Consider the following 71,554-nt stretch of genomic DNA (forward strand, 5'->3'; position numbering starts at 1 on the left):
TGCTCTATAGATTCAAAAAGGATACATTAGTGGAAAGGTTGTTAGTATTCTTAGCAAAAATAAAATATGTATCCATCCCCTCTCAAACATTTTGGCCAAAACTTTTAGATCAAACACAAAATGCACATGGAGTTTGGTATTTGTTATTTAGACTTAACATAAGTTTGATACTTTGTTAAAAGATGAGGAGAGTTAGTGTTTATGCATGAAAACTAATAACAAAAGTTTACCCCTTTACCAATATTATAGAAAAAAAGCACAAGAATCATAGTCGTTTTTTTGATTGATTTAATACTTTCACAATAATTAATGAAAATACATTTTATCGGGCGAAAACAAATTTTTTACGTGGTTAAGTTCTAAACCTGTATAACATATGTTCAACTTCGATGACGTTCTGAGTAATGATTTAGTATCGAAATGATGTCCATTTTTTCCGATTCTTGAATCCATGGACTCCTTAACTAAGCAACTAGGAGATGAAATGAAAATTTCTAGTTTTGATTTGAAGCATTGTCCTAAAATTGCCCTAAACCACAATAGCATCATGATAAACCCTAATCATGACCATTCCACGTTCAAAACCAAATATCTCTTGAATTTCTCAATAGAATGACATGAAAAAATATTCATTGGAAAGCTAATGTAATGAGCTACCAAATGAAAAAAATCCTACTTAAATCTATCTAGTGTAGCTCAAATTATGCCCATATTAATCAAGCTTAAAAGCACACCCAATTCTTCATGTACATACTTCCCCTTCCAAAACTCCTCCATCAATGCCACCCAAATCAAGCGCTATCAGCCGTCGATGGCGTTTGATCGAACGGCTGGAATTTAAACTTGGAAAAGGTAGCGATCCGCGTGATAGGCGTATTTACCAATCAGATTTCAGCTTCCTTGTGTTGAACATGACATGCCGACTATTTAAGCCTAAACATTTTATTCATTTACTCGCAACGAAATTACCAGTAAGATACAGCTGCTCTCTCTTCTCTCTAGATCGCAATTTCATTTCGGTAATCTTCCCTTCCAATTTAATTCTTCTGTTCGTAAACCCTAATTCTACTTTTGGGTTGTGGAATCCGGTCTCGTGTTTACTCTAATGGCTACTGAGGAACCGGTCGTACCGGTGGAGTCTGCTGCGGAGCCGACCAGCGCCGAAGCAGCAGAAGAGAACCCGCCGAACAAGGCTGCCAAGTCGAAGAAGTCTAAAGAGCCTAAAGAGAAGAAGCCTGCTGCTCCTCGAAAACCTAGAAATCCTCCAACTCATCCTCCCTATGAAGAGGTGTGCTGCTGAATTGAATTCGGATTGTCGAACTGAATTTTATGTTGTTTAATTGGTTTTTGGTTGTTGGATCTGTTGTGTTGATTTGGTTTGGTTGTTTTGGTTTTCAGATGATTAACGATGCGATTGTCACGTTGAAGGAGAGGACAGGTTCGAGTCAGTATGCGATCACGAAATTCATCGAGGAGAAGCAGAAGCACCTTCCTTCAAATTTTAAAAAGCTCTTGTTATTCCACTTGAAGAAACTTGTAGCTTCCGGGAAGTTAGTGAAGGTTAAGAGCTCGTTCAAGCTTAAGCCGGCGAAGTCAGCAGTTGTAAAACCCCCTTCACCTGCGAAGAAGAAGCCAGCAGCTGCCAAGCCGAAACCCAAAGCGGCCGCTAAGACTAAGGCTGTGGCTAAATCTCCTGCGAAGCCGAAAGCAGCAGCGAAGCCAAAGCCTAAGACGGCTGCCAAGCCCAAGGCTGCTCCTAAACCAAAACCTGCTCCAGCCAAATCAAAGAGCAGTGCTGTTGCGAAGCCCAAAGCTGCAACGAAGACTAAAGCCGCTCCCAAGCCGAAAGCCAAGGAGAAGCCTGCCAAGGTGGCAAGAACGTCGACGAGAACCTCACCGGGGAGGCGGGCACCGGCTCCGAAACCGGCGCCGAAGAAAGCACCGGCGGCTAAAAAGGCCCCGGCGAAAAGTGTTAAAGCTAAGAAAGTGAAATCGCCGGCGAAGAAGGCTCCGGCCAAAAGAGGGAAGAAGTAAAGGGGGTAGGAGGAACATAGCATTTGTAGCGGTCCTGTAAATCCGTTATCCGTGTGGGTGTATAGACCCTTACATGCCGTGCTATAGAGGAGTTTTAATTTGAGACTTCAAATTTTCTTTTATTTGTTTATTTGTAGAAGGCGACCTTTTCTCCCCCAAGATGATGTATCGCTCAGCTTAGTTTTTAATGGATAAATTCTGTGATCAATTAGGAGCGTCGAAACAGTTCTCACCCTGTGATCTCCACGGCCAATACGAACGGCATCAATTACCAGGAAACTTTTCGTTTCTCGTACGCTAGAATTGGATATGGATTGGGTAACTGAAGTTTGAAGCTTCGTTTTTAAGCTTGGTAAATCTCAATCTTTCTCTGTACTTCTCGCCCCAACTTTCTCTTGTGTGGTTCCAATTTCAACTAATTTATGTCTAAACAATGAATAATTATTATAGGTAGAATTAATTGATTAGCTAGCTATATATGATCTCTTATTATATACTTCATTATTTGGGCATAGGATTAGCATCCTTTTCGTAATGAATGGTAATGGTATAATGTACAAATGTTTGCTTTGTTTCCTGCCTATGTAGATTGTTAGCCTTTTAGGGCGTTGGTAGGATGTATTGGGTTTTATATAACTGGGTTAAGAAGTCGTTTGAAACACAATTGTTGAAGGATGCTAGATACCGTTTCAAAAGTATTAAGGTTAGGAAGCTTGCTTTAGATTAATTTGAATGTGTGTTAGTTGTGGGTTTATGTTCTGTAAATGCTACTTTTTTATGGTATAAATGGTGATGTAGATTAATCTAATTTATGGGACTAGGTTTATGTCTAGTTTATGAGATTAATGTACACAAATGTGTTGTGTGAACCAAACGTACTCCTTATATTACATTCTAACTCTTATATATCATAAACTAAAAAACCAAACACAACTAACGTGTCAGTAAAATATATACTTATGGTACATACTAACTCATAAACCATGTTTATATGCTCTCTTATAAAATTCAAATATTGATTGCACAAATTTAGATTTTCAATTCTAGACTTCATAAACTCATGCTTATTGATATCTTTGGAATCATCTGTTCAGGTTTATGTTTTTTGCCCCTAGGACTTAATGTTAGGAGATTTGTTGGGTTTAAATCGACTGATAGTGGTTATCAGTAGGGAAAACTATTGAAAGGGAAATTATCCTTTTAGTAACAGATTCGTAAAATACATTAGAGGGGGAAATCCTATGGAATATGGCTTATTTATAGAAGGAAGGTATTGAGGAGAACAAATGTAGTAGGAAATCAGAAGGAATTGACGATGGGTGGAGAATCCTGCTGTATATTCTAGCTAGCTCGAATTTCTTTAATTCAAGTATTAGGAGAGCAAGTCTGTTATTATGGTGGAGAACCATTTACCAAAATGAGAACCATTTACCAAAATTTTCTATCTTTCCTATCTCATCGAATTCCAAATTGTTGTTTGAGACCTCTTCTAGAGGGTGTTTCCGGAATTAAGAAATTAAATCTATATTTGATACCTCAAGTTTCTTTAATTCAATAAATTTGGTATATGGGTGGAGAAACCATTTAGCCATTTTGTCTACCTTCCCTATCTCATTAATTCCAAATGGTTGTTCTGGACGTTCTTTAGAGGGTGTTTGATTCGTGTAATTTGGAATTAAGAAATTAAATCTATGTTTGAATTTTGAGTATGTTTATCTTCAACTATAAATAGGCTTGCTTAAATCTAGACTTACTGAATACATCTTTTATGATACACATCCACCTCTACTAATCCTGAGTTACTATAATTCAATTCATTTGCACCATCTAACTTTCCAACCTTTGACATCAGAAGCCAGTATTAAAATCATGGACTGAACCGAACTTCCTCTTGCTAAGTCAATCGTTAATTGGTTCCATGTTGAGACAAATGATGTGCAAACTAGACTACTCTGAAACCTCTTTAAATAAAGTCAGTCTAGTCAAAATTTAGTCCTACCATCCTACGACCATGGATATGGAAAATGCCAATGCGTGGCCCTATGGTTACAGTTGACTTTTATGGCAATATCATCCATCAATTTTAGTTTCTTATTAGCACTTCTTTTTATCCTATAGATCTCACTGTGTTAGCTTATACTAATCAGCATCTATTAAAGTTGTTAGCAACGGATGATCTCACGATTTGAATGTCTAGCTTGCAGCTTCGAAAGGCTCCTTGTCTTCAGTAGTTTATTGTTGGTCTGCCTTTGCGATCTTGATCGATCTAGATTTCAGCTTTGGCCCTTTTAGACATTTTACAGGACAATAAGGCTTCTTTGGAACCATACTTCTTGATATCCAGTGCACTAGGTAATTAAAAATACTATCAGTTTGGTCATGTTTCTGGATATAAATCAGCGCCACCTAGTAGAATTAGGATATTATCAGGTTGGCGACGAGAGATTAATTAGATAACTCATGGTCACTTTTATGAGGATAGTATGAGGCAGTGGTTCTACCACTGGAAGAAGAGCATGGTAGAAACTAGAAAGATGCGGTTAATTTGGCTAATCCACTAGGAATGCTTATGTAAGATCGATCTTCTCAGAGTCGTGCAAGTCATTTAGGCTTTAGGACCTCGGCTTAATTTGGTACAGTTATTTGAATGTTGTCCTCTTAGCTACGATGGGGTGTTTTAAAGTAATGAAATCGTTTCAGCTTGCATCAACCTTAACCAGTCTGCTCCCTCCCTCACCATTTCCTCATCTCCCTTCATTTCCAGTGATGTGCAGACATGTGCAGCTGCATTATCTTATATGTTGCCACCATTTGTAACTTGTTTATATCTCATCCTTGTGTGTCTGCATGTTACGTGGAATCTGAATAAATTGACCATTTCTTATTTTGCCACTATTTGGTAAATAATAGAGGATATGTATTTTGTTGGATAACAAATGATAGTTTGAATTTCTCTTTATCAAGGTCTACAGAATTTTTTCGTCAGCTGTACATTTATGACTTTCTGGCATCCTCCCTATTGGCAAGTGGCAACTGTATCTATTTCTCTTGCATGGCCTTCAGCTCTTTTAATTTAAACATCTTGCTAGTACTTCTCCTCAACTGTTCTTATTTTCCTTCTCGACAAGCTGGTTTATCCATGAAAAGAAGCGTAAGTTCAAATTATAATTGAATTGATTCCATATAGTTGAGCTGATTCCATAGTTGTCCATCAGCTTGAGCTAGCGTGGGATCCTGGACAATTTTTATTGGTTCCTCTGCTGTCCCGTCAAAACATCAGTTGAAGTTTTTTCGATCTGTCCAGCAACTTTGGAATTTCTTCTTTCCTTCCAAATGTCTGTAAATTGAAGTCAGCATTGTAGACGTTCTCCAATTTTTAGCAGGTACCCTCGATATATTTACATTTTCCATGTGACCAAAAAGTAATGATGGAGAGCACCAGGATCTTTGGAAATTTGATCCTGCAGATATCATGCTCTCAATTTTCATAGAAAGAGTAAACGAACTAGTAACTTGCGTAAAACTTAGGTTCGCAAGAGCAGCAATGAAATTTCACTTGAGGTGATTCGAAATATCTGGAAGAACTTTGTACGTTGACTCCATTTTCACGAAGACTTTTTTTGTTTTGTTTTGTTTTTTTTCTCTCTTTTCGAGCCTTCAATTGGAAGTTGTCGAATGGGTCCTAGTTTCTATCCATTAACGGGGGGACGTATCCATCCACAACCCTTGGAGGAAGAGCAGATATTCCACAATCCACATATTCTCTGCTTTTCGGGGGCATGAACCCTGGAAAATTACTCCCTAATCTCCTCACTTCATCTTCTTCTACCGAGATGGTAATTATTCGTCATGATGCTTCCGGATGCGATATTTCTCTACAGGAATGAGTTGGTTCTGCAAATTCTGCTTGGGATCTTAGAGCTTCTCCCTTTCTATAATTTTAGTGAGGAAATATTCTTTCCTTCTTTTTAGACTTTTTTTTTTTTTTTTTTTTTGGGATAAGAGACAAAAAGGGTATATTAGAGAAAACACCCAAAAAGGGCCAAAACAACCTAAAGGCGGAGGGCAAAGAAAACCCTCCCCAAAGGACTATACAATCATAGCTTTCCAATCTTGCATAATAAGAAAAAGACTGTAATTACAAAAAGCCTTTTTGTGTGACACGTTTTGTTTGCGGATGTTTTTTATATGACACATTTTGACATAGGCTTCGCATCAACAAAATTCACAGGATGATGGTTGAATTGTCAGAAAATGAACTTTTTGGTTGAGAAGATTATATGCTCAAACTCTACACGAGACTGGAATTGTTAAGTGGAAAGGCACATGACACCAGAAGTATATTAAATGAAGGACATGGTGGCAAACTAATCTATTTGTCACAGGCAAGACTGGCACGTAACAAGAAGGGCAAGGACAGTAGGGCTTTCTGATAATGGCAATGGCCTGCCTTTCTTGAGACATCAACTCTACAGTCTTTTGTTGATCTTCCATTCTACTTTTACATGGATAAAGAATAAACACAGTGATCACTACCAATTTTGAACTTGTTAACATGTAGATGTGCAACAAGTTTTGTTTTAGTAACCAATCATTCCCCTTCATTGGATAATGTAGCTCGGCATGCCTGTTCTAATCAAATTGAAGCAGTTGTTTAGTTAGATAATGTGCCTCCAGTATGTATTCTAACATCTTTCCTTTGAGGTAGGAGTCCAACAACTCCTAGTTTGCCTTCAAAATATTGTAAACATGAACGAGATGATGGTCTGTAAGATCGCCTGCAGTTTGATCAAGAGAGTATGGAACATCGAGAAGTTGAAGTTCACTTGATTCCATTGAAGAGATGGAACATGGCAAGTAGAATTTGGAATGTTAAATATGTAAATTTGCTCACGGAACACCTGCTGACCACCTAAGGACTAGGAGATGAAGGTTAATCTGATATGTCGAGGTCGTTCAGTTGGGAAACCAAGTTTGGCTCAGACGGTGAAGTGGGTTGGTGAATGTGATGGACTTGAGTTGTATGAGCTGGATAAAATTGGAGAAGTGTTGGTAGGAGATGGCGTTTGACTGGTGTCTGGTTGGTGAAATTAAATGAAGGCGAGGTACCGATTATGGTGGAATTGTTCACTGTAAATCTAGATTTTGAAGGGAGTCATCCTTGAACACAATGATTGTTAGTAGAACTTAAGCACTGGGAAGACAATCAAGTAGGCAGCAATTTTGAAGGCCTAAACGCCAAAAATTTGAAGGTATTTGATGCCTGAACTAAGAAAGTTAATCCCGTTTCTACTAGTTTTGTGCCTCGGTATGGGTACAAGGCTTCCTGATTTGACACCATGTTGAGCTGCCAGGTAGTTATAGATTGATATCACCCTCTTCATCAAAAGTTGAATTGCAATGAAAAAACTCTCTTTTTGTGAAGCTTTTGTCGGTTTGGACAAGTCACATAACCTCCCGTTTCCTGTTTGATGCCAAGAGAAGATGAGGATAATGGTTTTTTTTAAGGGTTTGACTGCCTCTCTCTCCTGAAATAGCCCCCAAGCGTTTACATACAAGAGGATGAACAAGAGGTATTGTTGTACTGACCAGAATTTATATCACAATTTATGTCACAGTTCGTCTATTTAGACAACATCATTCAAGTAGCTGCGTGTCATGGTCATGCTTGTCCAAGACTTGTTACCTGTGGCCGCATGTCATAACAACCTTTTTCCACATACTTTTACGTCATGTATTTAGTTTTGTACGTTGTTTACTTTTCCTTGTACTTTTGGTGGCGAGTGACTCTTTGCTACTTTGCATATTCACATCTGCTAAAGGCAAAATGGTCTAAAATGTACTATAGGGTATCAAAATTTGTATTCTTATCTTGCCTCTGCATTCAAGTTATACAACAATCGTTTCAAAATGCTTTCAAACGTTTTCCAAAATCTTTTTCTCTATCTCCATTTTTCAAAATCGTTTTCTCCAGAATGAAGGTGGAGATTGTGACATCTAATCGATGTGCCATCGTTGATCCCGTTTCTAGTTGGCTGACTTGCTTTCGGAAGCAAGTGTCGTACAATCACTTTGCAAATCTTGAGAAGGTGCAATTGTGACGTTGGCAGCCAGTCAAGGTTATCATCGTGTGAAGGAAAGCAAATGACATGCCTAATAACTTACTTCAGAAACAACTGATATGGAACTAACTATTTATTGAAAAAAGAAAGCTAGAACCAACTATTTATTGAAGAAAGAAAGCTAGGAATAACATAATGAGTGGCTAATTCGTTTATTCAAAGTCTTCGGGGAGATTATATCAATGTCGCTATCCTTATTTTGTGAAGAATAATGTAGATCGGTGTCTTTGGATTTTTGTTATTGATCTACAATCCCATCAAGCTTCATTATGACCCAAAAGTAGCTCCTTAATTGAACAATTGACTGCTTCCTCACCGAAGGATTGTAGAAACATCATTTTCAAAAAGAAGTGTATGAGTAAGGAATAAGATCTTTTTTAGAGGTTGGATTGTGGAATGAAATATGGCCATAAGAAAGGATCTAACAGCTGTAGCTGATCTTAGTTACTTTTATTATATTGATCCTTTGAAAATATCAACATATTAAGATTGTGGAGAACTGCTTGATTTATTTCAATTGATTTTTGGCTTGACTGTGAAAGGGTAGCTCAATTTCCACTTTATTTACAAAAAGAAAACAGAAAACAGGAACAGTGATGTTGTAGAAAGGAAAAACGAAATGATGAATGTGCAGCTGCTGCTTGGAAATATATAATATTAGTGAGAGGAGACGAGAAGTTTCATGGCCATGGTAACTTTTCATGATTTTCATCCCTCTGTTGCCCTCAATGATTATCTTGAATCTGTTCTCCAAAGAAAGAAAAGATGGAAGTATTTTGTCTTCTGCCAAAAAACCAGCAAACTACAAAAGCTGGTGCTTTTCTTTGTAGTGTTTTTTTGTAGGAAAGTGAAGAAGAAATTAAACTTCTCAGATGTGAAGATGTCAACTTCAAAAGGGTGAAAAGTTTGCTTCACAAAATGCCATGCAATTTGGAAATGTAAGAACTGTACAAGATTCTGCCTACTCCCTTTTTCTTATTTTTATTGTCTTCTCTAAGGACATAGAAGCTGCCTAAACTTTATAATCTCTCAGCTTATTACCAGAACATTGTGATTTGATCTGAAACATCTGTCTTTTGTAATGGATTTCAATGTCTGCTGTCTTGCCACCAGATCCCAAATTGTTGGTCGTAGTTTGAGATAATTAAATCCAGGTCTCAAATGTAGACTCTTTTAAGTTGTACAAATTTCTAACTTTTTTAAAAAGAAAAATACCATTGAATAAAAGGTTGAGTTTGGCGGAGGCCAAGGAAGTTTTTTTTAGCTAGCGACGTAGTGTGCTATTATATGGAGAGCTATCTCAATCTAACATGTAATTGAGTGTGAAACATAGTGATATGTAACTTGCATCTTAAAAGAATAATATATGTACATAAGAAAATGAAGCAAGGGTTTTAAAAGAAATTAAAAAGGCCATTTGTTGACCCCACCACAGTTGACAAAATAAGTGCAATTTTTGGCGAAATTTGGCACAGAAAATGAGAGAGAGAGAGGAATGTGGTTCGTAAAATATATGAAGGGAAGATATTGCACATGATTCTCAAACCAAGAGAGGATTGACATTCTTAATCTTTTGGACTTTTGTGCATGTCAAACCCTTATAAGCATAGAAATTAGAATATTTATTGCATTACATTTCTAAATATATAATATCATGTCAAAATTAGAATCATGTGGTTTAGATGGTTTACATTGCATTTCTAATATTAATGAGTATAGAAACGTACTCTTCTATCAAAAGAGCTCTATTTGTTCATAGGTATCGGTTTGGAGTAAGGTCAGTTCATCGGGAGGTGTGTTCTTCCAATTCAAAGTTTATTCCTAGAGATTTCAACCTTGTTAATTATGACAACAGTCGCGATTATAGAAAGACTTGCGACTATGATAGGGTGGTACGCTCTGTTTTTTTAAGACTCATACTCTAATCAAAAGGCTAAAGATCCCTATTAAAAGGTGAATATTGGAATGAGAAAGACTTTGTACACTCGTGAGGCTGCACGACACAAGCGCACAATTGATATTGCTTCAAAAGGTGTTAGCAAATGTGCAGAGTCAAAGCCCTCCGTGTTCACCCACTAGGTCAAAGTGTTTGCTAACTTCAGGGTCTTCGTTTTTAGATAACAACAAAAGGTGTTTCGTTTTTAGATAACAACAAAAGGTGTTTGCCCCTTAAATCGTCAAAAAGAAACCACACAATAGTTGGATTTCATTTCATATTTTTGAGCCACTTTTACCAATATAAAATTGAAAATTCAGAGGAAAAAAGAACTCCCAAAAAAAAAAATTGCTATTGGGTCATGAGTGTGTTAATTGTTGGCTGGCTGAAAGAGCCACTGTTTCTTAGCATCCCAACATTACATTGAGTCATGACCCACCTCAATTTATGACCTTCACATGTAATCTAATCTACCTCAGTTTCCCCTCTCCTCATAACAATCTCTTTCTTCCCAACCACATCAAACTTCTGACCCCTTCAGTAGACATGCCCATAGTACATGGACCACCAACATCCATCGTTATCTTTTTCGTATAGACTACCGTTGATGTCAGCTATATTCTATAATAATATAGCGTACCGTGGTAGATATATCTATACTCTTAGATCAAGATTACTCTACTTCAAACTTTATAGTATTGCTAGTTTTGAGACCAAATTCACATGTAGTTCTCATTTTAGATTATAATATAATATGTCTTGAGCGGCATGTAAATAAATTGATATTCGAATTTCATAGATAGGAAGGAGAGTATTACAAGAAAAAGATTGAAATTTACCATAATCTATCGACTTAAACTACAGCATTAATGACAACAAAAACCATATATAAATTAATCCAACGTGACCTCGATCGAAAAGGCAACAAGTTCATATATACTTACTTCATTCAAATTCCCTCTCCATTTGTTAATTTGTAGCTAAGAATTGAAGATTGGCTTCAAAAGGGAAGAGGAAAATGGAACTCCAGTGCTGGGGCCAGCTCCCTGATCTCTCAGTACTTTCTCCATCTTTGATATGAATACAATACAAAAACAAGGCAGCAGCAATTGATTATATCTTGTTCCTTTCTTTAACTTTCAACACACAATTTTAAAAACACAAATTCAATTTGTGGTCAAAGTAGGTGATCTAGAAATAGTTAGTCTAGAGAGACACTTTAAAATCTAATCTTTTTTAATCTAAAACGAATTCTCCTGATCTCCTTCCTCTCCGCTCCACCCTTAACGAAACCTGCATATAGAAAGATAAGAGATTCGAACCTCGTCGTACCTGTACATAGGCGGTGGCAGCCGGAGATTCGACACTGCCGGCCGACGCAAAGGTAGCCGTAGCTTTTGAAGCTCTTCTTGTATTCATTGCAGCAGTTTCAGATTTAGAAAGAGGGGTTTGAACATCCTCTATTTTTGGTGTTGAGGGGAATGAAGCCTGGTCCGAGATCACTCAAATTTCAAAAAAGATAGAATTTTTTATTTCTGGAGAGGTTGAAATTCAAAGGGATATGAAAGATCTCGCACCAGACAACATTCCCCTCAACTTTTTCATGAAGAGAGAGAGAGAGAAGTGTAGAGAGAGAGAAGAAGAAGGGGTTTGATTGAGATTTGATTTGGCCATGCATTATTTTTTACTTTCATGGGGTCCTTATATACGTAAGAAGCAAAGGTTTGTTGGGTTCTATGACATGGACTCCACTTTCTATGCTCATATCTCTAATCTTTAATTTCCTTTTTTTTTTTAATTTCCTAAACTCATTTTCTCACGGAGAATATTTCAAATGATAACTAATTTCAGCTTTACTACACCTAAATATATCAATAATTATTTTATCTGTACATCACGACTTGGCTCACGCGTTAGGTTTTGTATGATACAGGAGTCTTTGAAATCAAATTCCTTTTGTTAGTGGGTTAAGTTTGGCTTGCTTTAATATATGAATTTGCTAATCTCACGTCTTAATTATAGTAAACCTATACAGCTACATAATATATATATCTATAATATTACAAGTCAATATTATTTTTGTGAGACGGAATGAGTTGAAACTCATTCCTCATGACTACCTATTCTAGGAATTAGTAATTCCTATGTATTTCCGACACCAAATATTGTAAAATCAAGCAGTTGTCCTGTGAGATTAGTCGATGTACGCATAAACTAACCTCGTCACTCAAGGATATAAAAAAGAAAAAAGTTAATATTATTTTAGATCAAGGGAGGGAGTTGTAGCATAATTCATGTCACAACAATGCATCGTTGAATATCCAATTGAGAAATTTTACAATTGGGCACAAATTTTCAAGAGTTGTATACTCTTAAAGATTCAATAAAAAAAATATCTACAAGTGAAATTTTCGTACAAATTAAATTGAGGTGTCCATCAAAATGATATTCTAAAAGCTTTGAAATTAAAATTATATTGTTAGTTTAAGGATAAATTCACAAAATTAACTATATGTGGCGTGTAGTTGTCTCAAAATTCTAGGTATGAAGAATGGTTTAGTTTAACATTGTTTTAGAAAGTTTTTATGATTCCCCATATATAATAGTTATAATATATTAGTGGTTAATTAAGTCAACTATCAATAATGGCATATAAAGAGATTTACAATAATGTAGCATATTTAAACAATAGAATATATTCCAAATAGGGGTGCTCACGGGTTGGGTTGAATCGGGTTGAGGGTATTTTTGGCACCAACCCGAATTTTTGGGTTGGAAATTTGTGGGAACAGGTTGTAAAACGATGGCCAACCCAACCCAACCCAATAAATTCGGGTTGAGTTGTCGGGTTTTTTTTTAATTGATTAATTAATTTACTTTTGTTTTGTTTATAACATGGACAAAAAAAAATATAGAAAAATCAAAATCTTAATTTAAGTACAAATTCAAATCCTAATTGAAATCAATGTAGGTCCTAATTTAATACAAAATTTAAAATTTTACATTATCCAAAATTTATCTAAAGTCCAAATCCAAATTGTGGGTTGGGTTCGTCGGGTTGTTGGATTCCTTGAACACTCCTAATTCCAAATGCAACATATATATTTTGACATTTCTCTCTCTTTTTCTAGTACAATATATGGGATGAGAATTCGAACTCAGGACCTTTTTGTTAGAAATAGGTGAACTATGCTCGATTTGACATATTTTGATATTTTGACATTTCTCTTAACTTTTAGCATGTATAATAATTATCATTCACACTTAAATGTTGACACACTGAGAAAGTTGCATATTTACCTTTCTTATTATTTTTTGATTAATAGATATGGCATCAAACATGCATGCATGTAAGGAATTTTTTGATTAAATAATATAATTAATTAAGCCAAGCCCCCTTGGAAGATATGCTTTGGCTTTATTCTTTTTCCATCGGGATCTTGAGAGATATAACAAGGTAGGTGCATCTTGTAACCCTTGTCATTCTAAGAATCAAAATAGTATTTTAACCTATTATTAGTAAAATTGGGTACGTGGATGTTGCTTTTTTGAAACTTTTAGTTTCTAGAATTTTTTTTTATATATAATATATTATTTGTTCTCTTTGCAAGAATGAATTGTAAAGATAATTGAATCCAAAAAAATGGAAAGACAATAAGGGCTTATATGTTAGGCGATTATATTGTTTTCGGTTGACATATTTATTTTTAAAAATTATTTTCGGATTCTGTGATAAAAATGGTTGAAATGTGGAAATAAGTGTTTTAGATTTTAAATTTGAAACTTTTGAAAAATTAAAACAGTTAAAATATAATATATTATAAATTATACAATATTATAAAATAATAATTCTACTAAATTTATTAAAAAATATTAACACATTAATTGATATTATTTTAGATTGAACTAAATATTTAGTTGGTAATTAATTAATTTACAAATATATTACTAAATAGTTTAATAAAGTTTTTAAATTGATATTCAATTTCTACATCCCTACAAAGCACATCTAAAAACATTAAAAGCAACTATATTTTGATTGAATTATTTATTTTCAAATTATCAACTAAATGCCTCCTCGTTTCCTAATGTTTTTTTAGTTATTATTTCTCTTTTTTTCCCTTTGTTTTACTGATATTTTTATTATTTTCTCTTTTTTTTAACACAAGAAACAAACAATGCGTTAATTCAACCCTTTGTACATGTTTTTTGTTTTTAATTTTTAACAGAACGTTTTCATTTGAAAATTGATTTTTTTTTTGTAAAAGAAAAAAGTCTAAAATAATTATAAAAAACCAATTATTCGATTCTCATTCCTATCAAAAGTCAAAACCAACGTGCACACAAATAAACTCCTCTTTAAAATATGAGAATTATTGGACCAAAGTAAAAATGCGAATATTACTAATTTTAAAAAAGTAGGCGAAATGTTATGTTCAGACCTAAGCTCTAAACAAAATGACACTTAAAAAAGGAATCTTTTCAAAACTATATTTTTTAAAAATTGTGTGTGTATGACATATATATATATGTATATATATATAACTTTTATATATTTTAAATAACTTTTAGGTACGAAGAATACTTTAGCTTACTCAAAACGAATGGTATCATTAACTAATATTCTTTTTAAGTGAATAAAGAATATAGGGTTCAATTGTCGATAATAAACACGAGAGAGTTCTTTATCTACGAGTAATAAATTTGGTTCAATTCGTCTTTGTATTTTCATTGAAATAAAAATTTAGTTATTGTACTCTCAAATTGATAATAATTTAATCGTCATTGAACGTGTAATAATTTAGTACTGTATTTTAAATTTTGTAACAAAATTTAGTCCCTATAAAAAATTTCATCAAAATTAAGTGTTGGTTTTTATCATGTAACAATTAATTAGGCTTTGTAGTTTATAAATACATTTAGTCACTCGTTATTTGATCAATCAACATATATATAAGGACCCCCGTTATATTTTAACATTTTTCATGATAAAAACTGAATCGTTAACAAATTTTAAATTAGTTACGTACTAAAGTTTAGAGTCTAGATTGTTACTTAACTTGTATTTAAAAAAATTGTTACTTAACCTGACAAAATATAAATGTTTTTTTTTCAATGAAAGTATGACTCATTTTATTGATTATACATTGACTTAACCCATAATAGGTCATGGTATGTCTTGACACAATTTTTCCAGTTATCCAGCAAAAGCACAAAACGACCAACACAAATAATAAGAGATTAAGGGAAAGTATAGAAACGACACAATTGAATTATACTAGTGTGTCAAACAATGACTACGTCTAGTATTCCGCTCAAATGTGAGTTCCACTAATATGATGATTGGTACAAGCGGCAAATATATCCCCATATATTGACGTTCTAGAGGTCCCAACAAGGAATCATCTAGCTTCTAACCATTATAACACAATATATTTAGATACAGGAATGAAAAACCCTCAATAGAATCAAGATCTAATTACCTAAAATATGTCGATCTTGATCTGCCGAACTCTACTACCAATACCTCGAGTCATTGCATATGAATTGCCACAAAAATAATGCTCTCAATTTCGACTTGGAAGTTAATACCCACAGCTGCCCAAAAACCTAGGTGAAGAAATTATTTTATAATATCTTACGCCACAACATCGAGACGTTGTCCACTGTGTCTCAACACTACGGACGCGAAGCACTAAATGCACGTCTCCTTGCAATAGCACCCCTAGCATCTCAATGCTGCGAACTTTGCAGCGTATTCCTTCGCTTTCGCAGTAGAGTGTCTCAATGGTGCCTTCAACGAATGTGCCTTAGAGCTCCCAATCTTCCTTCCTTGTTCAAGTTCCATTTCGTCATCGCTTGCTTCAAGTGTGGGTTCTACCAATCTCAACAATTCATAGTCCTATGCTATTAGATTTTATGGGTAAGAAACAAAGAGGACAAAAAATTATTACACCAAGAAGCCAAAAATATTGGCCTATGATAAATTCGAACACTTTGTTTTGAATCGTAATATTTACGGGTCACAAGCCAGAAAAAATTGGTTTGATTTAATCACGTTAATTTTCAAGAAAAAACGACAAGCAAATTTACGATTCGAAATTTTAGTACTGGGTTTAGTTCAAGTTGATATGTTTTTTTTTCCTTTCAAAGTACAGAGTTGATATGAAATTTTGTTTGCTCACGGGTTCTTCTTAACAAAAAAGAAAAAAGAAAAAAGAAAAAAGGAAAAAAAAACCTCACGGGTCGTTCTCAATTCTCATGTCCAAATCTATAGTATTGGCATACCTATATACCTAATTTGTTCCCAATTTTGTTTATAGGTAGAAAGAACTTAGCAGAAATTTCTCTTAAGTTAGGCAATTTTCCATAATTACTTTACAGAGCAATTATTAATGCACTTTGATTGGGACCTTCCATTATTCGAATTGAAGGTTAGGCCACCAAAATAGGCTACTCGACATTTTTAGGAGTAACAAAAAATTCTCACTTGTAAAAAAGATAAAAAATAATAATAATGAAATTAAAAAATCTCAAGAAAATCTATTACTTTTAGGCTCCATCGTGAACGAAGATGTGAAATATCACCATTTTAAATGCGGTTGGATCAACTACAATAAAAAATAAAATAAAAAAAAACCTTTGTCGTTTTATTTTATTCAACTCTTCATTTTCTCATACTAAAACTAAAAAATACTCCCTTAGTCATGTAGATTGGTTTTTTTTTTATTTCTACATTTTTAAAATGTTTTATTTTAATCTTATTTTGGTCTCTTAATTTTATTTTTAATCTCATTTTTCTACCACAAGTCAACAAGATGCTGTATTCTATATATTTCTTTATAATGTTACTATTATTTTATATTAATTCGTTTTCATTAAATTGAGAATTTGTGTTAAATTTTTGAAAATAAGAATAAAGATGGTAACTTTTCAAAAAATATTAATCAAAACAGACATTAAAGTACAGTACATGGACTAAAAAGTGTGGAGACAAAATTAGAATTTTAACCTTTCTTTTACCATTTGTCTATTGACACATATAAAATCAACCAATATTTATAGTAATTAGTATTTTATCCAAAGAACTATTTTATTTCGATTGAAAATATACACTTAGTTTGAGCTATGTTCAAAATATAAATTAAAACTGAATCATATGATAATAATAATAATTTATTATTTAAAGTTATTAACATAAACACAACTTAATTGGTTAACATACCAATCTCTAATCATAATCAAAATGCGGTGAGTTAAATATTTATCTCCGTATTAAAAAAGTAAATTAATATTATTATTGAGATATTTTATTTTGAACGAATATTATTATTAAGATATGAAGTAAATATATACAAAACACAAACTAGATTTGTAATTCAATCGTGCATTCTTGCATAAGATCAATATGAATAGGTAGAGAAAGGTCGCGAATATTGGCGCGAGAAAAAAAAAAAGGTATATAAATAAGATAAAACGGCGGGGAAGAAAAGGAGAGAGTGGGAAAAACAAATTTGGCGCTTAAACCGTTCCCCGACTCCACAACCCAAATTATTTTTTATTGAGTGTTCATCGAAATTCGCTTCGTTCTCTGTAACCATATTGTTCCCGCTCTCTCGACCTGCTCTCTCGTCTCGAGGAAGAAATCCCCGAAATCTCTGTTTTCCGGTAAGTGAATGCGAAATTGAGCTCTCAATTTCTTTAGATGCATTGTTTTCATTTTTAATCTTTTATGAATCTCCGGTCATTCCATATTTCCGTCTGCGTCTTGGTTCTTCTTATCTTAGGGTTTTCGGGTAATGTCATTGTATCAGTCGACGTCTCTGTTTTTGGTGGAGGCATTTTCTGTCTGCACATTTTTCTTTCTGTGTCTTGTACGATTTGTTAGAGTGGGGGTAATCTATATTACAGTTTTGGCATTTTTTTGGAGTTCTGGTTTCGTTTTACAGTTTATACTGTCTTCTTCTGGTGGTGCATTATGCTTCTGTGAACGCGTTTGGTTATACAGAAAGTTGAGGGAAGTAAGAAATATTATGTTGTCTGGGAAGGAGGGATATTCGATTTTGGACCCAACTATTCTGGGCCTTTCTTACAGTTCTTTGTTCCAATCCTTTGTGTACCTTCTTCCATTAGGAGCCTCTTCTTTTTCCTCTCTTTGGAAGGTGAAGGTCCCAAGAAGGCCAAATTCTTTGGGTGGCGGGTTTGCATGGGAGAGTGAACACCTTAGATCATATTAGGAGGGAATCATTCTTCATGTTTTCAATGGAGCTCTTTGTGTAAACGGGCGTTAGAGGATCTTGATCACATCCTTCAAAGTTGCGATTGTGCTATGACTCTTTAAAATTGTCTGTTGGGGTCACTTGGAGCCTGTTGGGTGCAGAATAGAGATTGTTGTTCTATGATGGAGGAGATTCTTTTGAATCCTCCCTTTTGAGAGAAGGACAAAGTCCTTTTGCAGACTTGTTTTTTGCTATGTTCTGGAGTAGAACGATAGAATTTTTAGAGGGATAGAGAGATATGAAGAAGGGTATGGGATGTTGTTAGATCAAGTTCCTCTTTGTGGACATCCGTTTCTATGCTTTTTGTAATTATCAGCTAGGTATTATTCTTTGGACTAGAGTCCGTTTATGCATTATTAGGGCTTGGACTCCTTTTATAGGGCTATTTTTTCTCTTGTAGAACAAAAGTTTGGTTTTTCAAGAATAAAAAATAAAAAATAAAAAATCAAGGCTATTTTGGAATATGAATGATATAATTGGGTTTTTGAATTTTAAGGTATTCTTGGTGATCGAAAAGATATGTAGGAAGTTAACAAGGCTCCCAAGCGTCATTTGAAGAGAATCGACCTTTCACTTGTTTATCGAGGAATTGTGTTTTCATTTCACTAATATAATTTGGCTGTATCATTATGTCAGCTGTAGATGTCTTCTATAATGTTGAAGCTTATGGGGTTGGTGCGGCTTTGGATTTACACTTTCGTATATTCGCCATCGGAAAGCATAAAATTTTAGTTAAATTGCACATTTGTTTTTTCATCCAACTTTATGCTTGTTCATTGAGCACTTGGCTATGGTCTCGGCTAGCGAACATCAAGGCAGGCATTACAAAGAGCGGTATTTCATTCATTTGCTGATATTATTTTTTCCCATAATTTGTACTGATTTGTCCATATATTTGTTGTTGTTGGTTGAATTTTTCCTCTAGGGTCTGTATGGACAGGGAAAATTGCACGACACCTGATGCAGGTGAGGTAATCGAGGATTTGAAATTTTCACAAAATGAAACATTCGATTATGACTTTAGAGGGTCCGAAGTAAAGAAGTGGCCTGGATGGCCTGGGGAGAATGTATTCAGGATGTTGGTTCCCATACAAAAGGTTGGCAGTATCATAGGTCGCAAGGGAGAGTACATTAAAAAAATCAATGAGGAGACTAGAGCTCGCATCAAAATTCTTAATGGTCCTCCCGGGACATTAGTTAGAGCAGTGAGTTTTTATCTTATTTTATTTTTAGGTTTTCAGTGTGTAACACTGTTTTTATAAAAACTTGTGCACCCTCTGTCTATTTAAATTATTATTTCTTTTATTTAGAGTTTTATATGTTGCTGATGGCTGTATTTAATATACAATACAGGAATTACTCATTTTATAAGCCCAGTGCAATTATTAGTTTCCTGTGTTTAATTGTTGAAATATGCTTTCTCCCATTATCTGTGTATGAAATTATGTTTTTCTTAGCAAAAATTGGCTACACACCAGCAGGTAAGTGCTTTTTGATGTGTCATGTTTTTATTAGATCTAACATATTAGTTTGGTTCATGAGTTTATTAAATTTAAGTATAATTTTAATAAATTAATAATTTCAACTTGGACTACTATCATTATTAATTTCTTGTTTGAGTACTGGTTGTTGGCCTATGCCCATGAAAGTACTAGTTATGTAATTATTACATAAAATTAGTTCGTTTTCTTTAGGAACTAAAAGCTGAGGGACTGATAACAAGAAAAGTAGTTTGAAAATAGAAAGAGTCCTGGGTTGATGACTCTGAGGGAAGTTGTGAACAAAGTTTAATGGGGAACAAGGAAAGATAGAAAATACAACTTGGAAATGTATGATAAACAACAAGAGGCTAAATCTTACACAGAAGTATGCTTTACTAAAGTAACAAAAATAAGCATGTGCAGGTTCCAAATTGTGATTAAAGTTGTGGAGTTTACCTCATAGGTGGTGCTGAAAACTTTCTTTTTCCAAACCATCACAAATGGGTTTTGCAGGATCTGGTTTCCTGAAGCTTTTGCTTTCTATTAATGCATAAGTTGATCAAACAGCATCTTGCCACAATCCACGTTGTTGTTTGGTACTGCTATAAACTTCTCATAAATGTCTGGACTGTTCATATTAAAATGTGAAGTGGCTTTTCAACACTGTTTCCCATATTATGCAAGTAGCACACACCATTATAAACTGAGCTATGATGTTGATATTAATCACTTAGCAACTAACATATTGCAAATGGTTCCAACTCTTGTTGAACTTTTATATTCTCACTTTTGAGTTGAATGTCAAGGTCGAATGTTTTTACAGAGATATATATAATACTAAAAATGCTTGCAAGGTAAATTTGAAAATGACATATATACTTATACTGACGAACTTGATTGAATACTCCACATTTTAATGGTAGGTACAAGTTATTGTATGTGCTGCTGAATTTAGTATTTGGATGTAGGGAAAGCCACTCTAGAAGTGCATATGGGTCATCCTTCTAGGAGAAAAGGCTAGAATTTTGTTAACTAACGTTTCTAAATTCTTCAATTTGGAATTGACCTTAGAAAAATAGGATAAATTTTGAAACTTTGATTGGTATTAGATGGCTTTTCGTGACTTAGTTTGCTTGTGGCGTCCACTTAGAGTTCCCTTTTGAAATATTATTGTTGTCATACCTGGCTAATATTAATGTCAGTTGAAGTGTTTTTCTTGAGCTCCTAGGTTTAGGTTTGGAAGAACATCTTATCTTCCTGTTTACTTGTATATTTTCCCCCTTCAGTGGAAGTGTTTCTTATAAAGAAAAGAAAAGAAACGTTTCATGTAGCATTTAAGATGAGTTACATTGGTCAGAATATTTATTGCAAACGGGCTCAGTATTGGTTTCGTAATCCTAGCAATAGTATTAACTTCCTGGCGCAACTTTATTGTTACTCATTCAAACACTGATGATCTCTTTACCCAACAAAGAATGATGTAATAGACTTGGCAATTTATTTTATTTTGTATGTACATGTCAGTTTAAATTATAGTTGGACCAGTTGTATTGGATCTAAATTTTTGGCTGGCTCAGTAATGCACTCTTCCCCCTCTTTCGATGCCATTTCAAGGTCATAGTGTCGGCCAAAGAAGATCTAGAATTGCCAGTTTCTCCTGCAATGGATGCTTTACTGAGAGTTCACCAAAAGGTGGTTGACATAGATAACAATTATTCTCAAGCTACATCAAATGCAGGGGGCAAGGTTATCACAAGGCTTCTTGTTGCACATGCACAGGGAGCAATCTTAATTGGGAAGCAGGGTTCCACTGTAAAATCCATCCAAGATGCTTCAAATTGTTCCATAAGAGTTCTTGGAGCAGGTGTGGTGATATGAAGTTAAGTACTATATTAGAAATCATGGTGATGAAATAAACTTTTTATGTCTGTCTTTTCTCTCAACTAAAAGCCTAACTAGTATCCAGGAGTTGCAATTCTCGTACTAGTCTTTCAATCTATTTCCACCAGCACATTTAGTACGCCTCTTTTGATGAGAATGATATTTCACTGTTCCATGATGGATTTTTCACTCTCTTGTATTTGACATTGAAATTTCCTTGCCCTGGTTTTGTACTTTTTCACTGATTTTGCTATTCTGATGGTGTTATCATCTGCCTCATTCATTATGTCATGTTTTTTTGGCTACTAACCAACTTGTAACATGTTGCCTTCTAAATTTTCAGAATATCAATAATTTCACTAGCCTTTTATATTGATTTTAACCATGTTGTAATTTGTAAATTGTACTCTTTGTTTAGTAGTAATGTGAATGTAAAAATAATTTACTGCAGAACACCTCCCGTCTTTTGCTCTGCAAGATGACAGTATTGTTGAGATACAGGGGGAATCTGCTGCCGTTCATAAAGCAGTTGAATTAATTACTAGTCATCTACGGAAGTTTCTAGTTGACCACAGTATAGTTAGTGTTTTTGAAACGCAAGTAAGTCTATTTTTTGACTAGTTTTCATTATTTTTGAAATTGTAAAGTTAGAAAATGTTCAGAACGGATGGATATTGCTTATCTGGATTGAAAATAGAAGATTTGAAGATAGGGATTATGATCTGGATCTTATTCATGAAACTGTACACCATACCATTTGGAAGTCTAGTGCTTGAAGTTGAATATCCAGAGACTTTGGTAGCTATAGTACCTAGACTAAGATGCAACTTTTGAATCAGAAAATGACAGAAGAATTGGATAAGGTCTTAGGTGTGTGTGTATATAAATATATACATATATTTATATATATCTCTAGGGATGAAGATTTGAACCTCCAGTCTTTCGGTCAAGCATATATGCCTTAAAGCCCCTTAACTAGTTGAGCTATGTTGGCAAAATAAGAGCATGCTTTATAAAGTCGAGAATTTCATAAACGGTCGCATCATTTGTGTGGTTTACAGTTTATTTTAAGACCATTTAATATTGAAGTCTTAACTATTTTCAGAGTCAATATCTTGACCTGATAGATAGAAATATATTTAGTAGTTCCAAGTTTCAACTTCCTTCGTTTCTAATTTTCTAATTCCTTATCAACTGGATTGTTTATGATTTTCAATATATTGATGATTTTCTAATTCCTTATCAAATATATTTTTATTTGGCTCATTATGATTAGTTAGACTGTCTAGTTTCTGCATCATTTGAACAACTTCTGCATTTGTGTTGTATGACTTCTGTATACCACCACAGTTTGATTGTAATTGTGTTTTTGGAAGCGAAATTTAAGATACTGACAAGTTTTAGTTTCTAATTCAATTGCTACAACAGTATGCATGATGTGTAGTTATCATTGTTTAGATGCAGATGCTACAATCTAAGCAGAACATCTTCCCACAGACCAAGGACCTGTGTCCTGTCTGGCTTCCAACTTATAATGATTTTATACCTGGCTTTGAACCTCATACTCAGTACGACCAGGGTCCAGATCAGTATTGGAAGTACATATCACCACCTGATTTGTGCCTGGACAAGCAGTCTCATCAGGGTCCTGTATTTGGGAGGGACGCTGGAGTTCATTTTACCAGTTTGCAACCACGACAATCATTAGTCACAAAGGTATCTTGATTTTATTTTTCTTTATTCTTTGGTAGCAAGTTCGTTTTATGTTAATCTTCAATTATGCTACTAGATTATGAATGAGGTATTATTCTCATAGAGGACATCATATTTTTCAATTATACTAGTTTGTTTAATTTAGACCATTAGATGAAACTCTACATACTGTTTTTTTTTTTTAAGAAACATCAAAAAGGTATATAGAAAAGGGGAAGGTCCCCAAAAAGATACAGCCTAAAGGCGGAGGGTAGAGAAAACCCTCCCCTCAAAACTTTTTGAGTCAAAAGAAAGAAGCAAATCTGCAAATCTGCAATGGAGTCTATAAGCCAAACGGCCACTACTTCTTCAAGGGTAATTGTGAAGCTCCGTCGTAGGTGGAATTCCTCAACTAAGACAACTCTTCCTTTACTTCTTGAGTCAAAAGAAACTTTGAAGGACTTGTTTTCAATCTTGGTAGACAGCCACCGTGAAGCCATGGCAGAAGCAAAGCCGGCGGCGGTTAGGGGGAGAGCAATCTCAACTGAACAAGTTTCTCATAGTTTTCCAATCCTTTATACAAACTCTACATACTGTTTTTGCTAAGATGACTTACTTGAAATCAATACTTGGATTCCAACTTGAGAATGGGAGAAAAACTTCTGTATTATAACTTGGAGTTTAATAAGGCTGGATGTCTTTTGATGATCACCATGATAAATCATGTTAAAACTAAAAGTTAGTGTGCAAGGCGACTCTAAATGTCACCTCTCCCTTTGATCCTTTCAATGTTACCCTATGTGAATTTTAATTCGAGTATTCTGCTCTATCTGCCTAAAATTAAATTTATAAGCTAAGGTTGTTGCTAGAAACTAATTGTTTCCTCTGTGTTTCATAGATTGTACTATTGTTAATAATAGATGTAATATTTAATATGTTGAAGCACCATTCGAATGGGGTGATTTTAAATTTAGGCCTACGGGCATGTAGTACTGTTTATTAACATATCTTGGCTTATTAATTTCTAAAAGACATCTGTAACCTGACATAATTGTAGGTAAGACTTATTATTGTGAGAATTCAACTCAATCTCTTTTTCTTGTTTCTTGTTCAGGTTGAACTCTGCATGCAAATTCCACTTTCATACGCAGATTCTGTTATTGGGATGTCCGGTGTAAATATAAGCTACATACGTCGGACCAGTGGGGCATCTGTTGCAATCCAAGAAACAAAAGGTGTTCCTGGGGAGATGACCATTGAAATAACTGGAACTCCTTTACAAGTACAAGCAGCTCAACAGTTGATACAGGTTTCTTGAAGATTATTTTTTCTTTTAAATTCATGAAATCTGAATGTCCTGACTTCTATTTTATTAATTTTTTTTTTTGAAACAGGCGACTTCCTTTTTTCTATCCATATTATTTTATATTTTCGAGGAATTCTACCGTATCATGAAATCTGAATGTCATGACTTCCTTAGGAAGATATCAGTTTGGTAGGAATTGGAGGACTTGGGAGGTCTCTACACTAACACTTGGGCCTTTTTTTTTTTCTTCTTTTTACAAGAAACAAGATGATATATTAACAAAAGGGCCACAAAGAACAGCCTAGGGGCTGAGGTAGAGGAAACCCCTGCCCAAAAAGGAAACTAAATAATAAAAGCCTTCCAATCATTGACAATCATTAGAATGCTAGGATCACAAAAGAATTTCTTGTGTTTGAGCACCGCTGAGGTAGTATGCTAGACACTTCTTCAAAAAGAATCTCTATCTATTTTCTATCTTAAAAAATTCTTTGATTTCTCTGAATCCAAATAAGCCAGAAAATAGCTCTCATGGCACAAACCCCAAAGAATTTTTGCTTCTCCTTTAAAGAAGGTTCCTGCTAAGCACTCCAAGAGCCACAAGTCCACTTTCTCAGGGAGGCAACCAACCAAACCAAACCTTGGGCCATTGGGGCGATTTTAATGTCTACCGTTGGTCTCATAAAAAGTCACGATGGGATTCGAAAACTCACCTCACTCGCTTAACCTTGGTTGCTACACTGAAAGAGTACATCCCTCTTAACTTATAATACACTGAATTGTCTGCTATATACTCAGCACTTTTCCTGCCATACTTCTGGTCAGAAAATCCCCATAACTTGACAATACTCTCTACTTGGTTGAACCCCCCTTTCCAATCTCATCCTAGGGTGCACGTTGGCTATAGGAGGTTATCTGATTTTGTAATAGAAGCAACGCCTTTTTAATCAGAACAGAGAAGTACATTAAAAAGAGGAATACAAAGAACAACCTAGGGACTGGGCAGAGAAACCTCTGCTCATAGAGCTACCAAAAAAAATGGTGTTCCAATATTTAATAATCATCATAAAGTTATAATTACAAAATAATTTTCTATGATTTGAACACCACTACGATGACTTATGCGGCACTCTATCACAAAAAGAAGCAAAAAATGACGTTTTGCCTTCAAATGGGATTCTTAGTGAAAGAAGCAACCTTAGGAGCATGGGAACTTTCAATAGGATTATTAATATCCTATTCTTGGTGGATTTGCCCCCAAAAAGTGGCCTCTATGTTTACACATGGTCTAATTTAAGATGTACATGCTTCTCACTCCCTCATGAATCATTTCTTGATTTTAGAGGATTCAAGGTAAGTTTCAATGACTCTAGAGTTGATTATCTGAAAAGAGTCTGATGATTATCTTATCCTTATTTAAACAGGGTGTTTTAGATGGGAATCTATGCCTATTCGATTTGAGAACATATGGTTGAAGCATCCTTTCAGTTATATTTTAGATGGTGAAATTTTTTGTCTCCTAGAAGGTTGGCCAGGTTATATGCTTATATGATAAAGCTTAAAATTTTAGAGGGCTTTCTCAAGACTTAGGCTGGAACTTCTGAAGAGGAAATATATTGGGCCTAAAGATGTGAACAACAATGGGTCTTGGAGGGGAGATGAAGACTCAAGTTGTTCCGTTGATTTATGTATGGTAGAAGGAAAGGGTCCATAACTATGGCTTTCAAAAAAAGGCACTAGTCTGGTTCAAGATGAAGATACAGAGCTGGAATTTATCTCCCAACTATGACTTACACAATATGTGAGGGAATCAAATTCCGTTGAGCAGGTCTCTAATGGAACCCTATTTCAGAGGAGGATTGAAGATCCTTAGTGAAAGCGCTTGGCCTGGTGAATTCTCATGTGCATTCTGAAGATGCAAGGACCATAAAAAATCATGTTGATGTTTCATTAGGTTTTTTTTTTCTAAGAAGGTATACTTCTATGCGGACACACCTTCATCACCCTCATTTCTAATTAAGTGGATACTAAAGAAGTAATAGGGTCTACTCATAAAACTTGATCTTGGGAAGGCATATGACCTTGTTCATTGGATTTGGGTCAACCTTGATGTCATTTTTTTAAAAAGGAAAGGTTTTTGTTGGGGATGGAGAATGTAGATTGCTTTCTTATAGCTCAAGAGTTTAACCTTATAGAAGGATTTGAAAATATTAAATCGGATAAAGGTGGTCAAAATCTTCAAATACGCTTCAGGGCTTAAGGGTTTTCTATTATGCTTGAGCTCTATACTACTGCAATTTCTAATTGAGACCCCTTCTAGTTCTAACTCTATGATTGATGCAGAACTCCATTGCTAATGCTGCTATCTACGTACCAGAACCAATAACCAGATTAATCCACGAGGGTCATAATGTTTATCCAGCTTAAGTCTCTGTTTATGCATTGCCTCCCAAGTCCTAATGTTGCTGGTCGTGCTCTGCTCGCTAACCTGCTGGTGCTGGCTTCGTTTCGCTTCGCTTTTTGCCACCAAATCCTCAGCGCAAATGCAAGATTAGTTCTTTTCTTGGATCATCATATTTTTTGTACATCCCTTCTAAGATGAATGTGGGAAAATCTTGGCTTGGGCTACAACATTAAGCTCTTTACAGTTTCGTTTCCTGGCCCCTCTTACTGGGATGATAATTTTGTCGTTCAAAATAGTTATGCATCAAAGATGAGATTTATGTGCAGTGGACAACCATTAACCATGGTTCTCAAATATCTTAACTACTGTATATATGAGTTTGGGATGATTTCAGGGTTTACGGCTTCAAAAAGCAGTCAATTTTACTCGCATTGATTTTCTCTCACGTAGGTGATGCAATTTTTCTTTTTAACACTATCGTGGTCCTACTCTTTGGAAAATTATATAAATTATTTTCTTCATAGTATTCTATTGAATTGAAAACACTTTTTTCCCATTACTTTAGAAAAATGTTAAGATTTATGAAGATCAATAAATAAATGAGTAACCAACCAAATGTGTTATTAAATTACAAAAACTAAATGATTATATAATGAAAATTTACAACAGGATTAAATTGTTACAAATTTTAAATTATAAAGATTAGATGGTTATATGCTAAAATTTAGAGATTAAATTATTACTTAAACATACTCTAATAATTGACATTTTAAAAAGGGTTAAATATAAGATATTTTGTTATATTTTATTGACTAAAGAAATTTTGACACTTATTTTGTTGTTTAGAAGTTTCTTCCTTCAGGTTTACTTACCATTTAACGCCTTCCAAGAAAAGGGCGCTAGAGAAGACGAACCAAAGAGTGAAAACTAATGGGAAAATAAAATCCAGATAAATATCAAATTCATGCAAGAACTTGATGCAATTATTTAAAAGGAATGGAAAAGAATCTGTTGCTCAATTATAGATTAAAAAGAGGGGCTGCTGGGGTTATAGTTGAATCTTTGGATGGAGTAGTTTTTGACTCTCCACCTCCTCAATTCGCTGCATGACTTTCTGGGCAATGTCTACATATGCTGTAGAAACTACGGAATTTGGTTCTGATATTACAATAGGGACACCTTCATCACAACATTTCCTGTTCTTCTCTTCTAATGGTACCTGTAACAATTATCCACAAGTTGGCTCGAATGGGAATCGACACATCTATAGAAATCGATGATACGCATTCATATGATGCTATAGTCTGGAAACCAAGATAATTGATCATGAATACTTAAAATGTCTCATTTGAGAACATACCTCACCGACGAATATGATACCCATCTCATCAGCTGCCTTGCGACTTCCTCCATTTCCGAAGATATAGGAACGTTCACCACAATGTGGACACGTAAAGTAGCTCATGTTCTCTACAATTCCCAAAATCTGAAGTAGCAGTCAGGTAGAATGTTCAGATTCTTTCAAAAAACTTGGAAATATGCGTATGGAAGTTAATATTCGGATTCTTTCAGATTCTTATCACCGTGAGGAAGTGTGGGATGACTAGGTAAAAGCTGAGGCATGATCGAGAAACTATATCTTGACCACATCATTGTAACATATTTATTTTTGCTGGGGTGGTAGAATGAGATTGCACAGTCAGGATTAGTTATTTATTTAAAGGCTTTCTTTGAAAAATATAATAAAATAACGACATAGATAACAGGGGATTCACCTAGCGTGGTCATGTGTGTAAGTCATGAAACAGGATATTTACTGATGTCTTTAATATCATTTTCCCCACCCTTTATTGATGTGTATAAATTTCCAAACATTTTTCTAATTGAAAAAGAAAAATTCGACGCATGTCTACTAATAACAGAAAAAAATTCACCGGAACGTGGACGTTAGAGAACATTTTAATTCCCCTACGAGCATCCATTAATGCAACATCCTGAGGTGTTGAAACAATCAATGCACCTGGCAGCACGGAAAAGTAGTTATTAGTCTTAAGACAAATAAATATAAATTGTGAAAAAAAATGCTTATGAGAACCAGTTATATTTTCTACCATCATACTTGGAAATAACTTAATACAGATGACTGCATTTTGATTGAAAACACAAGAATTTTAGTAACAAACCTGCCAAAGAACAAACGGGTGCGACCACAAATTTTTAACCTACCAGAGAGCGACAATCTCTGTGAGATAGTAATCTGAACATCGCCTGTACCAGGAGGCATATCAACAAGAAGAATATCAAGATTTCCCCAGGCAACTCCCCTTGTCATTTTCTCGAGAGCACTTGACACCTGCGACACTAGCAAAGTTCTAAGTAAATGTGGAAAGAGTTCAATGATGAGAATAATCTTTTGAAGAACATGTAACGTGTACAGGGTTCGATCAGGAAAAGAAGCAATCATTTAGGTGACACCGATTTTCTCAACGAGGGGTTCAAATGTTGTTGGTTTGATGAACACAATGGGGAGAGAACCAGAGAGAATATAGTAGATAAAAGGTGCAAGAATGCAGATAACAACACCATAGAATAAAAAAATAAAAAATAGCAGCAAGGTGCACCAATGGCAACCTGGCTGTGGGGCCTACAATGAACCAAATACTGCAGCTGCTAGAGCAACAGGTAATGTCACCCTACCCGAGTGATTACTCTGAGGTTCAGTGCACAAAAATATGGTTTGTATTTTCAAAGCTCGTATACACGACAAGTCGAGAGATATATTTGGATTCATCCTTTAAATCTTCTCGTTAGTATAGATCTTCCCAAGGGAAAGCAGCCAAATGAGACTTAAATTCTTCTAAAGAATTTGGTTTTCCAATTAACTTTACAATCATTGGGTGAAGAGTACAATCAGACTTGAAAAGATTTTTTCAGGAAAAATCTTGAAGATTTGAGTAGTCAAGTTTGTTGTCATTCGTTAGAACTTAGAAGGATTGCAGTTATGATTCTGAATTTATGCTCTAGGAGATTGCTTCAATCTGTGATTTCTCGTACACTGAAACATATATTAAAACATCAATTTAAAGTTCTAGATTACAGCACAAAGCTAGTGGATCTACTCATTGTGTGGGTACTGGAAAGAACTTGGTCTAGGGAAACCCCCAACTAACTTAATCATCATTAATCCCCACCTTCCCGAATAAAATTGTCTACTTGAACAGATCAAAAATGAGGGGAAGCCAACAATGCAATTTCAAATACTAGCGATGCCAAACCGGGGCACTACTCCTATCTCTAGTAATAAAGCATAGTGTCTTGAAATATTGGACAAATGCTCAACAGAAAGGTTAGGGAAAACAAACCATAGGACCTCTCCACACAAGAGCAGCATTGTTTTCCACGAGTAAGCCCATTGACATGCATTTAACTCCATAGTTCTCAACAGGAATCATTTTCCTATCTGTTAAAGAAAGAATGATAAAATGATATATTATCTTTTTGAGAGGAGGAATATATTATTGGATAATTGTATCTATAAAAATTGTTTTAAAACAGAGACATTAGGATACTCACAGAGAATCATATTCAAAGCCTAAAAAATAATGAGATTAGTATTGCTATAAATTTTCTGAAGGAAAAAAGATTTTTCAGGCATGGAAAATTAGAAGAAAGTAACATAATCTGCTCTTTCTTGGGAACCGACTAACATTAATTTATCATGTAAGTTAACCAAGCAAATATACACTAGAAGCATTAATAATAATGGGGCAACAAGAATTGCTTGGAGATCAGTAGGACTATAGCAATAGAGCTTAAATTCAGCTTAAAATGAAGATAATATGAATTCTAACGAGTGATAGTTTATTTGCTAGTTAATGTAATTAAAAATAAAATATAAATAAATAGATAACCTTCCTCGGTAGTGCCTGTAGAGGGGGAAAGTGATTTATAGGGTGAGAACAGAAGAGATGAGAATTGGTACCATATCATCTCTTAGCCTAAGATTGCCATCCTAACCACCAATAAACTTTAGTTAAAAAGACCAATTATGCAAAGTTGTTCATGCCCATGTATATATGTGTTTTAACTGTCAGTAAACTTCTAGAATGGAAAAAACTTGAACCAAATCAGGTTAACCTCAATAAACAAATGTAAATTAACAATGTGAGTAATGATGGCCAGTTCAGAAATCTAATTCACCGGTGAAGGTTAAAAGTTAGTGTAAATTTAATAAGGGTGGCTCAAGCAACAGGCAGGATGGCGACAGAAAAGACGATCAAATGAGTGATATAGCACCTTATATTAGTAAGTACAGAAGGTTATAAAGTACCTTCAGTCAACTCTGGCTTTTGTTGGATTTGCATCATAGTTGGAACATTGGGTCCATATACATCAGCATCAAGTAGACCAACCTTCAGCTGCCACTTGTTTGCAAGTGCAACAGCCAAATTAACTGCCACCCACCCAATTGCATAAGAGCAACCACCAAGAAAAGTATAAAATAGTTATTGGTGCCTCAATAATACACTAAATTTCTCACAGATTTCTTTTATGAATGCGAGATATTATTCACACGAAACAATAAAGACGGCAATCTGAAATATCACAATAACAAACTAACTACTTAAAATCCATTATTAAAGTCACCTTTGATCAAGTTTAAAAATTATCCATTTTGGATTACTCCTGCATCTAAATTGAGCCTCATTTTGGTATTAAAAATCTTAAAATGCAAGGCGGAAGATAACAATTCAAAACGACGCACCCAAAGAGGTAGACAAGAATGGAGAAAAGTGAACATGATGAAGTGGATTCAGCTTGGTTAGCTCGCCAGATTATCTTATACTATAACTAGAAAAGGAGATACCATACCCAAAACCTTAAATTTTAAGAAATTTTATTATTAAAAACAAAGGCAACAGAAGCAAAATCAAGTACCTGCAGTGGTGGACTTGCCGACGCCACCTTTCCCAGAAGCGATGGCTATAGCATGCTTAATTCCATCGATTTGCAGCTCTTTTTTTGTGGCAGAATATCCTCTCACGCCTCCAAGCCTCTAGATGAACATACAGAAAAACAATCGCTCGAGTTATCCTCCATTTCGATTGCGAAGGTAAATGAACGACATGTCGAGAAAATCACGAAGCAAAAAAACAGGGAGCTGAGAGGTAAACTCACACATTTCGCGGAGAAGAACCATGAGAATCGCTTCATGAATTTATAGTTGATGGCCGGTAAAGAAGAACTTCTCTCAGAGAAACGCGACTCGAAGCTCCAATTCTTCACTTCGAATTCCAGAAGACGAACAGCAACTGCAAAGGGCCGACGAGACGACGGGCAATCGAACTTTTGGGCTTTATGCGTCATCGGCCCAGCCCAATAACATCTAATTAGTTCCACCCGGAGGCTTTTTTTTTATTATTTAAATTAAATTTCAGTCCCTTTTCCGTTAAATATAATAAGCAATGTCACTCGATCATTGCAACGGTACTCATGCCACCAGGCTGAGCAATTAGCAGTATTCAGATTGACAATTTACTATATGCTTTTCCGTTTTATAAAAAGTTTAATTAAAATTGAGACTAAAATTTTACATTGGTTAAATTAAAAAGATCACGAATATATAAATGATGTACATAATAGATGTTTAATATAAAACAACAAGCAAAATAGAGGCACGAAGGTCTATGTGAGAAGATGTATTCATGGTATATCCGTCTATACAATTTTTAATTCATCTTGAGAGAATTCCACCAGGCACAATAATGAAACCCAAGTGTTGAAGATGATATCTCCACCTGATGCTCAGGAAGCTAACACTTTGGAAGTGATAAGTTTTATAAAATAAAATAAAGCTCGCAGCAAACAACTAACATTATATTTATGTTTAAATGATTTTTATATTTATGTATATTTTTAAAAATGGACTGTTTTGTCTCTTCATTTTTTAATTTATCTAATTTTTTTCCATCAAAATTTTAGTATAATATTTCATATCCATTAAATCTCTTGCCATAAATTTGTTTTAAAGTATATCAATCGTGTATAAAAAATTTCAATAGAAACTAAAATGGTCATCTTTTAAAGTACATAAATCAAAATTGACATTTTGAAAATCCAAAGATTAAAATGAGTACGAATCAAAATAGATATTTTATAAGTACAAGATCCAAATAAATGAAGCTAAAAATATCGATATTGAAATAGGATTTAAACTTTTTTTAAAGTACACTACATATTAGTGGATGATTTAACTCACAACTTATTGATTAGAGATATATATGATTAAATTTAGTTTTGATAAATAGAATTTAACGTTAATATTTATAACACATGATTATGATACGACACTCACAAAGGTTATTGGGTGACAGTTGACACAGCCACAGCCATCCCCCACCATATGGCTGTGGCTATGCATCATTATTGGCATAGTTGGCAGACTGCCACAATGTACCCTTTTTTTGCCTTTTTCCTTGCTTTCTTTTTCCTTTATTTCTGAGTCTGCCTCAACAAAGAAAAAAAAAAACTTTCTTCTTCTTTTTATATGGAAGAACTGGCTCAGAAACACACACTTTTTTTTTTTTTTGGTGTGTATGTATCATGATAGCTGTTTCCTTATTTACCTGATTTGGTAGCTTAATAACAATGGAAATACAGTTGGTTCCAACGGTTTTATTCATCCATGATCAAACAAGGGCTTCTCCGTAATTCCACTCCAGTTTTTTCTTAATCATATTTTTCTTACATTTATCTGTTTTTATTCCATTGCAAAATGCAAATTTGGAATCTGTCGTCCGGAATCAAGGTTGCATCCTCCTTTTTTCTTCTTCTTCTTCTTCATTTCTGTCCTTTTCGTTGCTTCTCCTCTCCATTTTCTTGCTGATTGTGATGATCCTCCAGCTTCAAACAAGGTAAGCCTATACTCATAACATTTGGTTTCATTATCAAAATTGAATACAAGGGCATTTGTAATTTGTTTTACGTAGGACTTGAGCTTTCTGGATTAATATTTTATTGGGTTGAGATTATTCTGAATAAACTACCGAGGTGTCCAAACAAATGGGTATTTGGGTTTTTGTGGGATCAGGAAATCTCATGCATTGTCGTGTTCAATCTGATTTTGCTTTCTCACGTTTATGCCTCACTTGGATTTTTCCGGCCCCTTTCTTCTTGGTTTCTTCCGGCATTCTTTCTTCTTAAGAAAATCGTGATTACTTCAATTTTGGGCCTGATAATCGAACATTTTGAGATTGGTTGGCTTTTTTCTTCTCATTTTGCTTTTAGCTAATCTGCATTTTGGCATTATTTGAACGTCTGTATTGGGAAATTGTTCTCCAATCCACTTTTAGAGCGCTGGGTCTAGAACGAATTTGAATCAACTTCCTCTCTCTCTCTGTCTCTCTTCCCCTCTTACAAAGAAAAGAAATTCCTCTATGAGCACTTCATCTTCTTCTTTATCAATTTGTTTTCAGGGAGTAATGAATATAGTGCTGCTTTATCCAACACCCACATGAATGAGGATTCAGTTTGACTTATATTTTTCTTGAAAATCTCTATTTTGTTCGTAGTTTTCCTTGTATTCATCTTAATTTCTTTTTCTTTTTTTACTCACTGGATGAATTTTGGCCCCCTTGTTAAAGATTCCATACACCATTATTTTGGTTTTGGTTTTCTTTCTAGATAATACCACTTTAATGGCCAATTTTGGATAATTTTTTCGGGGGTTCATATATATCTTATTTTCCTTTTTATATTGGAATTCAGTATTCACATTAGGTGATCCAATTCAGGACAGGATGCTTAAAATTTGGAGCATCGATAATCTTCATCGTCTAAAGATTATCTGGTTGGCAGAGAGATGGTAGCCTCATGAAATTCTAGAGCAATGGCAGCAAAAGGAAAAGCATATTGTAAAGCTCAGAGGAATCTACAGGGTTTTGCAGCCATTCTAAAGTCTGCAGCTTGTGAATGGCTTCTCATTTTTCTAATGCTCATTGATGCCTTGTTGTCACATGTTTTGACTAAATTTGCATATATTTGCAACTTGCAAACGCCTTGCATTTTGTGCTCCAGGCTTGATCATCTCTTGGGAAAAGAAAAATCTAATAATTATAGGAATCTTCTCTGTACCAACCATAAATTGGAGATATCATCTTTAGTTTCTTGCTACAAACATAATAAGCTTGTTGATGGCAATGAGATGTGTGACGCTTGTATTTATTCATTTGCTACAACAAATAATAAACTCAAGTCCAACTTCAAGTTTCAGAGGTTGTTAGTGGGAAAGTTCAGGTCAGACACTGGTGGAAATGGAGCTCATGGGAAGTTACTAAATAGGCATTCAATTACTCATTGTATTAGGACAAGGCCTTGTTCTTGTTGCAGTAAGCCTTGGAAGACAAGGCCAAATGCTCAAGGATTACTGCAACTGAAACCTTCTGTAACTGCAACCACTAAACTCAATATCCCTTTGCCACGACACTTAAGTAGTCGAGATAGCTTGAAAAAGATGAGGGATAAAATTTCTGGTTCAGTTACCTTACAACATCCAGGAAAAACTGGTTTCAATCTGTTGTCTCGTGTAGGATACAGTGAGCTCAATATCATCTCTGATTCTGAGTCGGAGTTTATGCTTTTTGAAGAAGATGACGATAGAAGTTTAATATGTGAAAAAAGTGAGCTTATAGAAGATTCTGTTCTTCAAACTATAACAAAAATTCCACTCAAGCCTCATTGCAATAATTGTGATCAGGTTAAGCCATCCATTAATTTTGTTGGTTCAAGGCCTTCACCTTTAGAATCATATGTGCAGGTTGATGTGCAAAAGCCCCATAACGTGAAATCCCTTGCTTCTGATGCTACTACTTTTCATGGACTGAGCGAGTTGAATTGGCTGCCCTGGCCAGCCAATCCGACTGCCGACCCTTCTACATTGCCTGAACTTATTTCACTGGATGATGCATTATCCCCTGCATCCAACGTCTTGGGACTTCCTCACACTAATTCAATGGAGAAAAGCGAGCTTACAGATTCTCTCAGCCAGGAGTCCTCTCTCTCCTGCCCACCTGAGTTTGTCACATTACATCATGACCCGAAAGTTGAGGGAAACTTAATGACATGTGAGTTGTGTCCGTATCTGTCCTTGTCTCTCTAGATGTGGTATAGATGCTTTTGGCTTTGGCTTTTCTCTCCTTTTTTTTTTTTTGTGTGTGTTTTTTCATGCCTACAATTTTTTTTTTTTTTTGCCCAATTTCTTTAACCCTGGTTATATATGGCAGGTGAGGAAACAAGAACAGATAATACAGGAATTGTATCTCTCAATGAGCTTGAGGATCATTCAATATCAAGCAAAACAATTGCAGAGTGTCCCAAAATTGATGAGGTGGTACACGAATCTTCTATTGAGTACACGAAAGATGATGTGGATCACAGCAGTGTTAGTGAGTCCTCCGAGAATGATAAGGAAAAAGAAGTCTTCAATTTGGCTACCGAACAATCTTCACAAAAGGAAACTGATATGGTTACTAATGATCTTAAGCAGTTTCCATTGATCAGCACATCAGTTGAAGAATGTCCTAAAACGGATGAGGTGGTATGTGAATCTTCTATTAGGAATGCTAATGATGATATGGATCACAGCAATGTTAGTGAATCCTCCGAGAGTAATAAGGAACAAGAAGTCTTCAATTTTGCTACAGGACAACCTTTGGAGAAGGAAACTGATGCAGTTAGCACAATAATTGAAGCATGTCCTAAAACTGACGAGGTGGTCCACGAATCTGCTATTAGAAACACTAATGATGATATTGATCACAGCAGTGGCAGCGAGTCTTCTGAGAGTCATAAGGAACAGGAAGTGCTCAATCTTGCTACAGAACAACTTTTGGATAAGGAAACTGATATAATTACTAATGATTTGAAGCAATTTCCATTGGTTAGCACAACAGTTGAAGAGTGTCCTAAAACTGATGAGGTGGTATATGAATCTGCTATTAGGAATGCTAATGATGATATGGATCACAGCAGCAGTAGCCAGTCCTCTGAGAGTGATAAGGAACGAGAAGTCAATTTTGCTACAGGACAATCTTTTGAGAAGGAAGCTGACATAGTTACTAATGATCTGAAGGAGTTTCCATTAATCGGTGCAGCAGCTGAAGAATGTCTTAGAACTAATGAGGTGGTCTATGAATCTCCTACTAGGAACACTAATGATGATATGGATCACAGCAGTGTTAGTGAGTCCTCTGACAGTGATCAGGAGCAAGAAGCCTTCAATTTTGCTTCAGGACAACCTTCAGAGAAGGAAACTAATATAATTACTGATGATCTGAAGCATTTTCCATTGATTAGCACAACAGTTGAAGAGTGTCCTGATACTGATGAGAAGGTCGATGAACCTGCTATTAAGAACATTAATGATGCTATGGATCATCATAGTGTTAGCGAGTCCTCTGAGAGTGATAAGGAACATGGAGGCTTCAAACTTGCTAAAGGACAACCTTCGGAGAAAGAAACCGGTATAGTTACTAATGATTTAAACCAGTTTCCATTGCAGAACAATTCTGTTGAACTTATGAATCAATCATCATCGGATGATGAAGGCCAAAATGATAGCATTTCTTGTGATGATTTGCAAGAAGGATTTGCCTATGAATTCAACATAATTCGAGCACATGATCCTTCAGTCCCAATGGATTCTGATGTTGAATCATTGGATGGAAGCAATGTAAGTGAAATTGAAGGTGAAAGTATTGTTGACAGGTTAAAGCGACAAGTTGAATATGATAAGAAATGCATAAATTCTTTGTATAAAGAGTTTGAAGAAGAACGAAAAGCTTCTGAGGTTGCTGCAAGTCAAGCCATGGCCATGATCACGAGGTTGCAACAGGAGAAGGCAGCAATGCATATGGAGGCTCTTCACTACTTGAGAATGATGGAAGAGCAAGCAGAGTATGATGTAGAAGCTCTAGAGAAAGCAAACGAACTCATCAATGAAAAGGAGAGAGAAATACAAGATTTAGAAACAGAGCTTGAATACTACAGAGCTACTTACATGGGAGGTACGATAGTTGAGATTGAAGAGTACCGTGAATGTAATAGCAATTATTCCTTTAAATCAGCAATTGCAGAGGCAACAAGACGAAGCAACAGATCTTTGAATCATCAAACTTCATCTTTAGAATTTGAAGATGAAAAAGTCTACATACAGCTATGTTTGAAGAGCTTGGAGGATAAGATCAACAAAATATCTACTAATGGAATTTTAGCGAAGGTTCCTAATTGCATAGATATTGAAGAAGTGGTGAATCCTAAACAAAGAGGGGAAGAGAGTATTGATGCTGAGGGATCTCAAATGACCAAGGAAGAAAATGGTCCATCCACGCACATAGACAAAAACACCTTTAATGGAACAGTTGCACCAGAAGAAGAGTTGGTTGATCCAAAAAACAACGGTCGTTTTAGTGGTGACGAAAACTATCCTGATATGAAAGGTCAAATAAGTTGTGCAAACAAAAGAGAGGAGGTTGACTTCCTTGCTCTTGAACATAAAATTTCAGACCTTACTGGAAAGTTGGTAGCACTACAAGCTGATCATGATTTTCTTGAGCACTCTCTTAATTCTCTTCGTTACGGTGAGGAGGGATTACAGTTTGCTCAAAATATAGTACATCAGCTACAAGAATTGTGTAAACTCGGGATTAGGCTAGATCGTCTACCTGGCTCTTAAATTCTTCAGGCAGCATGATATGGTAAGTAAGTATTACTAACAAAGTAAAAATTCTAAATAACAGTCATGCTAGCATTACATACAAAGTTCAGCATTTTGGTTTATGCACTACAAATTCCTCTTAGTATAGCAAACTTCTAAAATCAAACTGTCCACAAGCTGTTGTATCGTTGAATTTCTCTAAAATCTGTGGAATCATGTTTTATTATTTGGGCTCTATATCTATTGCCAGAGTTTCATTCATCGATGAAACAGATTATGTTTCTTCTTACTTGAATGTTGCTCCATTGATTTTCTAATCTCAACTTTGTTGCTATAATCTCACTACCTTCTGAACACCTAGATGAATTATTACCATAGGATAACTTTTAATTTGATAGAATTTCCCTGCCTGTTCCTGCAACTTGCCTTCCTGTGGCTTTTCAAAAGGTCCACTCTGACTTTGTAACTGAACGAAGTTTTAATCTGAAGAAAGAAACATAACTGGACTGACCTCTAAATTTCGCATATGAACTAGTAGCTATGTATGTCATTAGGATTACTTGAGGCTCACTTTAAATTCATGTTTCTCATGCACAATCTAGAATTTAAATCCATAACCCACTAGAGAGTAGTTACTGACATATTCCCATGGAGAAATCTAGCAGAGTATCATTATCTTTATGGGGGAAACTTCAACTTGTTGAAGTATTTTTAGGCTCTCAATCATTGAAACTTCCAACTTCTTTTCTGATGCTGTTGTAAATGTTTAAATGTAGAAGATACCATGATGCTGTACTGTTGTTCCTAAACCATTTCTTGATCTTCTTTCTCCAGATTATGCACACAACTTTAAGAGACCGAATAAATCTTAAAATGGGAGCCAGTAATCAGTCTGTAATCATTAAAACATTGAAAGGTGCAAACCCAGATGAGAAAAGTCATGGTTCATTCCTTTTGGTTGATGCTGCAATCCATGGCCATGGCCATGGCCATTCCAGAGAAAGTTCAGAGTAGATGAAGAATGGTGTATGTTGTACAAAATAGTACCATCAAATCAAACCATGGAAGCTGAGTCTTCCCATATTTTTGGCTTTTGAATTTTGTGAAGGTTAGTGTTTTTACTTGCTGAGGAGCTCGTGATTCTTGTTTCTGTATATCCATGTTTTTTGAGGTTTACCTTTCTGAAACCAAAATAAACTGTTCTTTACCATTGCATTCTTTCCAGATCATAGTATATTTTACTTTACAAAAATATTAATCGATAAAATATTCATATCAATGGCTAGTATTTTACAATTGATGACTTTATAAAACTGAGGTTTATGAAACCCATCTTTTATACTATAGGCTGGATGGAAAATTTTCTCATGAATTTTGGTTGGACTCATTTGACGTAAGAGGTGACGTCAGCTGAGTGTTTTCAATGACACGTGTGAACATCTGTTAAGTTGGTTGACGACAGCATATGAATGGCTCCACACATTTCATCATGCTCAGCCGGAGACTCATTTTCTCAAGATTTTTACAAGTCTTTTTGAACAACTTTTCTGTTCTTAAGATTAATGGATTATATATAAATGTAGTTGAAGTTGGTTTGGTTAAACTTCACGAATAATCTTTAAATTATCTTTTAATCACAAGACCCACCTATTTCATTCTATTTTTATGCTAAAATTTAATATAAACAAGAGTTAACTAAATAGAAAGTATCAACTCATTGTTAAAAAATGTTGAAAAAAGGGTTAATATGGTAACGATGTAGGCGATTTGTGAAGTTTGATTAAATTATAGTAACTAAATTGAAAATTTTAGAACTACAAGGACCAAACTATACTATATGGACTAAATTAATTTTTTTAGAACTGCAGATACCAAATTAAAAATACATTCTAGAAAGAAAAAAAAAGAGAGTTTGTCAAATATTTAGGTTTGATTTGGCCTCGTCTTGGTCTTTGCTGCGCCATACTTTCTCTCTCACTTTTTGACTTGTTGCCAATGTTGAACTTGGAGTCAATTTTCATCCCCAAATCCAAATTTTCAAATACTTCAGGGGTCTAACTGTAATTTGTGAAACTAGTTTAACCACAAAGAACTATTAGACATCAAATAGGAATTTCATAAACCTATTAAATTTTAGATTACAGTCCTTAAAAGTTTTGGAACCATATTTTTATTATTAAAAAAAACACACACAAGTGCTAAGACAGTTCATCAGGAATGCATCAGCTAGCTGTACACGTGGCCCAAGTTTAATTACACTCTTGGATATTGAAAAATTTTCTTAGTATTACAGCATAACATAGAACCAAGTAAATTTTCCTAACTAACTACAAACCAAAATATCAAGAGAAAATTTTATGGTATCACGGAAGTATCATATTTCCTTCTATTTACTGTTTGCCATATCAGTAGTATATTAAATAGAAGGGGAGTACCATAGATTTTTCTTAGTTAGTTTTAGAATTTTTAATTATAGTTACTAAGTTGTACTCATTTGTAATAATCACACAATAGTTGTGAATGAGTTTTCCTTAAAAACTTTATTTAAAGTCTTCTTATAATTCATGATTTTTTATTTATTATTATTATTATTTTAAATAAAATATGTGAGGTGGAGGACTCCGAACGCACTACTTTTGTCTTAATTGAGCTATATTCGTATTAGCAAAATTTATAATAGTCGTGAATTTTTGTCATATAATTCAGCTTTTCTTCTGTGACTTTGACTTCAACGACTAAATAGTGTTGGAGACGAAAGTTGTAAATTAATCGAAGGTTTTTATAATCAGTTCAACTTTACTTGCTGAAGTGTGACAAAACCATTACAATTATTAATTGAATATTGATCAAGAGTGCATTTTCAATATACTACTTTCCAAAATGTTTAGAGAGGAGATCTTTTCTGTTTAAAAAAAAAATTGTCAAATTTTAATAAGCGGTACAAGTATTATTGTCTAGTAAAATGATATTCTTTTCTAACCTCTTAATTAGAGATATATGTCAATTATTCTGAACTGTGTTCACTTTGACCAGTAACCAAATATTGTTAAAGCTTTTAGTATAGCTCTAAAATTTTAATATAAATTATTTAATATGTCTCTAAATCAAGATTTAAAATGTCGATGCGTAGAAATATCAAGGTCTCAATTTAGTGGAAATGTCAATGAAAATATGATAAAATGTTGATGATAGATATTTATGAAAAAGTTATAAAAATAAAAGATTTGTAAACAAATATTTAAATTAATAAATAGCATTTTATCCTTTCTAAATAAGTTAAAAGTAATTAATATTATGTCTAATGAGATTTTGTTGATATTTTTAATATTTTGTCAATTTTTTTGTATTATTATGGAAATGTCAATTTACCTCTTAGGTGGATATCGAACTTATGGATACATGAAAATGTCGACATGTCGATGGATAATTAATACCATGTTCAAAACTTTCCATTTTATTTATATTAAATTTGAACTGGATAAAAATTTATCAAACAAAAGTTTCATGCACAAAAGAAAAATACTTTTTTTTTCACAGAACAAAAGAAAAATACTTAAGTCTTGACTTGTGAGAATCTATTTTTATGTTGATCGGTTTGAAAATTTGACAATTCATTATTTTATTTTTGAAAAAGAATTCTATTTTTTTTTCATTTTTTTCTTGTCAAATATTCAACGTGGACATAGGCCAAGATAGATAATCGCCACTTAGAACCAAAATATTTTCTATTACAAAATTAAAGTTATAGATCTATATGAAATATTTGGTCAAAAAACACATTTGATGCCCGCTATTATACTAAAGTTTAGTTCTTAAATTTTAATTTGTAACAATTACCCTTTATTTTCAAATTAGTAACGGTTTAGAGCTTGAGTATGTAACAATTTAGTCTACACCATGAAAAATCTAATGAAAATTAAGTATCAATTTTTATGGCATAATAATGTAGTCTTTGTAATTTTTAATCACATTTAATCTCTTATCAGTTGATCAATTTATATAAATATAAGAACTCTAACACAAGTTTTCATGATAAAAATTAAGGTGTGTTTGGGAGTGATGATTTTTGCCATGGTCAAAATCACTTATTTTCCATGGATCATGTTTGACAAATTAAAAAATTATTTTCAAGATAACTTAAAATCATCATAAATTGATTTTTAAATTATCACTTGTTTTGGAAAATTAATTATATTTAAATCTATGTTTTTTTTCAAAACCATTAATTCTATCATCACTCCCAAATACATCCCAAATTGTTGCAAACTTTAAATTATAGGAGACTAAATTGTTATATATTAAATTAATTATTATCAATTTAAAAATATATGATTAAATCGAATTAAAATTGAGAGACTAGATCATTTGATTTATGTCATCACTTTAGCATAGAATCCTTGAAATTCACCGCTTTGAAAAATTATATAAAACATAGCCATGGGATCCAAGTGTAACACACGATTCATTTCCCTGTAGACCACACAATGTTGGCTCAAATATCATTGTTTTCCCTCTTTTCCCTTTTCCCTCTGCTTTTCTGCATCTTCTTCTTCTTCACCAAGACCAACAAAAATCCTTCCTCCGTTGAACTCCCCAAATCGTATCCTCTAGTGGGTTCCTTCTTCGCCGTATTTGCCAACCGGCACCGCCGTCTGCAGTGGCTCTCCGACCTTCTCCAAATCTCCCCGGCCGCCACCTTCACCCTCCACCGCCTGTTCGGGCAGCGGCAGGTTTTCACCGCTGATCCCGCCGCCGTCCACCACATCCTCAAGACCCACTTCCACATCTACCAGAAAGGACACTCCTTTCGCTCTACTCTCACCGATTTTCTCGGGGACGGCATCTTCAACGCCGACGGCCACAGCTGGAAATTTCAGCGCCAAGTTTCGAGCCACGAGTTTAGCACCAGATCGCTGCGCAAGTTCGTCGAGTCCGTCGTCGACGTCGAGCTCTCCGATCGACTGCTCCCCATTCTTCGCTCGGCGGCCACGGCGCCCTCTGTTTTGGATCTTCAGGATGTTCTTCAACGATTCGCTTTTGACAACGTTTGCAAGATTGCTTTTGGGTGAGTATCTGCGGTTTTTCAATTTATTACTTCATTTATAATTTTCAATTTCGTCGGTTGGTTTCAATTAGGATTTTTTATCCCATTTTATCATGCATTCGGATCTTTGACCCCTTCTTAAAAAAAAAACTGATCTAATCGGGATGGAATATTTATTCTATATGTAATCGGGTCCGAGTTTGTGCTATCTCGAGTCCGGGATTAATGAGGGATTTTTTTTTTCTTTTTAATCACCATCATCTTGAGCATTAGCATTTATGAAATCTTGAAATCATGAGTTTATTTTTAAATTAAATCCTGAACATTCATGTGTTTCTTGACTCAAAATTTAAGGAATATTGATTTTTTTTCTTTATAATTAAATATTGATGGTAAAAAACTTCTTGTTTTTAAGAATCAAAATTGGTTCTCCAAATTAAAAATAGTGTGAGTTTTAAGAGTTGGTGGAAAAATCAAAATTGTGGAGAATTTTACTTTGAGAATCTTAGGAGGACAAAAAAGTGAAGATATGTCAAAACTAAGTATGCTTTTAGAAAATGGGTCAAACATTAGAACTGTTGGGAAGGGTCAAAATTCCCAATTTCCCCATGTTGTTCTCGCGGTTATCATTCAATAACTGGTACATTTTTATATTTATGGTCTAATTATGAATTTGGGTCTGGTAATTTATGGCATGATTTCAATTTATTTCCTATAGTTTTTAAAGATAGATAGCTTAGCTTCAATTTAATCTGATATTTTTTTAGTTTAAATGTGGAGATCCGGTAATAAATATCTTTTATCTACCCAACTAATTTTTAAGAAAATCACTACTCTAAATAGTGAGCATTAAATATTTTAAATAATTTTTTTTTATAGTTTAATCTTTATTACTATGATTTTAGTCCCTATATTTTCAACTTTGGTTATTTTAGCCATATACGATTTGACTCTTATAATTTTTAAAAGTGACTATTTTAGTTTCTTAATTTTGTTTTTAATCTCATTTTTTCTATCATTTTTTTCAACCGAACACTTAATATATTTATGGAAATATAAAGATAATTTTATATTAAATGGTTTTTATAAGAATTTGTGTAAAAAGCAGAGGATGAAACGAATCTACAGGATCCAAACGAATATTAAACGAATATTTTGAAAGAATACGGTTGAAACGAATCTTTTCAACCAAAACCAAAGATGAAAATATCAGATCAAAATAAATCAAAGCAGGATCAAAATAGTATTTTAATTAGGATGACTGAAGGCAATTGAAAATTTTAAAACTTGAATGAAATTGAAAGTAGCTATGCAAGTAATTGGTGGTGATTAGATTAATTTTATGTAAATGTTGAACGCAACAGGTATGATCCAGCTTACTTATCACCTTCGTTCGGGCAATCAAAATTCGCGATGGCTTTTGAAGATGCAGTAAGAATCAGCAGCGGCAGGTTCGCGTCGCTGCTTCCAATAGTCTGGAAAGTGAAGAAATTCTTAGACATTGGATCTGAAAAAAGGCTTCGAATCGCAATCTCCGAGGTTCGAGGATACGCGAAGAACATCATAGAGGAGAAGAAAAACGAGATCAAAACCAACGCTTCCATCGATTCAGTCGATCTCCTATCCCGGTTCCTCAGCTCCGGCCACTCCGACGACAATTTCGTTGCCGACATAGTCATAAGCTTCATCCTGGCCGGCCGGGACACCACGTCGGCGGCGCTCACCTGGTTTTTCTGGCTGCTCTCGAAATACCCAGAAGTGGAGGATCGAATTTTGGACGAAATTAACGACAAATCCGAAATTAGTGGCGGTGGGTATGATGAAGTGAAGGATTTGGTGTACACGCACGCGGCTCTGTGTGAGAGTATGCGGCTGTACCCTCCGGTGCCGGTGGACGGGAAGGAGGCGGCGGAGGACGACGTGTTGCCGGACGGGACGGCGGTGAGGAAGGGGGAGAGAGTGGCGTACCATCCGTACGCAATGGGGAGGCTGGAGTCGATTTGGGGGTCGGACTGGGCGGAGTTCCGGCCAGAGAGGTGGCTGGAGAGGGATGGCCCGGCGAAGTGGAGGTTTGTGGGAAGAGACAATTACACGTACCCGGTGTTCCAGGCGGGGCCGAGGATTTGTTTGGGGAAGGAAATGGCGTTTCTGCAGATGAAGAGGATGGTGGCCGGAATTTTGAAGAGATTCCGGGTGGTGCCGGCGGCGGAGGAGGGTGGAGAGCCGAAGTTTGTGCAGTACATGACGGCGAAAATGGAAGGTGGGTTTCCGGTGAGGATTGAGGAACGAGAGGTCTGGTGAGAGGAGAAATGGTAATTTGTTCGAATAACGTTTACTTTTAGACACCCAATTATATAAATGTCTAAAAATTACACGTTGGTGTTTATGGAGTGAAACCCAATTATAAAGTATAGTTATCCAGATTAATTTTGGGAAACAAATCAAATCAATAAGCGCGATTATTTTAGAAATGTAGCTAAAAGATCTCCATATTCACTAGAATTCTTAAGCGGTGGTTAATCTGTTGCGACGAAGAACTTGTTCAGTGGTGCCACAGAAACTACATCATGATTTTGGGTTGCTTTTTGTTCTTGTCTTTCTCGCAAGGTACCCCTCCCCTTTTCTAACCCCCTTGGTAGCGGTGGGAATGTGATTTTCATTTTGGCAAATGTTTTGCTCCTTCCGTGTAATCCAATCCAATCATACACTTTGAGTACATTTTAGGTACATGTGTCAGGAAAATAGAATTATTCTTTGGAAAAGAAGTACTACCTACACAACTTATAATATTATATAATCATATAACATAATACAAGATATATGTTATATAACTTAATTAATACGCTAGAAAAATTAATGAATAAAAGATAAAAAAAAAACCCGTCCAGAGAACTCAAAAATGGTGATGACAAAAATTTGAAATTTGGGGCGATTATACGTACACATTGAAACGGGAAATATCAGCATAATTAAAATAAAATAAAAGAATAATTACGATAAAAATTAGGGGTGTAAGGATCCGAACCGAAATCGATGTTTTTAAAATACATAACCCTTCATCGAAATCGGTTTTGATGAAGAAGAAGATTCAAAGTCGGTTATCTTGGGTTTTTCATGGAGGTTGGTTTTGAAGAAGATGAGTTTTTGTGAGTTTTCATGGTAATGTTTGAAAAAAGAAGGGTGGTTTACAAATCAAAATCACTAATCTTTTACTTATAGTTTACCATATGTTTTTTTTACACTAATTTTGTGGATTTCCTAAAAATTTCAGAGTGGATTTTTTATTTTGAAGTAAGATACCATGGAGAAAGGAAATCTGTAAGAACCTCTAGTCCATTGCACCTCTAAAAAAAAAAATATAATGTCATAATAATTGCAATATATGACATTAAATGAAAATTTCTAGCTGTCAAAGTGAGTATAGCTGATAATTGATATATATCTTAAACTCACATATGTGGGTTTGATCTAAAAAAAACATAAAATCTCTGCTTATTTCAAATAAATAGTTGAAAAATTATATAATAAATATAAAAAAGACATATCGCGAGATATTTCTCTAATAAAATTGTAATGATTAAATTTAGGGAGAGATATGTACCCTATGAGCTGATATTTAAGCCCAGTTTTTAGTGAGAGGCGGGCCCAATACATATTGGGCCTCAGTTACGATGAGCCTATTAATTGGAAGAGGGACATGGCCAGGAAAATAACAAAGTTTGCACAAAACTATTAGCAATTAAATAAAACTTATACATATTAACTAGAAAATCGTGAGTTCAAATCCGCATCCACATGTTGTACTAAAAATATTTTAATAGTCTTTCCTATATTTTAGAAAATTTAAATAAAAATAATATTAAAATTTTAAAATATGTTACAAATGCAAGACACAGATTTAAATATTTAATCTATAAGTCAAGATATTGTCCGTTTTGGACATAACTCTTGAGACTTTTACTTTCATTTCATCCAAAAGACTTTATATTAACGAAGATAGTTGTCCTTATATACTATGAATCACTCAATTCCTTGAGCAACGTAAGACTTTGTTTGCACTTCTTTTAATCCCAACACCATTCTCTGTGCATCATGAACTTTGCAGTTAAGCAATTAAAGTAGAGAACTTTCGATTTTCTAAGATAAATTTAATAGATATTCTATAAAACGTTATAGTATTTTTTTCTTTTAATATAACATAAATGTGAGTTTTAATTTTATTTAGATGATTTAGATGATGTGTGTTTTTTTTAAATTATAAACTACATTTTCTTTTTATGTAAATATCTCTTTTCAAATATCTCAGGCAGGGGAGAAATGGTATAAATTCTAAAACAATTATAAAAAATAGAGTGCCATTAAAGTTTATTATTATTTTTTCAACAACACGTAGGAAAATGATAAATATTAAAGTGGAATTAAATTGAAGTGGTAGAATTCAAGTTTTACCTTATTGGGTTACATAGTTTTGAAACCATATATATTGTGAAATGCACACAACATATACATATATATTTTAGGATAATTTCTAACCAATCCTTGGGATTTCAACAATTACATCCTGAATATTAACAAACAACCGAACTCGATCACATCTAAGATCTTCAGTGACTCCACTTCCAGCCAAGATTGTTTGAACTCGTTCCACATTCGGATTATCTTTCTTGATAATGTGCTCTCCAATCTTTGATTTTATCCCAACAAGTTCCGGCCACACATTTTTTCCTAATCAACCGAAAACAAATTCATCACCAACTAATTAATCTTCACGCTCCCCGGTGTTAAGGATCCCACGTAGGGACCTAACAAATATTTATAATAGATATGAACTACTTCTTTCATTGCCAATTGATCTTGAGGTGAGATCCAATTGATATGGTATTAGAGCTCAAAAGCCCAAACGAACATCCGCTTTAAAAATGGGATCCAGTCAAGATCCACGAGCTAAAAGAGCCACGATCTTGAGGTGACAAGTTAACGATCTCACATTGAAAAGAAAAAGGACCTTACATAGGTTCATAATAGACATGAGCTACTCCTCTCATTGTCGGTTTTAAGATGGAACCCATAAATACAGTACAACAATTCTTCGATTCGAAAAACAAGAATAAGGCCACTAAAAACACACTTTTTAATTAAAAAGGGTTTCAAAAACAAAATCAGAATTAAAGCTATTTTGAAGATGATTTATATACAAAAAGAAAAAGAAGATAAACAACGATGAATGAAATTAAAGTGTAGAAGTTAAAAAGCAGAAATGGAAGCATACCTGCAGAAGGGCAAAAATCAGCCATTGTTGAATAATTAAGTTGATACTATTGATGGGGTTGAAATGCAATATCAGAAGGATCAATATTTATAGGGAAATGACATTCTGAAGGGTGGCGCCCCAAGTTTTGGACCATATATAAAACTTGACTACACACTATATTTTGCTATATTATTATATTGTTGAGAAGACATGTAGAGATATATACGAAGAATGAGGACAAAGAAATTGTATTGGCTTGCGTGTTGTATTCTACAATATATTATATATAGAAAAATGAGGCTGCTGCCTGCTGGGCTGAGCCCCTAGTGGCATTGTTTTCATATTGCAATTAAAAGGGTCTTCCCATTAATTAACTTATTATGAGTATGGGGGAAGTTCAATTGTATAAGAGCTAGATAAATTTTCTTTCAAGTAGCTGTCAAATTATATACATTCATGTAAGAAATAACCAAATCTAGAAATTAGAGAGAGGGGAAAGTTGTATGTATATATATATTTTTCTCAATATACATTTTATTCGGACAAATTTGTAGGTAAAATATAAATGAAAGGTCCAGTTTGATAACACGATTTTATTTTTATTTTTTATATTTTTAAAAAAGTTATACTTGTTTTCTTATTTTGATATGTTTTTCATATTTATTCAGATTCTTAACCAAATAAAAAAAAAAAAAACTTTTGAAGACTACTCATTTTGATTTTGAAACTAATTTGGCTTGGATTTCAATAACAAAGACAAAATAATACTGTAGGGCTCATGTAAACTTAATTTTCAAAAATAAAACAATAAAAAGAGATAAAGATGTGATTAATTTCCGATTTAAACTTTTATTTTGGTAACTCTCTCCCAATTTCTCATTGTAATTAGGTTATTTAATATTATCATAAAAAACTTTTAAAAATAGTGATGTTGATGAGGATTGAATGCCAATTGGTCGAACAGTTAATATATATAATTAATGTGCAAAATATATACGTGGCTTTCTATCCTAATTCTATCCCATTCACTTTTTTGGTCCAAGCCTCCCCCGTTCCAATTTGTGCACATACATCTCCTTTATAATAGATCCAACTTGTTCATGTAGGAATTCTCTCATCTTTCACATTCTAATATATACAAAAATTGAATTTTAAATTTTTAAAAATTAAGAATGACATAAGAAAAAGATGCATGTATTACAAATAAAATTATATACTTGTCAGACCACCGAGTAATAAAACATATAATATTTCATTGGCATATATTTATAATCAAAAGATTAGTGAGTTCGATCCCTTCAACCCCACATGTTATACTAAAAAAATGGTTATAAATATTACTACTCAAATATTTTAAGCGTCATTTTTCTAAAAAAGAAGAAGCTTCTGGTTGGTAGAATTCCTTCCCTTAAAAGCATTTCAAAATTCAAATGGTTTTTTTTTCATCTTTTTATTTAACTTTTTTTGTTTAATAACATTTTATTCTTGCATGATTAAATTTAAATTAATTAGTAAAGCACGAAACCACAAACGGTTATCACCGTACGCTATTCAGGCAGGTAAGTGTGTTGCCACCTCTGCTGTACGTCAAGGACGCTGAGTACTGCGACCTGGCACTCGACTGCAGGTTGCAGGCCTGCAAATGGAGGTGCCACCCACTAATTGTCAGGGGGTGTACTCTCCACCATCAAGGCCTTGTACAGCTTGACGCTCCTCTACCACCTCAACTGTCGTCATTTTTGGTCGGTCATCCGCGCTTATAAAATGGAATGACCCCCACCTCAGCAAGGTACGTGAAAAACCTGTTACTAAGGTGTCCACCCTATTTTCTTACTCCGATTACTAACTTAATCGTCATAGTGTATTAGGCGAAACACCGCACCAGTATTGAGTTTTCTGGTTGTAGACTCATTTGCTCCTTAGTGAAAGCACACCCATTCGAGGGATACGTAGACCTCACCGAAATTTTCCGTCAACAAATTATATATGTACAGAAGCTACAAATTACCGCACTAATTAGTGTCAAATAAATAGTAAATTCAAACATAGCTTAGTGGACAAAGTATAGTATTACCATTCAAAAGGGGGTGATTTCATATGATTCTCCATCTCATAATGTTAGAGCTAAAAAAATGTTAAATAAACCTGGGAAATTGGGGTTTTTGACCCCACCAATAGTTCAAATTGGATAAATGAACCCCTTTTAAAAAAACATAATTTTTAACCCCACCCCTACTTAATTTTGAACCCACCTTTATTGAAAAGACGAATATACCCTTATTTATGATGCATTAACTCCCTCATTAACTTCCACCCAACCATTTCACCAAACTTTTAACCTCATATTTTACTTATGTTTTGAATTTGAAACAATCCAAAATTTTCACACCATCCAAACTCCTCACAGATCACGTTTTTTAAAATTTGGGAAAGAAACATTGCCACGTGTTTGATCATTGTCCCCACACTATCTAAAATCGTTGTCCCACATTTTCACATTTGAAGAGTTAGAGGTACGTTAACATTAAAACTTCTGAAATGATTTGAAATATTTTCTATCATACATTTTCACTTGGCTTCTTGAAAAAAGAAAAAAAATGCAGTCGGTATCCTGGACCAAGTATTGTTCTGAGATTGAAGCTTCGAGATCCGGGATTGAATGTTCAATCCCGGACAAATCCAGGTTCAATCCCGGATCGAAAGATGGTTCGGGAGTGAACCGGGATACATCCCGGACCAATCTCGAAGCACTGTGGTCCAGGATATGTCTCGGACCAAGACTGGTCTGGGACGGTCTGGGATGACATGTATTTTGTTATTTTTTTACCACTTTTTTTGGACGATATTCTTATCTCACTTGATTGTATCTATTTGCAGGATGCCTCGTGTTTTCATAACATTTGGTGGAGAATGGAACGATGGTGAAAAAGATTACGTTGGTGGTCGCACGAGAGGATTGACAGTGGATAGTACAACCACATACAGAGAATTTCTAGGTCACGTGTATAGATTGAGTAATATAAACCCCCTTCAATTCGATATTATAATTAGACGCATATATCATTTTAAAACTAAAGTTTGTGTAATGGAGATAACTGATGACGATGACCTGAATTTTTTTTTAACTGGTGAAGATGTATCTGAATTGCCTATATACATATCTACTACGCCAAAGCAGGTACATGAGAATGAAACGTACATGCCTTCTTTCCCATAGCTTGTATTCCCCCATTCCAGAGACCCACAGATTCGATACATTCATTTCTTTCCTCATCATCGAACCCCTCTTCTTCCCAACAACCACACCCCTATTACGGGCATTTAGGTCATGATATAGCGGGTTTAACACCATTTGAATTAGATGTTGTTCCATGTAACATAGGAGATGACAGGGTATGTGATTAGAATGTGTCAGGATTATGGAATGATAATCAAGATGAAAGTGATGAATCATATGACCCGTTGGGAGAGTCAGAAGATGGAGACTTTGAAGCAGAATTTGTGAATGATGACTATGACGATGCACTTGATGAAGAGTCTGAGCCCGATGTGGAACAGGTACAAGCTGAGATTCGTAGAGATGAAGCAGCGGTCCAACAAATGGGGTGTGATGGTCTCACTGGATAGCCTAATAATGAGAAGTTGCAACTCATAGTACAGTCTTCTGGAACAAATGATGTTAAGGAGGGCGAAGTATTTGATACGAAGAAGGAGTTGAGTTTGAGAATGCATTTAGTTCCAATGTGGCTGAATTTTCAATTTAAAGTAAAAAAGTCCACACCGGAACTATATATACTACACTGCGTTGATACTAGTTGCACCTGGAGACTTCGAGCTACAAAGCTGAGGGACTGCAATCTGTTCAAGATAAAAAAATACTATAGCATCCATACATGCAATGGTGGAGTTTTGAAACAGGATCATAGACAAACCTAGAGTTGGGTGGTCAAACATCTTGTCCAAGCGAAGTTTACAGACGTCTCCCGCACGTATAGACCAAAGGACATAATACAAGACATGAGGAAGGAGTATGGTGTGAATTTAAGTTATGACAAAGCTTAGCGGTCCAGTGAAGAAGCACTTCGACTTATTAGAGGGGATCTAGCATCGTCATACGGTCTATTACCAGCTTATGGTGAAGCATTAAAAATCATGAACCTAGGTACTATTTTCGAATTGGAACTCAAAGATGGAAAATATTTCAAATATGTCTTTATGGCTTTGGGTCAATCGATTAGAGGGTTTCTGGCTTGTATTCGACCAGTGTTGGTTGTCAACGGGGCACACCTAAAAGGGAAGTTCAGAGGGGTATCGTTAACAGCTTCTGGTGTGGATCCGAATAACCAAATTTACCCAGTTGCATTTGCTATTGTCTACGGTGAGACTGTAGCATCATGGGTATGGTTTATGACTCAATTAAAAGGTGCGCTCGACGTAGTGAACAATTTGGTTTTCGTTTTCGATAGACATCACACCATTTGTAAGGCAATTGACAAGGTATTTCCCACTGCATTTCATTGCTTTGTATACAACATATTAAAATGAACTTGTTAGCAAAATTTAAAGTCGATGCGAAGGCACTCGAGGAATTATTTCTAAAAGCTGCGAAAGCATATCGAGAGTCTTATTTCAACTCAATCTGGGCTCAACTTGGTGCGTACCTTGGTGTGAGGGAGTATCTGGATGACATTGGGAAGGAGCGTTGGGCTCGTTGTTTCCAAACAGAATTGAGGTACACACAGATGACCAGTAATAATGCGGAGTCCATGAATGCCCTCTTTAGACATGCGCGTAGGTTGCCAGTAACTGCTTTATTGGACCATATCAGAGGTCTGTTACAGACTTGGTTCTACGATCGACGAACGCTTGCCTCTTCCCGATCAACCACATTGTCCGACTACGCAGAAAATAAGCTTGCTGAATACTCGGACAATGCCAGGAGACACGTTGTAGTGAACATCGACCAGTTTCATGTCTAGGTACGTGATGGTAACCTTGACGGGATTGTTGATTTCAACTCTAGGACATGTAGTTGTCGGGAGTTTGATTATTTTAAAATGTCATGCTCTCATGCTATTGCCGGGGCGATGATGCGAAACATAAATCCGTACACTCTGTGTGACGAGGCATACACGACGAACTCCTGGGTAATGGCTTATGCAGAACCAATATTTCCAATCGGTCACGTCTCAACGTGGAACAGTCGAGCTACTCTGTTGTGGTACGCGAACCCGACGCACCCTCCACGACACCACTCCAGGGGCTTCAATATCCTGCCATGATGCAGCAGCGCAGGTAGGATTGTACACATGGGCTTCAATTCCTTCTCAAGTTCATCCAGTGGAGTGACCGTTTGGAGTGAATCCCATACGGTTATGTCGCCCTGTACAAGGTCGATGCCGAGCATCACCTAGTGGTTCCCGCCTACGTTCATGGGGGTGTACACGATGTCTGCATCACTCCAGGGCACGTTGTGGTCTGACTGCCTACCGTGGACATATCGAAAGATTGTATTCTCCTCGCGCTAGGGGTAGTTGATCCTAGTGGACAATACACCTGGCTTCATGGCCGCATATGGACCGTCTGTCCGATTCAGCAGAGTCTGTATAGCAGTTAAAAAGTAATTCATTAGTTAAACAATTGATCAAAACATCATTTATTAGTTCGAACCGGAAGAAGTAAAAAGTAATGACCGAAAGAAGTACGTCGCCTATCGCAAACTTCTTACGACATAGATGGAGACACTTCTCCAACTTTTTCGCTGTAAACAGGACGAGACCATCAAGTACCTATTATATTTAACCAATCCACATTGATGTAATCAAACTATTGACGAATATAGTACTACGAATATATTAACAGTACTTAATTCGTCCTTAAATTCAACACTAGGGTCCAATAGATCGCAATACCATTCCTTCTTTTGGAAACCAGTTGCAGTGGACCACAATCTCCAGTCCGTCTTCAGGTCATCCATCCATCTCTGGAACTTATTGTCCAACTGCGGCGCAATGGGACATACTGGGTCGTAGCTATCCACGGTGGTCCCACGCTGACCGGTTGGTGTGTATATATCCTTCAGCTTCCACGAGTAATGCCTCTTGCGTAGCCCACGCCCAGTTGGGGCCTGCTGAAGGTCATATTCTTCCTGGTCAAGGTAAGGTTCAACCTAAAACACAATACACACGTGAGTTCGTGTAATGACAGCTGACAGCTAATATGTATATGTATGACATTAAGTTTACCTTAATGATTGCGTTCGGTGCCCAGTCCTTATAGGGACGCCTAACGCGTCGGCTGACGGGTGGCATATCTGATGCAATGTCCGGCTCTTGCATTCCAACAGTGGCATCCTAATATACAACCAATATTAATCATATTGGTATATGGAAGCACAAACGTATACCGGCGTTATAGAAATAGGACTTACCTGAAACAAACCGACAGGACGATCGGGGTAAGCATCCAATGCATTGTCCCGCTTCGTTATCGTACCCTGGTCTTCGACCATAATCATCGGATCCTCGTCCATATTCTTCGAATTATCGTCCATAATCTTCGGACCATGCTCCATGGTCCGATACTCATCAGTCTTAGGGACCTCTTCCGGCCTCTAGTCCTCGTCCATACTCTTCGGACCTCCATCTGGCGTTGGGGCCTCATCAGGCCTTTGATTCGATGGATCATCATCATCGTGCCCACCCCCACGTCCAAAATATTTGGTCGGATCAGGGAATTTACCTTGCACGAAAAGTACGGACCAATAAGCGTTATCTCGGACCCAACTAATCATAATTAATAACTAAACATACCTAATGTTATATACATATAAAATGCGTACCTTCGACAGTTTTTTCAGGTATCTCTGGATACCTTTCAGGGCGACCCCGAAGCCAGTCAGTGTGGCCTCAATAGCACCAACTCGGTCATCGAGCCTCTTCAACCATCTATTGATCTTATTTTTGAATTTTTTCTGTTTCGACCTCTTCTGTAGCGCTTCGCTGTCATTTCCACTAGGTCCAGCATCGTCTAATGCAGGGCCCTGTAATGCATCATCGTCCAATGTCTCGACTTCTTCTACTAGATCCTCTATGATATTCTTTCCTTTGTCCTTCACCTTTCTTTCTTGAGTACCCCTTTCCAGATCTGCAGGCGGGTCAACTACTGCAGCCGGGTTACGTACTACAGTCGGGGCAGGTACAACAGCCAGGTCAGGTATTGTAGGCGGGTCAGGTACAGCCGGCGGGGCAGGTATGGCACAGGCTTCTGGTGGACGCATGATACGGACCATGTGTTCTGCCTCAACATTTGTTGAAACCAAGTATTCCTTAACCTTGAACTGCAAAAAACTTATGATTAGACCTAAATGAAAAAAATAAATTTGAATCGCACGACCACAAGATAATTACTTACCATCGTGTTATCGAACACGTCTCTCTGCAGAGTAAGTAACCCACGAGAATAAATGCACGACCACCTAAGGAGTCGAGGAATGGCATCGTCGCTCAGCCTCGTGACTACGCGCAGACTCAACGTCGATATCGTTTCGTAAGCCCATACCTAGAATCCAGTGAAGTCAAATAAATAATGCATTTAAATAATATATTCAATTATAGTTGACTTAAAGCTCGCTAACCTGAAATGCGTACGGAAACCCGTAGAGACTATAAGTCTCTTGGTGTGTGGGGTCATTTCTCGCCTTCTGTTGGTACGCCGGCAGTTTATCCTTCAGGGCATTCTTCAGGCTCCAAAGTGTTCTTTCGAAAATCAACGAACTCTAGTCGTGATTGCAGAACAGCTCCTACCTATCCACAACCCCTAAAAGGGTCGTATCTATAAATTGCTTCCTCTCCTTCCCCATCATGGCAAGCTCGACGAAGTAAACTATGCCAACCTTGACAACATCCTCATCGTTGTCAAAAACTGCCTCCATAAAAATCTTCTCTAACTCACTATACTTAACCCTGACACTATCCTTAAAGTAACGTGCTCGAAGTCGTCGGCCAGGAATATCGTTATCTACCCTAATCATCTTATGACTGAGGCCGGTGATTAGGTCAAACTCCCGCTTACCAAAGGAGACCCTTTTCCCAAACAGGTCGAAACTAATGATGTCCTGCCTAGGCTCTTCAACCTCTCTCAACAATAGATGATGTATTAACGGACCGTTAAAAACTACGTCCATGTCCAAAATGGGACCGAAACATGTTTGCCTAAACATGTCTAACTGGGTTGGGGTTAACCTACCCTTTTGCCTAGAAGTGGTTTTATCTACATGGGCAAGGTTGGTCAACGTGGCCGGAAACCAGTCATCACGGTTTAGAATTAGTCTCAAATCCATTATATGTCCTATACAAAGGTAAAAAAAAAGAAAATTAAATAAAGACTAATGCAAGGAAATTAAAAAAAAAACGCTGAGTGCAGACCAACTTAAAAAAAAATTCGAAGGGTCTGCATTCTGCCTTCCATCCCGGACCATTTCGCCTCCAGGATGAAAGGCAGAAAATAAAGCCATATTCTCTGCCTTTCATCCCGGAACGAAACGGTCAGGGATAAGGTCCGGGATGGAAGGCAGAATGTAGACACTTTGAATTCGATCCCGGATTCAATCCCGTACTCTATCCCGGACCAAAATCATCCGGGATTGAATACGGGATTGAATCAGAGATTAATTTTTTCCCCAAATTTCTCAGTCCTGCAAGCACAACATGAAAATGACCCTAGATCTACGTGGCTGCTTCAGATAGCGCCGATAATGATATCAGAACAACAAATGTTTCTAAAAATTTTGTTATAATCTACCCGACCACTAACCTTGTGATCGATGACTTCGTGGGGTGAAACAATGGAAGAGAAAGTCTTAGAAGCGTAAGGTCCGGGATGGATGAATCGTCCAACATCCGAGATAACGTTCAATCCGGGATGAGGTTTAGGGTTTTAGGACAAAGGAAACGTTCGAGATGGGGTGGAAATTTTTGTTGGGCCAGGAAACGTCGAGATGGGGTTTAGGGTTTTACTTGGAGGGAGTTCCCTTCATTTTTAAACATGAGGGTACTATGGTAAATTGGTCTTGGGGAGAGGTTCAAAATTAAATAGAAGTGGGGTCAAAAATTAGGTTTTTTTAAAAGGGGTTCATTTATCCAATTTGAACTATTGGTGGGGTCAAAAATCCCAATTTCCCAATAAACCTTTGTGAAAGCCAATTAAAATAAATTTGAAAGTACAGGGATATATGATATTTAGTTTTTCTTCTGATTATTATTTCCTTAGATTATGTTTAGTGTGATGCACCGACTTTATCCTTTTAGGTTACTTTTATTTTTCAGCAGTAGGTTGTAGACTATGTTCGCATCCCAACCAGAACAAAATACTAATTAATTAACTACTTTGATTTAATTTAGCATAAACTATATAATGTTGGCCGTACTATAAATCTTTTCATTTTATAGCATAAACTTAACCTTCGTGACAATCCTTATCTTGAAATCTAATCATATTTTATATCATGCTTAGACCAATAAACAACGGGTATTCCATTGAAATAATTCAATCATTATTTGTTTTAAATTATATCAATTTTCTTTTCTTGAGTTCTTTTAATCTTTTCATTTTATTGAATTGATCGTACAAAGGAGTGTTCGTCTTGTCGAGGATAATTGATGATTTTGTAGAAGGTAAAATGGCGGCAACGTGAGTGGAGAAATCGCAACGCATATAGTATTTCTTTAAAAGGATTGTCGCATAATGGACCTTTTGTCGAAATTGAGAAAACATTTTGAAAAGAACTTAGTAGAATATAGATGGACAATTGTGTGTGACCGACTTTTATTGAATTGGCGAAGGAGGGATTTTTTATGGATGAACTGATCTACCATCACTAATTCATTCTAGACTTGGAAGTCTAAAAAATTATATAGAAAGGTGAAAGATAGGTAGAGAAAACTTTTCAAGTTCTATAATTAATACTTAGATGGTGACCTTTGAAGATAGGGGAGGAATAAAAAATACTTCAAATTCCATAATTAAATACTCAATTAAAATAGATGATAAAACTTTTCATATTCAACCTTTTAACTGCAAAATTAAGTATTAAAATGAGAATAGCTTAGTGGTAATTGACATATATCTCCAACCAAGAGATTGTGAGATCGATACTAATATGATTCTCCGTCCCATAACGATTGGAGCTAAAAAAAATGATAAAATAAACTTCAAAGTATTGGGATATATATGAGATTTAGTTTTTCTTCTTTGTTATTATTTGTTTAGATTATGTTTAGTGTGATACACCAACTTTATCCTTTTAGGTTATTTTTATTTTTTAGCGGTAGTCTTTTCATTTTATATAGGATAAACTTAACATTCGTTGACATTCCTTATCTTGAAATCTAATCATTTTTTATATTCATGCTTAGACCAATAAACAAGGGGTATTACATTGAAATAATTCAATCATTAGTTAGTTTTAAATTATCAATTTTCTTTTGTTGAGTTATTTAAGTTATTAATATTGAATTCAATCCCTTTCGCCTCTTATTATATCTTGATTGTTTAGAGGAAAAAAATCCATCAGCCCTTCCACGTTTTATTCTCTAATTAAGTAGGAGCCTCCTTCCAAGAACTTTCACAAAATTGTTTAATTATTGAGGTCTTTTCTTAGGCACCATTAACTTATAATATATAATATTATATTCACAATTCAAAATATTATCCAATTCAAGAATTTAAAAACAACTAAACATTAATTATGTCGAAGTGTTCAATTTCTTCACATCACATGGGAAACTATATTATATAATTAACTTCCAATTTTCATCCAAACGTATGCCAAATTCAAAACCTTCTTTAATCACTTCTCTAAACTTCCCTCATTTAAAAATTTTAAGTATCGTTTTCTAAATATTTTCTAAATGTGTATTTTTAATATAAAAGTAATTGCATATGCAACAATTACTTGTTCATTAAATGTTAAGTGGAATAATCTTAGTAGTCATTAATTGCAATTCTTTTGAATCAGAAATGTCTGGTTAGAATTCATATAAATGAATTAAATTTACCCCATCCATCCGCTTAAGTTTTTGGATTGAGGGGTGATTTGTTCATTCTTAAGATGGTATCAGAATGGGAGATCTAACATATTAGTACTTATTTTTTAAATACGTTTTAGGATTCATAAGGAAAACCGTGGCCAAAACTTGTGGAAAAAATAGAAACTCGTATGGCAAAACATACCGTATAGAAAAAAAGAATCTAAATATGAAAATAGTTGAAATAATATTAACGGGAAGGTCTAGTACTCAAGACTTTAGAGATGATTGAGTTTGAACTTTTGTGAATATAAATGATGTTGCAGTTGAGATGCCGAAAGATTGGTTAACAAGAATTTAATTTTTAGACTAAATATATGTTTTAGTATCTAACGTTCGAGAGTTTTTTAATTTAATCTCTATTGTTTACACATTTGCAACTTTATTTTTATATTTTAATTTTTTAATTTAGTCCTTAGTTCTTAGTCAATAATCAATAGAGAATAAGACTAAAACATATGATTAAAATTTTATTCTCAGTGTTGATACTGAAATTTGACAAATTGAGGACCACGTACGAAATAAGACGAGTCGAACTATTATAAGTGAAGTATGTGAGGAAAGACACCTACATAGAGAGAACAAATATTTCGATGCTGGTCAATAAGAATCCGACCTATAACTCTGAAGAAGAAGAATCAAATTGCGTACCTGCATAAGACATTGTTGATCTTCCATTTATATGTATTTATATGTGAAATGGAGTCTCATGGTTTTGTAAGACCATTTGTAGAGTTTGTTACACGATCCTAGATAGTTGGTCGCGATACCTAGATGTCTAACCTTTTCAAGGCTCTCTAGTTTGACAGACCTATTTGCTACCACTCTAATCGATCGAGCTTAATAGGTCAATCACTACAAATTTTCGAGGTATATTATCTTTTGATCATTCAGGATGATCTATTTTTTTTTTCCATGCGGTAGGTGGCTTTTTTGGGCCCAACATTTAAACTGGATTTTATCAAAAAGTCTAAAGTTTATGGCAGATTTTTTTGACATTATTCCAATATACCCGTTATTGTAGAAAGATTCAGAACATTAAAATTCAAAGTGGTTTAACTTCGATTCAATTTATTTTTTCACGTGGTAGGTCCCTTTTTTTATTAAATAAAAAAATAATTTTTCACAATTACAGAAATTTAAATAGTTTCTGAATTTTCTTTTAAAGAAAGACCTAATGAATTTACATATGTATTTAATATAGAAATAGAAGAGAAAATATATATCAATCTAAAGAAGAAATTTAAACAAAAATTATAAAATTAATCAGTATTATTTGTTTGTTAATTTTCGACAAAATTCAAATCTATAAATAAAAATACAGTTCACGAATGAAATTTATAGGATATAAAAGTCTAAAAAAATAATAAATAACGTTTTATAAAAAAAATTAAATGAAAAAAGATATTTTTGAAAAAATGCATGAGGTACTTATAATGGTCATGTTGGCCGCCACCCCACCACAATTATTTCTTGAACGAGTATTTATAAAACGTTTATTATTGAATTATATTTCATTGGCAGCCCCTTTTTTTTTTTTTTTTTTTTGACGGAGTTGTGGCAGCCTTTTATTTGGCGTTATTACAATATAACCGTTATTGCAGAAACATTCAAAGACTTTGTTTCTAAAATAATTAATTGACTTTAATGAATAATTTATTATAAAAGTTAAGATTTTTATTAGAAATTAATATAAAGTACATTATTTTTATTTGTTATAATTTTTAACCCTTTTACTCTATTTTCTTATATAAATTATTAGTTATTGTTAGCCGTTGGCACATCTACTTCTTTTAATGAAGTTTAAATACTCATCTTTACATTTGTAATATATAGATTTTTTAAATATATATATATATATATAATTTAAGGATTTTTTTTGGCTGTATATTTCAAACTTTCTTCAAATTTAATTTTTAAGTAAAAGTTAATCATAATAAAATTCATATTCTTGTAACTAAAACCTACTTATAACAATTTAATTTGTAGATATTGTATTATCTTTTTGTTTTGACACATTTGTAGATATCCATATCCTATTTAACAGTTAAAAAATATATTAAAAAAAAGTAAAACATAAACTATACCATATTATTTAATATTTGATGTGATTCATATTTATACCATTATGAAAAAAGAAAATACATGATACTGTTAAAAAATTATAAATTTAAAACATGTACTAATTTCGCTAAACAATTAACTTAGTTTTGAACGATTATAATAAAACTTATTTTATTGTTAAAATTCAAAGACGTGCTAAGGATAAGGATTGCCTCAATTGTCAACATCCACGTGGTGTTGGACAAAAAGGAGCTGGCGATAATTTTTTAATCTTATATCGAAATGATTTTATTTATTCTTTGAAGAACACATTGACCAAATTAGCTATAAGTATCACCACTGAAGCAACGACAGATACAGAACAAAAACCAGAAGTTGAAGAAATACAGAGCGATCTGAAGTTGAAAATGGCAGACGAAAGTAAGTAAAATTTGGTGCTTGGTTATTTATTTTTTTGGTTGGGTTCTTCTACACATATATTTATTTTATTTGGATTAATTTATGGTTTTTGTACGATTGAAATTAGGAAGAATATCATGGCCAGAACTGGTGTTTGTGGATGCAAGTGTTGTGAGCAACATCATAAAGAAAGATCATCCTGATTTCGAGATTGTTGTGCTGTTAGCAGGATCTCCAACCACTAAAGATTTGAGGCTCGACCGGGTTCGACTTTTTGTTAATATAAACAATGTTGTGGTTGAAACCCCCATCAATGGTTGAAATGTGTTGAGAACACCTTTGTTTGAGACAATATTTAAATAAAAACTAGAATCTATTCTAGTCTTCTACTACTATACTTAACATATTTGTGTTCGTGAATTAGAACACCTTTTTTTGAATGTTGTGGTTTGATTTTCAAAATTGATGCGATGCTTTGGAGACAAGAGAATAAAATTAACATGAATAATTAGTTGGTGATTCGAATCTGGTTGATGTTGATGATATATGCAGGTGTTGAATAGTTTAACTAGTTTTAAGGAAAAGCTTACACATAAATTTGTTTGGTGTGCCAATTAAAAATTAAATTTACTAGTGCGACGTAGTACCCGGGTGGGCTAGCCACACAGGTGTGGCTTTAAGTTCGCACCAGTTGTTAATAATGAAATAAGGAACGAATGTCAACTTGGAAAACCAAATAGCACTGAACACCAGTGAAGTGCTAGCCACACTGGTTCCGATGCCTAAGTTAGAATCAGAAGTTTGTTGAGTATTGAGAATATGGTTTTCAACATACGTTTAGGATTCAACTTACTGTTATATTTATAGAGATGAAATCTTTATGCCCTTAGGAAACATACCATGTTGGGCTATGAGCATCTTGTGGTCGAATATTGAACCAATGGACCGGTGACCTACAGTAGGTTTAGGCTCACTTTCATAGGGTCATCGGAGGGCTTCGCTGGAGTTCTCGACAGGTGGTCGAGAACTTGTCGGCTGGATCTAGTCAGATAGGACCTGATTGGCTAGAACCTTGTTATGCCCTAGATCTGGTCATGTTCTAGCCCTGTCATGTCGTAACCTAATCATGTTCTTGATTTGGTTATGCTTTAGGTCATGGACTTATGATGTAGTTTTCCTGTCAGATCTAACTTTATCTTCCCATAACACGCGGATTACAATAGAGGAGTGAATAACAAGGAAACAACATTTTAACCAACATTTTTTTTATTTGTAATCAATTATATAAAATTACAAAAAGTAAATATATAGTTATCCTACGGATTATATAGTTATCCTAGGGTAAAATGGTATATTGAACCAATCATCTCGATTAAATAATATTAAAAGTACAAAAATAAGAAAGAAATAATTAAAATTTATATCAAAATTGTTTACTGAATAGATAACTTCAATTGAATAGCTAAGTATCTTTTATGGTTGGAATCCTCTATTAAATGATAATTTTAATCAAAAAACATTCGTAACTGATTTTCAAAAGAAAAAAAAAATCCTAACTTACAAAATCGTATATTCAACCAATGGTTTTTAAGAAATTTATATCAAAACTATCATATTTTAGACACCACCTGGACATCGGTACCCTAAGTATCTCTACAATTGTATAATATTGTTCGCTTTAGGTATAGTGCTCACGACTTTGCTTTTGAATTTATCCAAAAGGTGTCATACCAATGGTGATAATTGTCCTTATCTTTATATCAGGAATCATGCTCTTCCTAGTCAATGTAGGACTTTGTTTGTTTTCCCCTAACAAACCCAACACATATCTTAAGGTACACAACAAAATGAGGCTTATATTAAGAACAATCTAATTAAGGACAATAGAGGCGATATCATAATTACATAATGAAGTAGATCTTTCAGACCAAACTGAAACTGATATAACAATTTCTTCCCAAAGGTGAGCTACATTATTGTTGAACAAAAATGTATTCCTTATGTACAAGTGTATAGTCTTGTTGTAGCAAGTAATAATAAGTTCGAATCCATAGGAAATGTTGACTACTCACTTTAACAATACCTCAAGAAAGCTAAAATATAGATGCAAACAATTTTTGGCCAACGCAAATGAACATAATTTCATATAAAAAAAAAAGAACTATTATGCACACTGACTATTGTAAATCCACACCAAGATCGGGTTCAAATAGCTTCTAACAAAATGGTAATCAGTGAGTAAGGTTAATTAACTTCTTTTTAACAGGGTAAGGGGATGGTTGAATGTGACTTTTCCTTGGTTGCTTAAACAATGTTGTAGCATTAACAATGCAAGTACATGCCAAACAAACATGGAGCCTTTCCAGGTTTCCCCGATTTTTCTGCTGTTAAGGTTTATAGACAAACTCTCACAGCATTTAAAAGTTGTTTATAGTCATGCTAGGTGAGCCCTATTCCGTGTGTCGCACGAATTGTAAGTTTCTATGTTTTTTATTTCAATGAGATTTAGAAAGTGGGATGTTTAGATGATAATATGATGATAAATATTTGTGATAGGATGAGTTGGCTACAATACACAAGGGCGAAGATGTTTTAACTGAAGCATTAGGCACCCCCAAACATAGAGGCCATGCGAGGGGATTAGGTGAGTTTATTTCACCATTCCTATATTTTAATGTTGCCAAAAGGAAGTAAAATTTGGGATTGCAACCTCAAGACCAATCCGAATTGAAGACTCAGAGCTTACAATAAAAAAAATCCACAACTAAAGTCAGTAATGTCTCAAAGAAAAGGGAGAAAGGGAAGGAAGTTGTCAATGCACCTACTAAAGTTTTTATCCCGGATGAACAACCAACAATGGTAACTAATTTGTTTTAGTTTTGACACTTACTGTTTTTGGACACGACACTTAGCTTTTTTGTGCATAACATTTAGCATTTTGCTTTTAAATTTTCTAAGGGAAAACCGTGTCATCTGGATATTGGATCAATGGAGAACATTGTTGCAGTTGGCACAATATTTGATGATGACGTTCAAAGTCCAACAATTCATAGTGCCATTGGTAGCTTCGTGGCATGGCCTCGTCGATTAGTAATTTTAAATGAGGAGAAAAAGGTATGTCTTGTTCTAACTTGAGTGAAGTTTTAACTTTTCGTTTGTTAAATGTTGTTTGTAATTTTGTTTGTCAATGGTTCCTTCTCCTCGAACATCCAAGCCAAGAACACAATCATCTGAACATATTGATGTTCACATGACTATTAAACTCCTAAATCAATATGTCGTGCGTTCAATGAACAATAAGGATGTAATTGAATTCAATATCGATGATTACATATTTCGAAGGGAGAAGATCATTAGTTTAACATGTGATGACATCATGCAATACTACGAGATGATTGAAATAGGCTATATGTGTGTGCTCACGTACATCGCGTAAGTATATTAAATCTATTTCATATCTTAACTTCACTAGCTATGAAGTTTAATGTTTTACAATTATATGCTTAGGTATCTTTGGAATGAATGTGAGGAGGAGACACATAATAAGTTCTTGGTGGTTGATCCGGACAACATTGTACCACAAATGATGTCTCAAGAAACTTGTTCTAAATCTAGCCAACAGGTTAGACGTGAGTAACTTGGAATAAATAGTACTCATCCCTCGTAATGGCGGGTAAGCTAGCAATTTAACTTGATTTTACTTATTTATAGTTTCTTTTATCCATCCATGAATGTAATATTATTATGTTGGTTATTAATAGTTTTCACTGGAAGTTGTTTGTTATACATCTTCAAGAGAATTGTGTTTATGTATTGGACTCTCTAAGAAGTAAGATTGAAGAAAATTATAAGGGAATCATAAACATGTAGGTGCCTTGAACTCTTATAGTTATAATTTTTATAATTATGTCATTCCAATGTTTCAAGTTATTTAGATCATTGAAAATGTGGCAAGCTCAACACTCTATTTACCATTGTCGCGGTATTACAATTTGGAAACATGTGAAGGTAAACTTACATTTGATTACATTTTAAATATGCTCAAATTTGCATTGAAATCCTTTGTTAACTCATAACTATGTTATTTTTCAAATTTTCTATATGTAGTGTCCTCGGCAACTAGATTCTATCGAGTGTGGGTACTATTTGCAAAAGTATATACGAGAAATAGTGCGGAATCCTAATACTCCCATAACTAAACTTGTACGTATTATCATATACCTTTATGTGTTTATATATGCTTTATTCTTATATTAATCAGTATTATCTTTCTTTTTTGGTAGTTTAATACAAAAAAAAGCCTACAAACAAGAAGAAATCGACGAAGTTCGAATAGAATGGACATCATTTGTTAGACGATTTGTGTAGTACCGATGGATTCATTACTTTTGTTTATTTGATGTAAGTATTTGGTTCGAGTTACTTTCTGTAGTAGTACTTAGCAGATTTGAAATATTTGGTTTTGTTTATAATATATAGAAGTTTGGATTGTTATGCTGAATGTAGTTTTGTTTGAGGGACGGGCGGTCCCATTTGTTTATGTGTAGAAGGATGTTAATATAGAAGTGTTTGATTGTTGCTGAATGTAGTATATTATTGTTTTCCAAGTTAATTTTAAGTTCTTCTAAAGTAGAGACGTCATGTTGAAATTTGTATTTGTTTGATCAACTCTTAAATAATTGTGTTTTAAGTTTAAGGTTAGTTTTTGAGTTAAGTACTTTTAGAATAGATCATGGTGTTGAAATTAGTTTTAGTTGCATATTATGTTTTGAGAGTTTCAATAATATTGAGATATTATTTTGTGTCAATAACTGTGCAAAGGAGATATATTGATTGGTTAGTTTTGAGTTCTATTTTAGAGTGGGGGAGGTCATGTTGAAATTTGTACTTTTTTTATTGTTTGTGTTTTTAATCTAAAGGTTAGTTTTTTAGTTAAGTTTTTCAAATACATCATGATATTGAAATAATTAGTTTTAGTTACATATTAATTTTTGAGTTGCAATAATATTGAGATATTACTTTATGCGATTAGGTTGGAAAGAGATATATGGTTGGTTAGTTTTGAGTTATATATTCTAAAGTGGAGAGGTCATGTTGAAATTTGTACTTTTTATTATTTGTGTGTTTTGAGTCTAAGTCTAGTTTTTGAGTTAAGATTTAGAATAGATATTGCATTTGATATGAACGTGTTAAGAGTTTTAGTTGCATATTAATTAGCTAATTTTAATTGCAATATTGAAATATTATCATAGGTCTGAAGGAAATATAGTTGGTTAGCCACGTCTCGGCAACCAACTATTTTTTTAATTAAATTATTTACGAAATAATGACGGTCAATGTCTGTCATGAAATATAGTCATTTCACGACGCACATACGAGACCTAGATACAATGACGTACAAACAATGACGCTCAAATCATGACGTACAAACAATGACGCACAAACGATCACGTACAAACAATGTCGCACATATAATGACAGGTAAAAACCGCCATGCAAAATTAAACGAAACAAGGACACTCGTAAAGATGTCGGTCACCGTCCGTCATTGTTATCCTTCCATGACGGGCATGCCCGTCATGGAAAAGAAGATTTACATGACGGGCAATGCCCGACATTAAAACTGTCCGTCATGAAAAAGAAACAAGGACACTCGAATAGATGTCGGTCACTGACCGACATGGTTACTTGTTAATGTCGGGCAATGCCCGTCATAAAAAGGCGAATTTGTTGTAGTGGCAAAAGCAAAAACAGATTGGCATGCGAAGCTCACTCAATCCACATTGACATTCTTCCCACTTTGCTTGTATTGACTTGCAACGGAAAGCTACACAATTACTCACAAAAATTAAACTAAACAGACTACTAGTTACCTAACTATCTAAAACATGCAAAATGTAAACTATTAAGATTAAAGGCTTGACAGTAAATTTTAGAAAATTAAATAGATTTTTGAGTAGGGGAAAGTCAACTCGCATTGTTATCTTTCTTCTTCAACACTGGGGCCGCCGCGAGCTGAGATGCGCTAGCATCTTCTTCTTCGACAGACTTCTCCTCAGGAAACTTCAAGAATGAAGGGAATGGATGTGAGGAGTTCCTCATAAGCACCTTTCGGATCACAATGTCCCTTTCTTTGGCATAGCACAGATAAGCTTGCTGCCTCGCATGTTGGCTTTCCCTGCTCAAAATAAACACAGAAAGATACTTTTAACTTTAATAGACAAATTTCTTAAAACAAACAAAATTTAATTTTACTCGCTATAAAGCTAACTAAGGTGAAAGTGCAATCATAAGTATTTAATAATCCTTCCCCTTTTATTCTTTTTCCTTTCCTATTTTCAAGTCAACTTGAGTTGGTGGGACTCTACCTGTCTCACCACCTCTCCTCCCCAATAATGTTTCAATCTCTGCCCATTCACAGTGAACTCCCTTTCAGTATTATCTTCTCTAATAGTTATAGCTCCATGGGGTATATATGTACCACCGTGAAAGGTCCTGGCCACCTTGACTTTAGCTTTAATATATTAAATTTCAAGCCCAAATAACTCTCTTTTGGAGAGTTATCAATTATAGAATAAATCTTAACATACGTCTATTGATCATTTCTAGCAAAAGATTTCAGATAACATCGATAACTACTTTTAAACGTGATTAAATCATCGTCCATGAGCCCAAAAACTTAGGTTGATGGATTAACGTATTTAATTATAGGATGTTATAGATGGGGAAAATCCCAAATCTCTACCATTTGAATTATCATTAAGTAAGGAATTCAAAATGAGAAAATATATGGATGACATTAGGATTTTCCCTAGATTGAACATATCCTATTGACTCTAGATTTTTCCCTCTAGGAAAATGCTAATGAAGGTACGCAAAAAAACCTATTATTTGTCATGTATTTTTCACATAAAATTTGATTCTGACTTGCATGGGAGTGTGTGTGGTTAGCACCACACTAGTTGGTGTGTAATCTTCTTATTTACATGTTTCGTTTATTCCTTCTATTCTAAAAGATTGGTGCAAATTTCGTAATATTGATAGGTCAAATTTTTGCATCAACATAAGATATCTACAATAAACCTAAAATCTTAAATTGACAAGTTAGGGTTCCTAAATTTAGTTATAGGATACCTAACAACTATATTAGAACTAAATAAATTATTGACTTTGATATCAATAATTAATGATTAACTTAATTAAATAATAATTATATATATATTTTATCATATTTAGTCATATCTTTAAAAATATATTACTTATATTTAATTTTATTTCTCCATATATTTCATACGTATCGAACTTGATAAGATTAATCCCTTGATCTGGATAAGAATTGGCTCATCCATTTTTCTTTTATTATTTTTTGTATTTTGAAAATCCGAGGTTGGTTTATATATAATGAGGCCAAAATAAATGCGTGGCAGGAAAAATTTTGGTCCTATCAACAAAAATTTAATTAAAGTCAAACCAAATATAGTTCAAATGGTTAAAACACCTATCTCTGATCAAGAGGTCACGAGTTCGAAACCCCACCCCCACATGTTTTATAAAAGAAAAAACAAAAATTCAATTAAAAATAAAAGTGCCATAACTTTTTGTTTATCAATTGGTCCCACTCCCAATGATCTCAATTTAAATTCTGTACTTCATGACTTAAATACCTATATTATCAATTTTCTTTTGTTGAGTTATTTAAGTTATTAATATTGGATTCAATCCCTTTCCCCTCTTATCATCTTGATTGTTTAGATGGAAAAAAAAATCTATCAGCCCTTACACGTTTTTTTCTCTAAGGAGGAGCCTCCTTCCAATAACTTTCATGAAATTGTTTAGTAAGGCACCATTAACTTATAATATATAATATTTTCACAATTCAATATATTATCCAATTCAAGAAAGGAAAAAAAAAAAAAAAAACAACAACTAAACATTAATTATGTTGAAGTGTTCAACTTCTTCACATCACATGGGAAACTATATTATATAATTAACTTCCAATTTTCATCCAAACGTATGCCAAATTCAAAACCTTCTTTAATCGCTTCTCTAAATTTTAAGTATCGTTTTCTAAATATTTTCTAAATGTGTATTTTTAATATAAAAAGTGAGATAATTGTAGTAGTCATTAACTGCAATTCTTTTGAATGAGAAATGCCTTTTAAGTGGGTCAAAATGTCTATTTTCAAAAGTTGTTTATTTAATTTAATATTTTGAGATGGCCTTATGCTATGATTCTATGACATATTAGTACTTATTTTTTAAATACCTTTTATGATTGATCAGGAAAATCGTGGCCAAAACTTGTGAAAATAATAGAAACTCGTATTGCAAAACTGATCATGTATTAGAAAAAAAATCTAAACATGAAAATAGTTGAAATAATATTAACATGAAGGTCTAGTACTCAAGACTTTAGAGAGGATTGAGTTCGAATTTTTATGAATATAAATGATGTTGCAGTTGAGATGCCGGAAGGTTGGTTAGAAAGAATTTAATTTTTAGACTAAATATATGTTTTAACATCTAAAATTTTTTTAATTTAATCTTTTATTGTTTAAAAGTTTGTAACTTTATTTTGATGTTTTAATTTTTTAGTATAGTCCTTAGTTCTGAGTCAATTAAGACTAAAACATATAATTAAAAAAATTTATTTCCAATGTTGATATTGAAATTTGACCAATTGGGGAGCACGTATAGAATCAAACGAGTCGAAATATTATAGAGTGAAATATGTGAGGAAAGACACCTACATAGAGAGAACAAACATTTCGATGCTGGTCAATAAGAATCCGACCTATAACTCTCAAGACCAAGAATCAAATTGCATACCTACATACGACATTTTCGATCTTCTATTCATA

The 71,554-nt window shown here is 34.5% G+C and overlaps 5 protein-coding genes and 2 long non-coding RNA genes across 15 annotated transcripts; 5 read left to right on the forward strand and 2 right to left on the reverse strand.

The window, feature by feature from the left end:
• The first annotated feature begins 941 nt into the window (after positions 1-941).
• Positions 942-2,242, forward strand: LOC111015272 (winged-helix DNA-binding transcription factor family protein). The gene is made up of 2 exons (XM_022290232.2): positions 942-1,288; positions 1,399-2,242. The coding sequence occupies exons 1-2, from the start codon at positions 1,106-1,108 to the stop codon at positions 2,032-2,034; spliced, it is 819 nt and encodes a 272-aa protein (XP_022145924.1). The 5' UTR covers positions 942-1,105; the 3' UTR covers positions 2,035-2,242.
• Positions 2,243-10,863: 8,621 nt separating this feature from the next.
• On the reverse strand, positions 10,864-11,835 carry LOC111015273 (uncharacterized). Its single transcript, XR_002602008.2, has 2 exons — positions 11,425-11,835; positions 10,864-11,162 (listed from the first exon to the last, which is right to left on the reverse strand). It is a non-coding gene; the product is annotated as an uncharacterized LOC111015273 (long non-coding RNA).
• A 5,668-nt stretch (positions 11,836-17,503) lies between these two features.
• LOC111015305 (flowering locus K homology domain) lies at positions 17,504-27,544 on the forward strand. Of its 4 annotated transcripts, XR_015791791.1 has the most exons (9): positions 17,504-17,760; positions 19,008-19,205; positions 19,297-19,576; positions 21,467-21,716; positions 22,185-22,333; positions 23,192-23,449; positions 24,540-24,734; positions 26,153-26,701; positions 27,072-27,544. XR_015791791.1 is itself a non-coding variant. In XM_022290296.2 (8 exons), the coding sequence occupies exons 2-8, from the start codon at positions 19,162-19,164 to the stop codon at positions 27,153-27,155; spliced, it is 1,260 nt and encodes a 419-aa protein (XP_022145988.1). In that variant the 5' UTR covers positions 17,509-17,760; positions 19,008-19,161; the 3' UTR covers positions 27,156-27,544. The 4 variants fall into 4 exon arrangements, 3 of the variants coding, with proteins under 3 accessions (XP_022145988.1, XP_022145990.1, XP_022145991.1); XM_022290296.2 differs by lacking the exon at positions 26,153-26,701 and having other exon boundaries at positions 17,509-17,760; XM_022290298.2 differs by lacking the exon at positions 26,153-26,701 and having other exon boundaries at positions 17,510-17,760; positions 19,008-19,186.
• A 516-nt stretch (positions 27,545-28,060) lies between these two features.
• On the reverse strand, positions 28,061-32,471 carry INDH (INDH1(iron-sulfur protein required for NADH dehydrogenase)). The gene is made up of 8 exons (XM_022290328.2): positions 32,311-32,471; positions 32,071-32,188; positions 31,463-31,585; positions 30,495-30,592; positions 29,359-29,485; positions 29,067-29,152; positions 28,493-28,618; positions 28,061-28,351 (listed from the first exon to the last, which is right to left on the reverse strand). Exons 1-8 carry the CDS (start codon positions 32,344-32,346, stop codon positions 28,181-28,183), a joined length of 885 nt encoding a protein of 294 aa, XP_022146020.1. The 5' UTR covers positions 32,347-32,471; the 3' UTR covers positions 28,061-28,180.
• Positions 32,472-33,576: 1,105 nt separating this feature from the next.
• On the forward strand, positions 33,577-40,063 carry LOC111015290 (myosin-binding protein 1). Of its 3 annotated transcripts, none has more exons than XM_022290262.2 (4): positions 33,577-34,046; positions 34,926-36,254; positions 36,414-38,889; positions 39,680-40,063. In XM_022290262.2, the coding sequence occupies exons 2-3, from the start codon at positions 35,021-35,023 to the stop codon at positions 38,861-38,863; spliced, it is 3,684 nt and encodes a 1,227-aa protein (XP_022145954.1). In that variant the 5' UTR covers positions 33,577-34,046; positions 34,926-35,020; the 3' UTR covers positions 38,864-38,889; positions 39,680-40,063. The 3 variants fall into 3 exon arrangements, with proteins under 3 accessions (XP_022145954.1, XP_022145953.1, XP_022145952.1); XM_022290261.2 differs by having other exon boundaries at positions 33,579-34,046; positions 34,900-36,254; positions 36,414-38,885; XM_022290260.2 differs by having other exon boundaries at positions 33,579-34,046; positions 36,414-38,885.
• Positions 40,064-43,279: 3,216 nt separating this feature from the next.
• Positions 43,280-46,360, forward strand: LOC111015229 (cytochrome P450 94A2). The gene is made up of 2 exons (XM_022290186.2): positions 43,280-43,910; positions 45,254-46,360. Exons 1-2 carry the CDS (start codon positions 43,330-43,332, stop codon positions 46,188-46,190), a joined length of 1,518 nt encoding a protein of 505 aa, XP_022145878.1. The 5' UTR covers positions 43,280-43,329; the 3' UTR covers positions 46,191-46,360.
• A 16,193-nt stretch (positions 46,361-62,553) lies between these two features.
• Positions 62,554-67,108, forward strand: LOC111015328 (uncharacterized). 4 transcript variants are annotated; one of them, XR_015791276.1, is made up of 6 exons: positions 62,554-62,711; positions 62,818-65,549; positions 65,649-66,363; positions 66,618-66,698; positions 66,798-66,893; positions 66,974-66,988. It is a non-coding gene; the product is annotated as an uncharacterized LOC111015328 (long non-coding RNA). The 4 variants fall into 4 exon arrangements; XR_015791275.1 differs by having other exon boundaries at positions 65,649-66,698; positions 66,974-67,107; XR_015791274.1 differs by having other exon boundaries at positions 65,649-65,804; positions 66,198-66,893.
• Positions 67,109-71,554: the final 4,446 nt, after the last annotated feature.

This window comes from Momordica charantia (assembly GCF_013281855.1).
Source record: "Momordica charantia cultivar OHB3-1 chromosome 6 unlocalized genomic scaffold, Mcharantia_2.0 BLBB01000006.1, whole genome shotgun sequence".
In the NCBI taxonomy this organism is placed as follows: domain Eukaryota; kingdom Viridiplantae; phylum Streptophyta; class Magnoliopsida; order Cucurbitales; family Cucurbitaceae; genus Momordica; species Momordica charantia.

Excerpts from the sequence above, each read along its gene's own strand:
- LOC111015272 (XM_022290232.2), top strand. The coding sequence starts at position 1,106 with ATGGCTACTGAGGAACCGGTCGTACCGGTGGAGTCTGCTGCGGAGCCG. Across the intron at positions 1,289-1,398 it reads CTCATCCTCCCTATGAAGAG|ATGATTAACGATGCGATTGT; the intron begins GTGTGCTGCTGA and ends TTTGGTTTTCAG.
- LOC111015305 (XM_022290296.2), top strand. The coding sequence starts at position 19,162 with ATGGTCTCGGCTAGCGAACATCAAGGCAGGCATTACAAAGAGCG. Across the intron at positions 22,334-23,191 it reads TTAGTGTTTTTGAAACGCAA|ATGCAGATGCTACAATCTAA; the intron begins GTAAGTCTATTT and ends ATCATTGTTTAG. Across the intron at positions 23,450-24,539 it reads GACAATCATTAGTCACAAAG|GTTGAACTCTGCATGCAAAT; the intron begins GTATCTTGATTT and ends TTTCTTGTTCAG.
- INDH (XM_022290328.2), bottom strand. The coding sequence starts at position 32,346 with ATGAAGCGATTCTCATGGTTCTTCTCCGCGAAATGT. Across the intron at positions 32,189-32,310 it reads GGTTCTTCTCCGCGAAATGT|AGGCTTGGAGGCGTGAGAGG; the intron begins GTGAGTTTACCT and ends ATGTTCATCTAG. Across the intron at positions 31,586-32,070 it reads CGGCAAGTCCACCACTGCAG|TTAATTTGGCTGTTGCACTT; the intron begins GTACTTGATTTT and ends GGTGGGTGGCAG.
- LOC111015290 (XM_022290262.2), top strand. The coding sequence starts at position 35,021 with ATGGCAGCAAAAGGAAAAGCATATTGTAAAGCTCAGAGGAATCTACAG. Across the intron at positions 36,255-36,413 it reads TGAGGGAAACTTAATGACAT|GTGAGGAAACAAGAACAGAT; the intron begins GTGAGTTGTGTC and ends TATATATGGCAG.
- LOC111015229 (XM_022290186.2), top strand. The coding sequence starts at position 43,330 with ATGTTGGCTCAAATATCATTGTTTTCCCTCTTTTCCCTTTTCCCTCTG. Across the intron at positions 43,911-45,253 it reads GTTTGCAAGATTGCTTTTGG|GTATGATCCAGCTTACTTAT; the intron begins GTGAGTATCTGC and ends TGAACGCAACAG.